Source organism: Phascolarctos cinereus, unplaced genomic scaffold, assembly GCF_003287225.1.
Source record: "Phascolarctos cinereus isolate Bilbo 61053 unplaced genomic scaffold, phaCin_HiC Scaffold_2;HRSCAF=192, whole genome shotgun sequence".
In the NCBI taxonomy this organism is placed as follows: Eukaryota; Metazoa; Chordata; class Mammalia; order Diprotodontia; family Phascolarctidae; genus Phascolarctos; species Phascolarctos cinereus.
The window spans coordinates 268466619-268538707 of NW_027555625.1; the positions used below are offsets into that span (position 1 = coordinate 268466619).

Below are 72089 nucleotides of genomic sequence, written 5' to 3' on the forward strand. Positions count from 1 at the left end.
TCAAGCCTGGTGTAGCTCTTCATGCATGCAACTGCTCTGTGCTCGTTTTCTTTGTTCCTCAGTTCTCTGACTGAGCTATAGTACATTGCAGTCTCAGGCAGAGCACCCTTCCTTCTTATGTAGCGTCAAGGGAAGGTGGGAGGGTCAGAGTTGAATTCTGTTGCAAACTTATGGATTGGTTTGTGTAGCTCAGCCAGAGCAAGGTGTCCAGTGGGGGAGGGAGTGCTGATTGAGTGCCTTAGGGATTAGAGATTAGTCTTCTGTTATTAATTCATTAGGTTGTTGTCTTGAGCTCTTAGTGGTCCAAGACCATAGAAACAACTGAATTCGCTTTATCTCTTGTGAGGACTAGAAAAAATGTCTAGTTCTCCATCTTGTTGGTCATGTGGCCCAGTACTCACATAATAAGTTTGAAATACCAGTAGGATAGGGGTTCTTAGCTTGTTTTGTGTGATGGACTCCTTTGGCTATCTGGTGAAACCCACAGATCTCTTCTCAGAATAATGTTTTTAAATGCATAAAACATGCAGAACTACAAAGGAAACCAACTATACTAAGGTAGTTATAAAAAATATATATTTTTTTAAAGTTCACCATTCCCAGGTTAAGATAATTTACAATAGACATCTAGGTGGGGATGTTCTTCAGGAAGCTGGTGATGTGGGACTGGAGCTCAGGAAAGAGAATGGGGCTTGAAAGGTGTATTTGGTTATCATTAGTGTAGAGATAGTCATTGAACCTATGGGAAGTGATGAGATCACCAAGAAAGTGAGTATAGAAAGAAGAGAAGAAAGCCCACAACAGAATCATGGGGAATACACAGCTTTTTGGGTGGAACAGGAATAATGATACAACTCAGGGAACCAAATAGGAGTCACCAGAAATGTGGAAGAACCAAGAAAGAGCCGTGTCACAGAAGACGGGGTAAGTGGGTGGGTTAAGAGACTGTTAGATCTGGAAGGGATTTTATATACACACATATATATTCTATGTGCATATAGAATATCTCATAATATTAGAACATAAAACATAGAATGAAAAAATTAGAAAAGACTTTAGCTTCGATTTCATTTAGTCCAGTACTCTGTGGTAATCTGCTCTGTAGCAAGAATGAAGCATTGAGTGAAGTGGAAAGAGCTCTGGCGTCTGAGTCAGAATCATTCCTGCCCTGTCCATCAGAGAAGGGTATTGGTCAGGAACGAATGAGATAATGGAAGTAAAGGTGCTTTGGAAACACACATCCAACAGAAAAGGAAGGTATTGTTAATGTTACTATAATTAACTTCAATACAAGGCAGCACATGCTGTGTTTCATAAAAGAGGTACAAACAAAGGATTTGGTATTTTACCAGAGAGAAATTCAGCCATGGACTGGGATAATTCAAGAAAGCTTCATGGCAGAAATGGCCTTTGAGCTAGGCTTTAGAGAGGAAAAACAGGATTTCATAAGTGGAGTTGGTAGATCATTCTTCGTATTTACTTACTTGTGTAAACGTTGTATTCCAGTAAAATGTAAACTAATTGAGGGCAGTAATTCCATTTTTTTGTCTCAGAGTGACACACTTAAGGCTGTATATGTATGTCATGGGTCTCCCAGGTGATCCTGGAAGTATTACAATAGCAATAGCAATCCACACAGGTCTTGAGCTCTACTTTCTGCAAGTCTGCAGGCTAGGATGCAAAAGCTTTAAATCACTGAATGGGTATTGCCTCATACAAACTGAGACCTGGGAAAGACCTTAGCTTGAAAAGGCCAAGGTCTCCCACTGCATCTGGAGCCATTCCCAGTCATCTTGACCTGTCTTCTCACTGGACTCTGATGATTCTGGAGGAGAGAGTGAGGCAGATGGCTTTGCACAGCTGTGCCTCACTTAAATCCAATTCATTTACAAGTCAAGACATCACCCTCCTGAGGTCCTTTTCTAGAAGGAAGGACGAACAACGACAACATAGCAAGTCCACAGAAAAGGAAGCTAATTCTTCAACTAGAAAGGGAGTGTGATATAGAGTCTGTCCACCAGGTGGTGCTCTACTCCAGCCACTGGTCAGGGAGCCGCTAGTCTAGAATGCTCAGACAAGAAATTCCCTCTGAGCCCAGTTGTGTGGCCAAGTAGGTTTGGTTACCCTCACCAGCTAGATTCGAAATTTATTCTAGGAGAAAAGAAAATGGTATACTGCTCTGAATTATAACAATCACAGAACTCTCTATATGATCTCACCACATAGAGTCCACACTGTGGCCTCGCACATTTTACTGTGCAGAGAAAATTAAGGAAAAAGGTAAGAGGTACTCTGTGGTATACTCAGCTCCTATCGCCTCATGCTGATTGGTTCAAGCGCCTTGACCAACCTTGGATCTGAGAAGTACCCAGCCTACCCAGCATCTAAAAGTCGTGGAAGAATTAAGGGTAGAGACTGTGCCTCCCTGTGCCAGTGCTAAATGAATGTCTATTTGATTGATTGATTCTATTTCCAGGGATGGGAATCAGGGTGGGTGATTGTCCTAAGGGAAGGAAAGGGAAAGAGATAAAATATGTTTGCTCTAGTGAAATTTTTCACAAATTTCCCATTCAGTCTTAATCTGCTGTCTTCTGCAACACTGGTCATAGGGTCAGAAGATCATAGCTTTATTTACTTTTTAAAATTTTATTTTATTTTCAGTTCTAGAATCTTTCTCTCCCTCCAATTCCACTACATACACTGAGAAGGCAAGGAATACAAAACCCATGTAAGTATGAAGACATGCAAAACAAATTTCCACATTAGCTATGTTGGGGGGGGGAAGGAAAAGAAAGAGGAAAAAATGCTTCAGTCTGCACTCTGCATCCATTGGCTCTCTATTTAGAGATGCATAAGATTTTTCATCATTCATTGGTAACTATAGTGGGTCATTGTATTGATGAGAGTTACTAAGTCTTTCGTAGCTGATTTCAATATTGCTATAAATTGTTCTCCTGGCTCGGCTCACTTCACTTTTCACTAGTTCATACAAGTTTTCCTATACAGGTTTTGGCTTCTGAAACCATTCCCTTCATCATTTCTTACAGCACAATAGTATTCCACCACATTCCTACACCATAACTTGTTCAGCCATTCCCCAATTGATGGACATACCCTTACTTTCCAATTCTTTGCCACTACAAAAATAGCTGCAATAAACATTTTTGTCTTTTTCCTTTTTCTTTGACTCCTTTGGGATATAGACATAGTAGCAATATTTCTGGGTCAAAGGGTACACAGAGTTTAATTATTTTTTAGTTATAGTTCCAGATTGTTTTCCAAAATGGTTGGACCAGTTCACAGCTCCACCAACAGTGCATTAGTGTATCTATTTTCCAACATTTGGAGAATCACAAATTTAGAGTTGGAAAGGGAAATTCTGGGTCATGTGACCAACAAAATAGAGAACTAAGCATTTTCTTCAGTCCCCCAAAAGAGTAATTGTATTCAAAGGGTAGAAGAATTACAACTGTCTCCACAGGTCAAGATAGTAAGAAGTCTAACAAGACAACAGCTTTATGAATTAACAGCAGAGAATGCTAATCTATAGAATGCTCTCTTACCCCAGCACTAGCCCCTACATTCTGGCAGGGCACACAACTGTACCCACTGGCTTCTGTTCTAGGATCCATTCAGCAATTTCCTTGCTAATACTGTATATAGTCTCTGCTAGCACACTGCCCCTTCCTTCACGCAATTATTATGTGGCAACAGGCAGCAGACCTCAATTCTGCTCACCCACTTTCTGTGGAGGTGGAAGTAGAGCAAGACAGCAGTGAACTCTGCCTGGGGCAGTACTGTTTTGCCAAAGGACAGAGGGAACTGGGGCAGAGGGCCAGTATACAGGCAGGGCTCCACGAGGTCTAAAGGAAAGGAGATTGGCATCTAGCTAGCGCCAGTTCTGTCCACTGAGAAGTCACTTTGGACAGAGAGTAAAGGCCAGCAAAAAGTGAATTTCCAATGTGGGAGAAGGATGAGACAGCTTTGAGGTTCTGCTTCCAGGTACCTGACATCAAAGGAGAAGGAGACAGAAAATGAACAATTAAGAGGGATAAAAGGAGAAAAAGAAACAACAAACTAAAATCACCACAGATCCTAGAAGGAAGAAAACTCAGTTAAAAACCTAGAACACAACAAAGAAATCAACAAAGGAGATATTAAAACAGAAAGGAAGATAGCTACCAAGACATCTCAATGTCTGAAAACATCCAAGGTGTTCCTGAATGATTCAAGAGAGAAATTAGAATCTTGGAAGAAGAAATTAAAGGGAAACAAATGGCAGAATTTATGGCTATACCACAGGAATAATTAGCAGAATAAAAAAAACAAAAACTTAAATCCATGGTGGTAAGTCATTCCAAAAAAGTGAAAGACAGAACATCTAGCGAGAAATACAGACATGGGGAAATGGAAGGACAATGTGAAAGAGGAGAAATAAAAGCAATTTAAAAGTAAATATGATCTTTTTTATTTAAATTTATTTATTTTTAGTTTTCAATATTCACTTCCATAAGATTTTGAGTTTCAAATTTTCTCCACCTCCCATTTTCACTCCTCCCCCACCCCGAGACGGTACATATTCCAATATAGGGTCTACACATACATTCATATTAAGCATATTTTCCCATTAGTCATGATGTAAAGAACAATTAGAACTAATGGGAGGAACCACAAGAATGAAGCAATAAAACAAAACAACAAAGGAAAAGAAGAGCAAATAGTATGCTTCCATCTGCATTCAGACTCCATTGTTCTTTCTCTGGGTGTGGATAGCAATTTCCATCATGAATCTTTTGGAGTTGTCTTGGATTCTTGCGTTGCTGTGAAGAATCAAGTCTATCAAAGTCAGTCATCCCATAATGTGGCTGTTATTGTATGCAATGTTCCCCTGGTTCTGCTCATTTCACTCTGCATCAGTTCGCGTAAGTCTCCAAGTTTTTTTTGAATTCTGCCTGCTCATCATTTCTGATAGCACAATAGTATTCCATTACATTCATATACCACAACTTGTTCAACCATTCCCCAGTTGATGAGCGTCCCCTCAATTTCCAATTTTTTGTCACCACAAAAAGAGCCACTATAGATATTTTTGTACATGTGGGTCCTTTTCCCATTTTTATGATCTCTTTGAGATATAGATCTAGAAGTGGTATTGCTGAGTCAAAGGGTATGCACATTTTTATAGCCCTTTGGGCATAGTTCCAAATTGCTCTCCAAAATGGTTGGATCATTTTCACAACTCCACAAACAATGTATTAGTATTCAATTTTCCCACATTTTCACCAACATTTATCATTGTCCTGTTTTGTCATGTTGGCCAATCTGATAGGTGTGATGTGGTACCTCAGAGTTGTTTTGATTTGCATTTCTCTAATCAATAGTGATTTAGAACATTTTTTCATATGACTATAGATAGCTTTAGTTTTTTCCTCTGAGAACTGCCTGTTCATATCCTTTGACCATTTATCAATTGGGGAATAACTTGTATTCTTATAAATTTAACTTAGTTCTCTATATATTTTAGAAATGAGGCCTTTATCAGAGATACTGGTTATAAAAATTCTTTCCTAGTTTTCTGCTTCCCTCCTAATCTTGGAAGTATTGACTTTATTTGTGCAAAACCTTTTCAATTTAATGCAATCAAAATTGTTCATTTTGTATTTCATAATGTTCTCTGTCTCTTGTTTGGTCATAAATTCTTCCCCTTCGCCATAGATCTGAAAGGTAAACTATTTCTTGCTCTTCTAGTTTGCTTATAGTATCAGTTTTTATATCTAAATTGTGTATCCATTTTGACTTTACCTTGGTAGGGGGTGTAAGATGTTGGTCTATGCCCAGTTTCTGCCATACATTTTTCCAGTTTTCCTAGCAGTTTTTGCTAAATAGTGATTTCTTATCCCAGAAGCTGGAGTCTTTGGATTTATCAAATAGTAGATTAGTATAGTCATTGACTGTTGTGTCTTGCATACCTAAACTACTCCACTGATCTACCACTGTACTTCTTAGCCAGTACCAAGTACTGATGATTGCTGCTTTATAATACAATTTAAGATCAGGTACAGCTAGGCCACCTTCAGTTGCATTTCTTTTCATTAGTTCCTTTGATATTCTGGACTTTTTGTTCTTCCAGATGAATTTTGTTATTGTTTTTTCTAGCTCTATAAAATATTTTTTTGGTAGTTTGATTGGTATGGCACTGAATGAGTAAATTAATTTAGGTAGAATTGTCATTTTTATTATATTAGCTTGGCCTACCCATGAGCAACTGATATTTTTCCCAGTTATTTAGATCTGACTTTATTTGTGTGAAAAGTGTTTTGTAATTGTGTTCATATAATTCCTGGTTTTGTTTTGGCAGTTAGACTCCCAAATATTTTATAGTATCTATAGTAATTTTAAATGGAATTTCTCTTTCTATCTCTTGCTGCTGGGCATTGTTAGTAATATGTAGAAATACCTATGATTTGTGTGGGTTTATTTTATATCCTGCGACTTTGCTAAATTTGTTTATTATTTCAAGTAATTTTTTACTTGGTTCTCTAGATATACCATCATATCATCTGCAAAGAGTGATAGCTTTGTTTCTTCTTTGCCTATTCTAGTTCCTTCAATTTCTTTTTCTTCTCTAATTGCTACAGCTAACATTTCTAGCATAATATTGAATAACAGTGATGATAATGCACATCCTTGTTTCACCTCGTTCTTATTGGAAATGCTTCTAGTTTGTCCCCATTGCATATAATGCTTGTTGATGTTTTTTGATAGATACTATCATTTTAAGGAAGACTCCATTTATTCCTATGCTCTCTAGTGCTTTTAATAGGAATGGGTGTTGTATTTTGTCAAATGCTTTTTTTCTGCATTACTGAGATAATTATATGATTTCTGTTAGTTTTGTTGTTGATATGGTCTACTATGCTGATAGTTTTTCTAATACTGAACCAGCTCTGCATTCCTGGTATAAATCCTACCTGGTTATAATGTATTATACTCAAAATAAGTTGTTGTAATCTCTTTGCTAATATTTTATTTAAAGTTTTTGCATCTATATTTATTAGGGAAATTGGTCTATAATTTTCTTTCTCTGTTTTGGCTCTTCCCAGTTTAGGCATCAGCACCGTATTTGTGTCATAAGAAAGAATTTGGTAGGACTCCTTCTTCACCTATTTCCCCAAATAGTTTATATAGTATTGGAATTCGTTGTTCTTTAAATGTTTGATAGAATTCACTTGTAAATCCCTCTGGCCCTGGAGATTTTTTTTCTTAGGGAGTTCATTGATGGCTTGTTCAATTTCTTTTTCTGAAATGGGGTTAAGTATTTTATTTCCTCTTCCATTAATCTGGGCAACTTATATTTTTGTAAATATTCATCTATTTCATTAAGATTGTCAAATTTATTGGCATAGAGTTAGGCAAAATATCTCCTAATTATTGTTTTGATTTCCTCTTCATTGGTGGTGGATTTACCCTTTTCATTTTTGATGCTGGTAATTTGGTTTTCTTCTCTTTTTTTAATCAAATTAACCAATGGTTTATCTATTTTATTGTTTTTTCCCCCACAAAACTAGTTCTTAGTTTTATTTATTAGTTCAATAGTCTTCTTAATTTCAATTTTATTAATCTCTCCTTTGGTTTTTAGAATTTTTAATTTGGTATTTAATTGGGGATTTTCAATTTGTTCTTTTTCTAGCTTTTTTGGTATGCCCAATTCATTGATCTCTTCTTTCTGTATTTTACTCCTATAAGCATTTAGAGATATAAACCTTCCCCTAAGGGCCACTTCTACTGTATCCCATAAGTTTTGGTATGTTGTCTCATGTACCCATTTTGAACTTATCTTGTTGTGCAGTCTAAGATGTTAGTGTAACCTCAAGGACCTTTTACAAAAATAAACCACGTAGTAGGGCACAGAGATATTGGATGAAGCATTTATTTAGTATTAAGTGCTGGGAATACAAAGAGAAGAAAATAAGACAGTCCTTGCTTTCAGGGAGTTCACCCTCTACTGGGGAGAAAGCCATTACAGCTGGAAGTCAGATGGAAAAGGTCCATGGTTCTTAAGGTGCAGAAGCAAGGCAGATGATCATGCCTCTTCTTTAATGTCATTTTCACTGAGAAAATCGTGGCTGTTTCTGATGTTGAAGTGTTTGACAGTGCGAAGAACTTTGGTGTAACAAGAGCTTTCTTGTCATATGATTATACTGCAAATAAATGTACAAGAGCAGAACTAGTAACCATATCCTGACCTATACCAACAGTAAGAAAATAAAAAGACGATTCAGTTCATGGAGCACAAACAAAAGACACAGGTGGAACCAGAGACCTGATAATGAAATCCTAAATAATGAGTGCTCCAAAGAACAGATCATAAAAACAAAAATTATGTGAAAGATGATGAGGCTCGATGACTTTAGAAAAGAATGGAGAGACCACCACGAAATAATGAAGAGTGAAATGAGCAGAACCAAGGGAACATCGTATACAGTAGCAGCAGCATTATTTTAAGAACAATTTTGAGCAACCAAGTCATTCTGACTATTACAAATACCCAAATTAACCTCAAAGATCCTGAAGGAAGCTACTGCTTGAATCCAGAAAGGAATATTGTTGTGGGGTAGGAAATGATGAGCTGGTTGATTTAGAAAAACATAGAAAGACTTGAACTTATGAAGGAAGATGCTATCCAGCTTCAGAGAAACAGAAGAAATAAGCATAGGATGGTCTTACATGTGTGTATGAGTGTATATATGTCTATATTTATAGATATCTATGGATATGTATTATGCTTAATTGTATTAATTAATAACCCACGCTTAATTGTAGCCTTCTTTAAGGGTGGGGAGGGGGGAAATAAAGTTAAAAAGTGCACAGCAGAGGACAAAAAAAAAACCAACAAGGAAGCAAAGAAAAGCTGTGTTGCTTTGAAAACAATGTGTAGTATTTACTATATAAGTTTTCCTGAAATGGAAATTTATTGTTTTATATTGAAACATCTCTTATGGTCTGCTGTGAACATGCAATGTTTTTTCTTTCTTTTCTCATTTTGTATTTAAATGTAAAATTAAAAAAATTATGAAAAATAAATGAACATAATCATGCATACAAAAAGAAAGAAAGACAATGAGGATGACAAAGCAACATACTAAAATTTGTGGGATGAAGCTAGAGATGGAAAGGATCTTATTGGCTATCTAACCCAACCCCATCATTTTATAGATATGGAAACTGAGACCCATAGAGAAAAAATTACTTGTCCAGAGTCTCCCAACTAGAGTAAGCATCCAGTTTTGAACCCAGGTCTTTCTGACTTTGAGCTCAGCACTCTAGCCATGATGACATGTACTGCTCTCCAAATTTCTCCCCGGTTACTGAAGGCACAGGCTTTTTCAGCTATGCTTGAAATTGTTAGCCTGAAGGGAAAGGACCCACATGTACAAAAATATTTATAGCATCTCTTTTTGTGGTGGCAAAGAATTAGAAATTGAGGGGATGCCCATCAATTGGGGAATGGCTGAACAAGTTGGGGTATATGAATGTAATGAAATACTACCGTGCTAGAAGAAATGATGAGCAGGCAGACTTCAGAAAAACCTGGAAAGACACATATGGACTGATGCTGAGTGAAGTGAGCAGAACCAGGAGAACGTTGTACACAGTAATAGCCACGTTGTGTGAGGGCTAACGTTTATAGACTTAGCCCTGCTCAGCAATGCAAGGATCTAAGACATCTCCAAAGTCTCATGATGGAAAATGCTATCCACATCCAAAGAAAGAACTATGGAGTTTGAATGCAGATTGAAGCATACTATTTGCTCTTTTTTTTCTTCTGTTTTGTTTTGTTTCTTCTTTCTGGTGGTTCCTCCTATTGGTTCTAATTCTTCCTTACAACATCACTAATGTGAAAATATGTTTAATAGGAATGCATACATATAGCCCGTATCAGATCGCACACTGTCTTGGGGAGGGTGAGGAGAGGGAGGGGGAGAAAAATTTAAAACTCAAAAGCTTATGGAAGTGATTTTTGATAAATCAAAATAAATCAACAACAACAACAACAATAATAATAATAAAGAAATTGTCAGCCTGAGCAGTGGCTGACAGTTTTCTGGCCAGCATGGCCAACAGGGTACATGGTTTCAGCCAGGCTTTCTCATTCTCTGGTGCCTAATCTGAATGACTGACTGAACAGAAGTCTTCCCAAGCGCAAAGGAAGAATTTTCAGGATATGGGAATCTGTCTGACTTCTTGGTGGTTAGATCACTGATCTATTTCTCCTTCTCAGACTTCCAGAGGGGAAAGGGAAAGCATACCTACTATATTTGTTATCACCAGCACTTAGCACAGAGCCTTGAATGTAGAAGCAGTGAATGTTTGTTGAATTGAATGAGCACAGGTGCAGAGGAAGGAAAGCACAGGATATATCCAGGAAATGGTGAATAGTTAGTTTTGATTATGTTCGTGGGGAACCGTGGGAAATAAGGGTGGAAAGGAAGGTTAGGACACTGAGTGCCAGACTGAGGAATTTGTACATTCACATACTGACACAGGGACTAAAGGCTTTTTAGGTCAGGTCTGACGCATGGTTTGAAGGGGTGTGTGTGTGTGTGTGTGTGTGGTCACAGGGTGGTCATAGGGAAATGCCCCAGAATGACCACAGAAACTTTTTCTTCTTTCTCTCTTCCTTAAGAAAGTAGGAGACCACAGAACATAGTTCCTCAAAGCTCAAGTAGTAATAATGTCCATCAGCGCACGCACGCACATGCACGCACACGCACACACACACATACGCACACATTTAGATAGAAGAAGACATGATCAAGAGAAGCAAGGTGTCATGCCTGAGAAGTGTAAAGGGTGCTAAACTGGGCATCAAGAGACCTGAGTTCTAGTCCCAACTAAGCCCTTATGTAACCTCTGGCAGTTTGCTCCCCCTCTCTGATTCTGTTTCCATCGATGTAAAATGAAGGCCTTGGTCTCAATGATCTCCCTCCCTCCCAAGGTCTAACATCTCTTGTTCCTATGGACTATGACTTGCCTTGTCTTTGAGATCCACAGGTCAGCCTTGGGCCCCTTTCACCCTTATTTCCCCACAGGCTATCTTGCTTTTCCTTAGTATTCCCTGGACTTCCTGCCTTGGCATGTTCAGTCATCCAGATTCTTCATCCCTGATTTACAAAGGCCAGAGTGGAGAAGTGGGAGACTTGAATAGGAAAAGTCCCAAAGTGCCAGACTGTAGGGCCAGCATGGAAGGGAAGAAGAGCAAGAGCCCTTGGGTGATGGGACATTTATGTAATCACCAGCAATTAGCAGCCCTGTCTTCTCCTCTGAATGCTCCTTAATAGTTTCTATCCTGAAACACCAGACAGGGACAGGATAAGGAGATGAGGAATTATGTGAAGATTGTTACCTGCCATGGTGAGGGAGATGTTTAAAACCAAGAGACCCAGACTACTTTGTAGCATCATAAGGAGAGGGCAATCATGGGTGAGGACGCTGGAGAAGCCTCAAAGAGAGAGTGAGCCTGACTTGAGCAGTGTTTTGGGTGGTGATCACACTGACAGATACAACAGTAGGGAATTTCCTCCAGACCCTTTTGACTGGATGCATCCAGGCTGTCAAAAAGCATAGGCACCAAAACATATGGAAACCATTGCCTGAGAAGCAGAATGGATGGTAAACTTGTCAGGTGAGTTGGGGGGACCTCTCAGAGGTCTTCAGATTTCAGAGCTTATCTTGTGCACAGAGTTGGAGAGGTGCCACTCACAAAGGCTGTCGCTTTTTCTCTTATTTATAACTGTGATGCTGGGAGGATAATTTGTTGATAGCTTTTCTCTGCCAATGATGTCTTGGAGTATCTGCCCCCTTTGGCAAAAGTCAAATTGTAAACTATTAGGGCTTCAGACCACTGGCTGCTTGGAAGTTTTAAGACCATACCTTTTTAAATTTCAAATTTATATGATAAATGTATTCTACAACGTGTAAGCATGTTTGCCTTTTGTGTCAAAATGGGAAAGGACATAAGAATCTTAATGGGAAATGAGGACAAATGAGTCAATTATGATGAATTTGTGAAATGCGATATAATTTTACATTTTAAACCTTAGAAAGAAAATGAAACCTGGGCCAGGGAACTAGAAGGCCAAGGTCCAGATGAGCCCCTGGTAATCCAGTATAATGCAAGCTCTTTGAAGGCAGGAAGTGTATCTTTTTCATATTTGTATACCCTCTTCAATGGTGCTCACCTATTTTCTCCAGTGCCCATTCAAGGGGTGGTGGCATCAGAAGAAAACTTCCTATACTTGGCTGCATCATCAACACTAACACCTGTACGTGAGGCAATCTCCTTTACATGTTTACTGATGCTAAGGACAATTGAGCCATGTCAAATGCCTTACTACAATACCCTCAGAACTTCCAAGCTTTTCTATCTGCCCTATAACTACACTCTTTTATATGCTGTCTCCCCCAGTTAGACTGAGCTCTATGAGAGCAGGGGCTGTTTTTATCTATATTGGCAGCTTGGGTGGTACAGTGGATAAAGTTCTGAATCTGGAATCAGTACGAACTGAGTTCAAAACTTGCCTCGGACACTTACTGTGTGACCTTGGGTAAGGCATTTAACCTTCTGGCCTCAGTTTTCACATCTGTAAAAATAGGAATGAGAGCGTCTACCTCCCAGGGTTGTGGTGAGGATATAATGAGATATTTGTAAAGTGCTCGGCCAACCTTCAGGTGCTATACAAACGTCAGCCGTTATCACCTCTTGCGTTTAGCACATAATTAAGTGTTTAACAAATGCTCATTTTCTCCTTCATTTATATATGAATTTCAGGTTAAGCCCCAACTAGTAGGCCCACCTTCCCCTCGTGGTCCCAGCCACTATGTAGACTCGAGGGAGAATGCCTGTATTTCCTATGCCCTTGTAACGTCACTCCCACGCTCCAGAACCTAATACAGGGCCTTGAACTTATCTCGTACTCAAAAAACATTTGTCTGAAATCTGCAGCAGGATTATCACTAGGTGACAGCTGATAGAACAATATGTTGCAAGGACTGTGCTTAATCCCGTGGAATTTGCATGTTAGATTGACTGCTCTGTCAGAGAGGCAAGTTCTGCAAAAAACATTACCAACTGCTTCCCATCTGTCTCCTCCATGTAGGATGTGGGGCTGAAGCCTAAGGTTGTGTAGCCTAGCCCTGTAACTTGATCATTAGGGGCTATGGAACAAGCTCTAGGAACAATACAGAAAGCAGGAAGATGTTATGAAGAAAACCCAGCCAGGACATAACAAACTGCTGGGCCTGGTTCAGATTTCTTTTCAAATGCTTTTGTTGTTGTTCGTCCTTTGTTCTCGAAGAGGACTGTGACATCAGGGAGGTGATGCCATGAAATGCAAGTGAAGGGGATTTAAGTGAGGGAGGGCTGGGCAAAGTCACCAGCCTCACTTTCTCTGGGTCCAGTGGCCAGACATAGATCAGGAGATGGTCCCCTTCCAAACACCTAGAAGGGGAAGGAAACGCCATCCCCAAACCTGAAATCCAAATCTTTGTGGATGGTTACCCAGGAAGATGGATTAAGGGGATTTAAAGGAAGTAAGATTTTTGTCACACTTAGGAGAGACTTGGCCACAATAACGGAGAAAAGATAAGAGCCTGTCTGCAGAATCGAGGCATCCGTGGCATCTTAGGGGTGGTAGAGGAAAGAAGCAGAACTCAGTGTTCATACCAGAGATATATAAAAAACCAAAGTTGTAATTCTGGAGGACTGTAGCACGGACCGGCCCAGGGTGTGTAGATGTGAAGGGCCTTAGGTAAACATTGGTTCTGGCAATCACCCATCTACAGAAAGGCGGCAATGTGAGGAAAGCCTGGTTTGTCAAGAACTAGTGACTGGAATATTATTTCCACAGTGTTACAAATATGGGTATATACTACCACTTCAATTTTACACAGAGAATGGAGAGACTTTTGCATAGTGCTGGCCTCCTGATTCCCAGTCCAATCCTTCCAGGTCTAGACTGGCCAGCTGAGGTTTGTGTGTGTCCGTGATGTGCTGTACATGTGTATAAAAGCCAGTGGAACCAAAGTAAATGTCTGTTGGCTCCTAACATGTCTAGATGGGAGAGAGAGAATCCAAGAATACAGGGTAGTAAGACACAGATGGCTAACTTGCTGAATATACAAACCCACTGAAATGCCCCAAGCCACAAATCAGAACCACCACAGTTTGATCAGCATTGAAATAACTTTATTAGAAGGCTGTTCTAAGTGAAAACTTCCATGTTGTGTTCTTTAATTTTGCTTTTGGACAAATTCCAGTTATAACTAAAAAGACAGTAATTTTGCATTGATCTTTGCATCCTGTGTTTTTCCCATTAGGCCATACTGGTGGAATGAAAGTGTAATTGTCTAGTTAAATGATTTGCAACCACTATTTCAAGAAGGGGGAGAAAGGAAGCAGCAAGACCCAAGGCTCCAAAAAGCAGCTGGTCTCCGGGCTACAGGAAGTGGGGTATGTCAGTCTGAATGGAAAGGGGACAGGCCCATTTCACCCCTGGGGCAGACAAGCTGCAAAACCATTCCCACTTACCCATTCAGCCAACCAAGCCTTTCCTTACTAGAAGGCTCCCCCTTCCTCCACATGTACCTGAAGAGTCAGGTCATTATAGCCACTTGATTCAAAGAGAAATAATATTTTTGAAGAAATTCTTCCTGATTCTGGGAAATTATTTGGATTTTCATCTTGGAAATCCCTGAGATTTCTCCCTCCCCACTCTCCTTCTCTCCACATAAATTTTTGTGCCCATTAACCCCAATTGTCTATCATTCACACAACCTCATCCCTTCTTTAATCACATGCACTGCTCCAGGAGAGCAAGCCTAGACTTTGACCACCACTTTCCCCCACCGTGATCCTCTTTCTCTCATCCACAATCCTCAGGCTCCAGCCTAGAAGGAAACTTCTGATTGATCTTGTAGACCTAAGGCAGACAGCACAGGCTACACATGGAATAACGGGGAACCTTTCACGTGCTTATGGTCCTCCCCATAGCTTTCCTGCTGCTGCACAGTGCTAAGAAGGTGCAATCAACTACGAACATAAATAAGGATAAAAAAAACCAAAACACTAAATAGGACAGACTAATAATTAAACACATCTATAAAAATAGTTAGGACATAACTCTGTTCAAATAAATACAAAATAAATATGCTTTAAGCAGTATAATACATTGCTTCAGTGGAATGTGAGGCTGATCCCTTTCTGCCCCAATTAGGAGTTGGAAAAGAGTCCCAAAACAGACCTTAATGCAGTCAGAGAAATAATACCTCCACCACTTCCTCTTCCCACTCTGCGACAGAAGCAAAGGAAGAATTTGCACATCTATTTCTCTTTCTGATGAACTAAAACTTCTTAATCCAACTCCACCAGAATTTAAGGCCTTAAACTCTCATCAGGGAAGAGAATTAAACCAAGAAGTCTCCTTCCCAATCCCAAGCTAAAGACCGACTCCTACTCAGGGAGAGTGGCTTATGCTCTGAGTGGATGCTTGGCCCAGCCCTTGCCTGGAAGCCAGCTCAGGGCACCTCGGGGTGCCGAGTAGGGAGGAGAAACTGTTCAGTTCCAAGGACTGAACAATATTACTCATGAAGTCATGCGTTATGATGTGAGGCTATTAAGACAGATAAGGCATTGACTTTACCTACCCTTGCCATGCACACAAACATGCAGGGCACCAGTTCACTGTTTATTTAACTGTACTGTCTCATGGATGAGAGAGGTGCTGTGCTTATAGCAAATACACAAGTTAGTCATTGTCCTTCCTGCAGGAGCCAGGGCAGCTCTGTACATTGGAAAATGCTATTTGTAAAGTTCAAGGTTAAATCTTTTCTCACCATGGGAGTATACATGATAAACAGGTGTGACCTGGGAACACTGATTGTCCCACCACAGTGTGTTTTAAGAATTAAAACAGCAAATAGGAAGTGAGCAAAGACTGAAAAGGGAAAACCCTTAGCACATCAGAGGGTTAATTTAGATCCCCTGGAACAAATAGCTTGGTTGCTTAGCGCAAGATGGTGGAAGTAAGCCAGTTCCCAAGCCTCTGTTTTTTAGCAGGCATGGCAGGGAGCACTTCTCTCCTTACTTGAAAGCCCCAGGTCCTGTTCCCATCCCTAGGCCCCTGAGGAAGGCTTTGTAGGGAACAAATGGGGTTTTCTCAGGGGTCCACAATGAGATCTGGGACAACAAGACTGACATGTCAACCAAAGGCTCAGACCTCTTTTCCCCTGCCTCTTCTATGTCTCATACACATTCTGAGGTTTTCACAGCTTGGCTTAAGTCAGCTTAGTGTTGACACATTCACAGAATGAGATGGCTATACATCCTGGGACTTCGGCCCAAGATCCTTAAGTCTAACAGTCTGGAGCCAGCCTTCCCGTCACCGAGACTGCACCCCTAAGGTGATCTTCAGGTTCTCATATACCACATAACTGATGCTCACAGCTGGGATCACCTTCATGAAGTTGGGGGCCAAGCCTCTATACAGGCCAAATGCTCCTTCTGTCCGAAGGATCTGTTTGAAGAGGCTGCTCATGGTCACTTCTGGGGCTCCCTCAATTGAAGCTTGAATGAGAAGAAGTTATTGAAACGTCAGAGAGCTCTCACAGGCACCTCCCAAAGCCCTGTGGGCCCCCAGTAGCATTTCTTTGGGGACTGGCCTAGAAGTGTTCTTACCCTGGGCTTGCATCCGAGTCCTCACAAGAGCCAGAGGGTAACTGGCCAGTTGTCCACAAGTACTGGATATTGTACCACAAGCCAAGAGGACAAACACACCAGGATCTGCACTGTTGACTGCATACCGCTGTAACCAGGTATTTTTTAGTGTCTAGAAAGAAAAGAATGATGAATGAGTCAAGAAGCCACTCAACACCAGGGAAGAGATTATAGGAGAAGGGGATTCAAGACAAAACTAGAGATAAGTTGTTCTGAAATGAGTCATTAAGTGATCCAGATTCTTCTGGATTACTTTAGAGGGAAACAGATTTTAGTCCCTTTTTTTTATCCCTCCCTGGGGGTTACCAGAGCAACAGGCATTAAACTCGCCCCAGGGTTTAAAAAAGATCAGGGCACAAAATTAACTACTCTCCACCACAGCTGTGCAGTCAGTTACCTCATAGACAGCCAGGTCTATTCCTGCATAAGGAATAATTCCAAGCATATTTGGGATATAGCCTTTGTAGAAAGCCGTTATTCCCTCCTTGGACAGGATCTTCTTGGCACAATCCAACATGCCCGAATACTGCCCTGTCTTCCGCAGTGCCATCCTTGTCTTTAAGACCTAAAAACAGCAAAAGGGCACTGGTATCAGGAAAGCTCCCTCCTCAAACACCACCCCCCTATTTCAGAGACCAATAACCTGCCCCCATCTCCACACACATAACCAAGAACACTCCTTACCTCCATAGGGTAGATGCTACTCTGGGCAATAGCTCCTGCCAGAGAGCCTGCTACCAGCCTCTCATGAATCCTCAGTGTTTCTTGGTCACTCCCAACAAGACGCTTGATCTGGAAAAAGGAAGTCGGATGAAAAATGGATTGAGGGATTAAGAAGGTCTGCTCCCAACCCAACTCAAGCCTTCGTCCTAAAGATTCCTCATGATGAGTTTGGGTTAAATAGCCCATTTCTATTTGCTCCACTACAGTCACTTCCGTCTTACTGATGAGGAAGGAAGGGGCCTACAAGGCTCTACTCTGTGTTCTAGGTAGGTAGGTATAAAGCTGGGGAAATTCTCAGGTTGTTGGGTACTCGGGACACATTTGTCACTTGACTGTGCTTGAAACAAAGCAATCCTTACCTGCTCATAGGCCATAAATTTAATAGCTGATTCTGGGGCAATTTTTATGACATTAATGCCATTGCCACGCCACAGAGATTTGGCCCCTCCTTCTCGGATCATCTGTGTAAACCCTCCAACAATACACATGTTGTTGCTACGGGAAGCATGGACCTGGAGAAAGAAAAACTGGTCAACACCAACCGGACAGACCTTTCTCATCAGATAGATGACTTTTTTTTTCCAACAAAAGATCAAGAAAGGCAAGCCCTAAGGCAACAAGGACCGTGCCTTACTCATTTCTGAGAGCACCTAGTAAAGCACTTTGGACATGCACCTTCAATAAATGTCTGTTGTTGCTCAATGAACTTTCCCCCACTTTAATATTCTAAAGACCCAACAAGCACTTCTGTTTCAAAATAACAGACAGCAAGCTGATTTTTATTCATTAACAGACTTTCAAAGAAAAGGAACAGAGGGCAAGGGAAAAAAATAGAGAAAATGACGACTTTCTTGTGCCCACAGTGGACTCTAGCACACAAGGTGCTAGAAAACAAACAGAGAGGAAGAGGCTGGGGAGATGGAGAAGAGGAGAACAAGGGATCACTGTTACTACGGACACTAAGCAAAGTCCAACACACTGTCCTCTTGCAACCCAATTTTGCAATTCTGCCTCTGACATCAACTTAGATGATCTTTCTATGGCCCTGTCTACGTGGAGTTAGGGGCTCTGCCAAAAATACTGATGTTTCCAAGTGGCATCTGGGTCAGATGAAGATCTGCTCCTTTCCCAGCACCCTGCACAAAATGTGCTGAAGGAAAAAGACTCCTGATACACCCATTTGATCATCATACTCATGGGCTAAGTCCTGTAGCTCAAAGTGGCTCTTAAATGACTCAGATAAAATTAAATCAACTATGAGCCAAATCTCCCTTGGACCAGATGGAATGTTGTGTTTGTCTGAGGCAAGAGTTCCCTTCTCATCTGTTTCACTAGGCAATGAAACCATGGGATCAAAGCAGCAAGCTAACCATAGATGCAAGTGCAGGGATTTCCTAGACTTGCTTTTCTCTTCATACCTGCATGAGCACCTTCAGCCGGTCCAGGGGGGCTGTGCAGGTCCTGGAGACAGCCCCTGCTCCTCCCCCAGCTACGAGATGTCTCCACCACATCCCTGTCTGCCTTTCTTCCACTGTGAACTCGTCAGGGACTGTTAGGTTCTCTCCCACATCAAAGATCTGTAAGGACAGCCAACAAAAGACAAAACTGTGATCACTCACAAGCAGAGGCCTGAGAACTCTTTCAAGGATGTCACTGCCAAACCCTCTTGTTCTACGCCTCTAGTGGGGTCAAATCAAGAATTATTCAATAGCACCGAAGCATCTCTTCCTGGTATTTATGAGGACACAAGGCTAGTCTAGTCATTGAACAGGTTGATTTATTATGCTCGTTACTTGATTTGTGAGGTTAGACAACACCTTTTTCTTCTATCTAAATTTACATCCTTCCATTCAGCTCAGATGTAACAAGCATGAATGAAAGAACCTCTCTTAAGTGCTTAAATTTTCTGAAGATATACTCCAAATATCATAGAGAACCACAGGATTTTAGAGCTGAAAACTCATTTAGAAAAAAAACAACAGGGGCTAAGAATAATTATGAATATATCAGGCTGTTCCAGCCTAGGACTCCTAGATGGGTTACCTGACATTCCTATAACCCAGATAAAATGGCCAAAAGGTCCAGATCAAAGTGCAGTGGGGAGGAAAATTTCTGAAACTTGACATGTAACCAGATCACACTGGCAGAACATTATGCAACCCCTAAGCAAATATCATTGAAGCTCTAATGCGTGCATATCACTTTCTAGTCTTGGCAGGGTACACAGCAAGGCAGAGCCAGCTCTGAGCTGACTTCTAGAGCTGCAATCCCTGCACACCAGTCCATCTGCTCTTTTACCTTCTTCTCCACTGGAGAGTTCTACCTGCAACTTTTAAAAAAGTCACACTAGAGCAAGCAGAACGTACCCTGAGAATGGCAAGCATTTATCGAGGTAACCAGGTAAACTATGGATTGCTAAGACTAAGCTGAAAAAATAAAGATCAAGACCCAAGAGAGTTATTGACCATACTGTGGAATGCTTCCAGTACAGAATGATCTCAGGAACATTTTCAACTGGATGCAAAAGATGATAATCTCTCCATTCATTCCAGTCAATTGTCATAGTTCCATTTTTATCCATGCTGTAGGACAAAAAAAAAAGCAAATAAGAAATAGGTCTTCGTGTCAACGAGCTACATCTGTTAGTTATCTCTCTCTCTCTCTCTCTCTCTCTCTCTCTCTCTCTCTCTCTCTCACACACACACACACACACACACACACACACACACACACACACACACCACCCCCAGCAAACCCAAATACTGATAGCAATTACCATAAAGAAATGTCCTAAAAAGACCTATGGCTCTATATCCCAAATCTTACAGAAAGAGAACTGAATGAAAGAATTTTATACAGAACAGGTAGGGAAGGCAGTCACCAAGGTGACACAAATACTTACTAAGTGACAGGGCCCCAGAAATGGCCCGTTCGTATTCTGACAGACAAGAGTAGGAGGAGCAAAGGAGAGAGGAAAAAACAATACAAATAAGTGCTCATTAGCTGATGTTAGTGAGGCAAGCATACAGTAATAGATAACAATATAGAAAGCGTGGACAACCCGATAGCCTCCCCTCCAAAGCAGCAACCTCAGGAACCATGACCTGCTAATAGATTCTGGCTTACCAGCAACAACACAGGCTGTCCCCAAAGTCTCCATGTAGCACAGATACTTTTGGAGGAGCCTCTAGATATTCTCAAAATTGTTGTAGGCCCCAGATTCATGGGAGGAGGTTAGCAACAAAAGAACTATTAAGTCATAGGGCTGATTAGGATTAGTTCCAATTGCTTCCAGGTAAGGCAGCAACAAACCAAGACAGAAAAATCATGGCTTATACTAATAAATCTCTTCAGGAAAGGACATTTCTATCATTACTAATAAAAAACAATAACAATCCTAACCATGACTAGAGTTAACATTCCAATTCTTTGGGAAGAAATTTAACTTAAATCTTTTCTGTTGCAATTTAAAACCATTCCCTCTTATAGTGTCAAAACACTACTTATCACTACATTGTCAACCACCTCTCATGTGACCAAGCAATCTCCTTCCACAACTAGTCTTCCCTCCTTTGTGTGCTGGTCAAACAATTCACTAGTAATAGGCAGGATCACTCTAGGTCAGGGGTGGGGAACATATAAAATGTGGATTCAGTCAAAAGGCCGCACTTAAGGACCTAGAAGGACACATGGGCCTTAAGGCAACAGGTTCCCTACACCTGCTCTAGGTTATTGAGGATTTCTCCCAACAGTGTAGTACAATGAAAAAAGTGCAGGACTTGGGGTTATTATTACCTACGTGACTATGGATGGGCAAGTCCCCTAAGCTCTCTGGGCCTGTTTCCTCATGTGTAAAATGAGAGGGTTGGGTTAGGTATCCAGGAAGGGCCCTTCTGGCTCTAACTCTACGGTCCCATGAACAATAACCCTTGCCTAAACAAGGCGATTGCTTCTAAGATAGGCTTATTTATTCACTCTTTCCAATCACGATAAGTCAAAGTGCAGATGAACAGAGACTGGGTGGTAGGAAAGGCACTACAGTCAGAACACATGAGGACAGCAACAGGGAGGGTTAATGTCCGAATGAGTCTTTTGTTCTTTTTGTCACACATGTGGTAAGCCGAATTCAGGGGCCGGTTAACTACTTACCTCTTAAGGATTTTTTCAGCCTGCTGTTCAGAAATCTTGACCCCCAGATCCCGCAGGGACTGCATGATCTCCTGAGCATCGATGCGCCCTGCAATAATAAAAGCCAACGAGCTAAGAACATATGTCCAGAAAACCAAACTGGGTAGGCAGGCAGAGAAGCATACCAGGTGGAAATTGTGCCAACAACCTGGTCAGCAATTGTATTTATTAACTAGGCCAATATAACGAACCTAAGCCTTACCATCATTCTTTTTGTCCAAGCTCTTAAAGACAAGTCTCAGTTTCTTCTCATGGTCTTGAAGATAATGAACAAATTCCTCAAAGTCCAGCTGCCCATCCAGGTCCTTATCTCCAGCTTTTACAATTTTCTGAGGAGGGGGAAGAGAGGGAGAAAAAGTATGGTTTTGTTCCTTAGGTAGACTATACCTCCATACCCCCCACCTCCTGTGCCCCCACTCCCCATACAATACCCATCAGTGCAAAATGCTGTGCCAAGTAGAGCACTTGGGCTACCCGGACATCACAGGGAAGTCTGTTTGTTCCTTTTTCAAGGCACTGCTTCATTCAGTCTATGGAATTCTGTTAGCTTCTCAAAGCTAATACTTAAGATGAAAAACATAAGCCACCAAGTTCAAGTCAACCTCTCCCAAATCCACTGTCTAAATGTAGCCTGTGTTCCTCACAGGCAAAGAAAAAAGAGAACAGACTATTGGAAAGAAACTTAAGACACGGCACCAAGGAAAAGTACAGGGTTCTTTGAAGTGACCTGAAGGCCAATTTATTGTACAACCAGTATTAGCCAGTTAGCTACCTGACGGCTATGTACTTTTATACTGACCCTAGTACAGCTCCTAGGAGGAAAGAAACTCTCATAGAGACAAGTCCACAGAGCAATGGGAGGTTTAGACTTGGACCTTGAGATTACACAGTTAAGTAAATTTAAATGTCTCAAGGGAAAGGAACTTTGCTTCTCTCTTTAAGCCAACCTTAGAAACAGAATTAGCCCCAAAAGAACCTAGTCTGGTTCCCCATTCCCAATTTCCCCTCACCCCCCCCAAAACTGAGGAATAAAAAATTCTGCTGGATCTTGGCAATTCTTGCTTGACAGAAACACTGCCCAATCTTAGGAGGCCAAGGGGAGTGTTCCTGGGCATGTGTTGAATGGTACTGCCAGTACCTAATCTCAGGCAAGAATGATGTGCATAATATCAGGTCTCTCAACTGGGTATTTAAAAGCCTAATGCTCTTCCATGGGAACCGTACTTGGTAATATCTAATTGATGCCTATAACAACCTTTGAAACGTTAGAACCTCAGATTGCTTTACAGAGAACTTTTCAATAGCCATATGTTTCAAGTGCTTCTGCAAGCTTCACTACTTACTCCCTTTTTTTGAGAGTGACTTGGTTTCTTTATCTTTAGAGAAAGAATAACCCCTGGCCCTCCCCTCCCTATTCCAGAAGGACACCTGTCCTAAATTGTTACAAATGGATCTAGCTCATCTAAAACTATCACAATGAGGTTTGACAGGACAGGATGAGCAACAAGCAAATGTTTATTCTCATTCATTCACTCAGTATACAAACATTTCTTATAAACGCTGCTGCTTGAAGATACTGTCAGACAAATTCCTAATGATATATCAGCAGTTCACTTAACCAATTACTAAGCATATCAGTTGCCCTGGCTAGATTATATATTAGAGGAGAAAGAACACTTATACGTGCTAAGTAAGGAATTCCAAATGCCTTCGGCTTACTCTGAAGTTAAGTTATCTGTACTCAGCAGTTGCATTAAACATTTCACAGAGATTCCAATGTGGAAGGATGATCACAGAGGAATCTGTGGCACCTCCTGAACTGCTGCTCTGGCCTTGAGACATACTTCTTGGAGCCAAGAATCACTAAAATAGATAGATAGATAGATAGATAGATAGATAGATAGATAGATAGACAGACAGACAGACAGATAAATGGTTGTGGGAACAACACTAACTGGCAAATCAGTACCAGGACTAGGTTTTTAAAGTTGAGGTTTGAAGCTAGTCAGCCTATTAGCTGACCTATTCTAGAACAGTCAATTCTTAATTTCTCTCTGGCAGCCAATCTAAAGCTCAACAAGCGCATAGACAATTAAAGGTGCAGAAAGGACTTCCTGCTGATGAAGACACTTCCTAGAAACTCTTCCAAAAAAATAAATGCAGCTGAGCTGGGATGGCAAAGAGATGCCATTACATACTTCAGCTGTTATCTGCGCGTCTATACTCGAGGACAATCATACACTCAGCCCAGAGTGACGCACTGCATCTAGGGTTACCGCACTGGATTTATAGCAGAGGCCTGATGGCATGTAGATTCCGTCAAGGGTAGTGGCAAACCTCATCCACAGAACTTTTCACTGCCTGGACTACGGCCTCCCATGCAGTGCTAGAATAGGCTATTCCCTTAAGTTGACAATTGTGATTCAGACCATTCCTCATTGCTCATTTCAAAATGCTCCCAAACAGCTCTGCTTCTCTGCTTTAAATAATGAGATGCAGTACCTGCACACTTCCAGTTTCCTAAGGTGTAGAATTGACGGATTTGAGTCTTTCAAGTCCAGGCTCTGCCATTTCTTAGCTATAGTCATTTTACTTCTCTGGGCCTCGGTTTCCTCATCTGTAATACGAGGATAAAAATCCAACCTAAACTTTGGGCTTTGTTGAGAGGAAAGTACTTCTTCATAAGCCATAAAGCACACTATGGGAATGGGAGTTCTCTGTTATCACCTCCATCAGAGTAGAAAGCATTTCATGTTTGGATCTCAGCAAGAAAATCTGGTAGTAAATCCAGGTGGCAAACATTTGGTGCAAAGGCAATCATCCAAGGTGCTCCCGCAAGCTTCACCACTTAGTCACTTTTTTTGAGAGTGGCTTGGTTTCTTTATCTTTAGAGAAAAAATAACACCTGGCCCTCCCCTCCCTATTCCAGAAGGACGCCTGTACTAAATCATTACAAATGGATCTAGCTCAACTAAATCTATCACAATGAGGTATGACAGGACAGGATGAGTTAACAAACAAATGTTTACTCTCACTCATTCACTCAGTAAACAAGCATTTGTTTCATATAAATACTGTTGCTTCAAGATACTGACAGACAAGTTCCTAATGACATATTAGCAGTTCACTTAACCAACTACCAAGCATATCAGTTGCCCTGGCTAGATTACATATTAGAGAAGAAAGAAAACTTATACGTGCTAAGTAAGGAAAAACATCCTTGATGCAAGATTCAACAAAAAGTTAAATCAACTATAAGCAGGATCATATAAACCATTAACACGCTATACAATATAACTGATATCATATTACTTGCCTTATTGGTGGGGGGGGAGGTAGAGGGAGGGAAGGAGAGAATTTAGAACTCAAAATTTAAAAAGAAAAAAGTGCTAAAAATAGATAAATAATACCTTTTTAAAAAAAGAAAAAGTAATATTTTACAATAAGCCTTCAAACTAACCTTTCAGGCTTTTGGTTCCTGTAAATAATTATAAAAGACCAAGATTTTTTGCAATTATGTTGCTATTACCAGACCTCTTCCTAACTTCCTCAATTTAAAGGAAATCACTTGGAACACAATAATTTATTTTCTAGGATTAATTTATATGAAAGGTTGGTTTCCCCGAAATTCCTGCCTGCCTAGTTAAGTCACGTGGAAATTAGTCACTCTGATGACAAAGAACAGAAACTGGCTGCTGGCTCAACCCAACTGAAAAAAAAAGTCTCATATTTTATACATTCTTTCATTTAAACAAACTGTATCCCTTACATTCGTATTATATCTACCTTTTCTTTCTCACCTCAAAAGTTATTCCCCTCTCCCAACACTTAACTTCCGCCCTTCACTTCCAAAATTGATGATGCATACACACCTGCTTCCATTGTCGGTAGGTAGAAAATTCCTGAGAAGGGATAAAGACACTAAGTTTGAAGATGGATTTAAGTTCTGCAGGAAGCCCCTTGGATTCAAAGTACTGAAACTCAGTTTGGGCCTCCCCAATCAGCGGCACATAGAGGCACAGGCAGAGCATTCTGATAATGAGCCTGGGTGCTCAGCCACTGAAGGAGCAAACAGCTTAACAATCCTCCAAGAGAAGTTTCAGCGAGAAGAATGGAAATGCCGGTGCCGGTCTGGTGAGCTCACGCTCGAGCTATCTCTGCTCAGCTGTCATTGGCTGTTCAAACCCTGCCCTTTTACTTAATTGATAAAGTCCACAGTAAATCCTTTCCAAGCAGCCAATGAAAGATAACTTGATGACAAGAGCACCCTTCCAAAGATTGCTCAACGTCTAGATTTGTACAGGGTTAAGTTTTTCGTCACTTACTTCCTCAGCATTAACTCTTTCTCATCCAAAGCACTGATGTGATCTATTAAAGAAAACCTTTGTTAACCCTAGGTCCCAAGTCCCCAAAATGAACAAACAGCTTCAGTTTCTTACTCTTCACCTACTTCCCCAGTATTAACTCTTTCTCATCCAAAGCACTGATGTGATCTATTCTCTTTTATTTAAGTAAATCTTTTTTTTACCTAGTCCCCAAGATGAACAGCCTACCTAGATCACTGGGGTTAAATGGGATTAAGTGACTTGCCCAGGGTCACACAGCTAGTAAGAGTCAAGTGTTTGGTCTGAGGCTGGTCAGGTCCTCCTGACTTCAGGGCTGGTGCTTTATCTACTGTGCCACCTAGCTGCCCCCTATTTTTTTTTAATACAATGTTCTTACAAAAAACCCACCATCACATTATGCTTCATAGGCCAGTGGATTTTTTCCTTCTGATAAACAGTTCCCAGTATAGTTAATGGAGAAGGCTAGGTGACATTTATCATTAATTGAATGAATTTAATTCATTGCATAAAAGTAGAATTTAAGGAAAAGTTTGAACTTATTCTAAAAAATCTGAACTTATCTTAGAAAATTCACATTATTACATATTTTAGTCTCATGGTAGAATATCTCATGCTTAGAATAGAGAAAGAACACTTAGAGGGTTGCTAGAGACTTACCCTGCCCCAGTCACCCTAAGCATTCATTCGTGGAGAATTCAGGCAGGCTCCTGGTCCAAAGAAACCCTGCAAAGGACTAAGTTTCAGTCCCTACAGAACTTCAAATTTCTTCCAGGACTACCCCTAGAAACCCACAACCTGAGTTCACAAATAACTCAACCCTTAAAAAGTTACCTGGGGGTCCCAAGCACTTTAAACACACAAATGGTTTTTGTGATGATGAGATATGGGGGGTGCCAGTTTGCTATCTCCCCAGAATCATCTAAGCCAGCTGTGACCTAAAAATATGACACAGAGTTCTAGGCTCCAAGCCTGTATTAGCAGCACAGAACATCTTAAATAATTCAGTGTGGGGGAAAGTTATTTATATAGTTCATCCTTTTTTGGGTGAAGACTGCAGATCTGAATGATTCAGTGTTCTGGGTACTTGAAAGGAAAGGCCCAGGATGAATTGGAGATGATGTCATCAACTGGAAATGCTGCCACTCCTTTAGCCAGATGTGTGTACTCTTCATCCCACTGAGTTACACATAATAGGAAGATCAATGAGAAACTGTTCATATTTGTAGTGCTTTTTAATATAATCTAATTCTTATAATGGCAAGGATTGAAATCAATAACTATAATTTTAAAGAGTTAAAATTTTAAATGGATTCTTTAAATTTGCTAAAATAAAAAGTATTTTAAACATCTATGTAAAGATGTTTGGGTCACCTCCCAATGAAATTTTTGCTTCAAATAGTTTTGGCAAATAAAAGTCAACTCTGTTCTGACAGAATTGGAAAATTCATCTGAAAAAAAATATCAAAACAAATGTATGTTTTGGAATACCTAATCTGTACCTTCTGGAAATAAAATTGGTATCTTTGCATTATGAAGATTACATATTAAACTTATAAATATAAGTAATTCAATTCTAAAAAAGAACTTATATCTTTCCAATTACCAATATAATGTATTATTTTTTAAAAATACATGTATTATAGGACAAAGGGTGTCAAAATGGAATCTGGGGGGCATTCATCTCGTCCCCAAAGTCTCCTTTCCTTTAAAAATGAGTTGTCTGAATGGCTCCCGAGGTTCTTTCTACCTCTAAATCCTACTTTCCTATGAAGACCTGTTATGGAAGGGTTCCATTATACAACAGCTTCAATGTTCAGCTTGGATGCCATAGCGTTCTTTTGAACAAACCATTGTGTTTGTTTCCACAACGAATGCTGCTGAGTTTCACAGCTAATTCTGAACTCCATTTTCAGAAACTTTGGAAAGGAATTTTCATATAAATAAACTAATGTCCTAAAAAAACCCAAACCTACAGAACGTTGGAAGTGTAAAGGGCCTTGGAAATCCGTTTAGACTAACCCCTTTATTTTACAGTTGAGGAAAATGAAATCCAGAAAGGGGGAATGACTTACCTAAGGCCACTGGGCTAGTTGGCATCAGATTCAGGGCTATAATACAATCCAATACTCTTTCCATTACACAAACCATGTCACGGTGCCAAGGACCAGGCACTGCCAACAAGGGATTTTAGAATTCAGAATAGAATGGGGCCCCTTACTGGTCAACTGCCTGCAAGATAGTTACAGAAACCTTAGCAACAAAGCATGTTCCAGCTTTCTAAACACCCCCTTTTTAAAAATGCCATTTTGTGAGAGGTCATTTTAGTTGTGTAATACAAGGGTCTTAGTGAAGTGTCAAACTTACTTAAATTAAGATTCAAAAATGTGTAGCAACTTCTCTAGATATATCCAATAGGATAAAAAGGAAGACAAAAATAGAACTTATATTCCACTATTGACAATTCATACCCGAATTAAATCTTGCCAAGATTCCAGCTAACCATAAATCCTCCCCAATTATCTTATCTCTGATTCTTCTCTATCCTACCATATTCTACTTTAATTTACTATGCTGTTATCAGTCTCCTCTGATTCTTATTCCATCAAAAAATAGGCTCCTCAAACAATGATACTAACTCTAGATACCCTTGGAGCTCTCTGCATATTTCCCTTGGCCTATAAACCAGTAATTTATCCCACAGATGTCTTCTCACCCCCAGACCAATCAACATCACCAATAGCTTCTACTTGCTATACTGCCTGTTCACATACCAGTGAAGCACGTGACAGAATATCACATGTAAGAAAAAGGGCAGGTACAGGTAGCTTTCGAGTTAAGGTCAAATAGCACCTCCCCACACCCCCATTTGCAATGACTCAGTTTAATTCCGGAAGTACTAATTACTTAAGGAGCCAAACCATAGGCTTGGTTCAAGCTCCACCTACCCTTAAGGCTAACCCACATCATTCGCCAGCAGAGCTGCAGTATCATTTGATGACGAGTTACCATGACTGCACAGTGCTGCGTTTCCAATGACACCAGCCTACCCTTTGCAATTAGACACACAATGAGTGAACTCTTCGAGCTTTTCAGAAGAGAGCCAGCCTCTCAGGATTTAAACACTCCAAAGCCACAGAAAACATCTCTGTTTCCAGAAAAACTGCCTTTTCCCCCACTGAGAATTAACTGTAAGACAAAGATATAGAGAAAAATTGAAACAGTTCCTGGGGCAAATGCTTCCAGGGATGAGAGAGATTCAAAATCAAATATATTTAAACACTTTTTGGGTGGGGAGAATTAGGGAATGGCAAAAGAGGCAAAACACAGTAATGTCTCTGGAAGTTTTTGAACCCCAAAAACTAACGTGAACTTTTCTATAAAGGTTCATTCAACATTCTAGAGACTTCTTTTCATTGGTAAGAAAAAAAGGCAAAGTTCAGGTTACCAGCCTCTTTGTTTATAGGTAAAACAGAATCTGTGTTCATCGTATCATGGGATTTAGCAATAGATGATGCTGGTCCTATCTTCTTAAAATTAAAGTACAGAGCCTTCTTTTCCTTTAAGGAAAGATAAATGACAAGAGTATATGTGGCATAAACTATCTGTTGCAAACACTCTTTTGTGTAGTTTTTTTTTAACTAGTTCATGGGAGTGTGTATATGTGTGTGTGTGTGTGTGTGTGTATATACACACATATATATTTATATTTGTATTAACTATGTTGAAATAGAATTCATCAATTAAAAAAAAGAATTATGGGATTTAGAACTAGAATTTAGAGCTAGATTTAGAGCCACCTTAGAAATTATCATTTATTCCTATACCCTCAACAAAGAGATGAGGAAACTGAGGCTTGGAAATGAAGGGTTTTTTTTTTTACACAGTCATGTTCCATATACCATACCCAGAACTGGGTATATACCTGGGAAAATTCAGGGTGGCTGATTGACCCCAGAAGGCAGAAAAACATAAAATACAACCCTACCTTAAACTACTTCCAGATTTAGTCATAATATAAACAGGCAACAAGGGAAAATTTTAGGCAATAGTTTCCGCAGTTCTATTTGCATCCAATTCTAGATTTCTCTGCTTTTAGCAGGACTCTTTAACTCCAATGTGCCACTTTCCTACTTCCTTTAAATTATCTTTTGGGATATGGTGGTTAAAAATACAAGTTAAATCCAGCCCTGCCTCTCCAGAACCCAAATTCACTACCCTCTAGTTCAGCAAATCCCTCAGCTCTCTAACCACACCCCCATGCCCTCCCACCCCCTTCCAAAAAGTGTGGGACTCATGCTCTTTTCTGACTATTCCAGTTACATAGACTACAGGGACCTTTCTGCAGAAATACAGTTGGTTCTATGCAAAAAGTTCTACTATGGGTATAGGAAACAGAAGTTAATCAGTAATGAAAAATCAGTAAATTCAAAAAGCCAACTAGCCAGACATCTAAGGCTATCATGAAGATAAAAGTACTACACAAAAGATAACACAACTGCTATGTTCTTAACCCCTTCCAATAATCAATATGCATATTGCTTGAATATGATCAAAACTATCATATAAACTCCATAAAATTTTCCTAACCCACAATTCAAACAGGAAGGTAGAATTCTGCCTCAGAACCAACAGGATTGTTTGCAAAATTGTTGCATCAAAAGTCCCTGATACAGCAGTGAGAGGTTGGATATGACTTCACTTCTAACAGAGCAAAATCACCTTTCCTTCTCAGCCTGATTTAGTATTGGGTTAAAGAAGTATTTTATTTGTTTTTCAAAATCAAAGTTCAGCAAATAGAGAAATGATCATGGATTTCACTATCTTAAGTAGGAGGCTTTATCACATATCAATTTTAACACCTAGTCCTACAAACCACTTAATAGTCTTAACCGTACAAATGACTAAGCTGCTTTTAAGTACAGATGTACCCCACTCTATAAAGATCATCAGCTCTCAGCACAGACTTGTCATCTTAATGTCTTGACTGTTTTCTACTGAGAATCTCAGTATCTAGAACCCTTCCATCCCCTTTAATCCCTTTATTCTTCTCCTAGATTTTAAAGGTGAGGACAGTTTTTGCAGACCCAAGACAAGGGGAGTCTGACCTTTATGACACACAAAATTAAGGACTGATCTCCTCAGCTCCAGTTTAAACTGAACATTCATAGTACAATCTCTTTTCATTTTGGCTCAGGCTACCCCACCTCACTCAGATGGGCTAGGACACTGACACTTTTATAGGACTTTAAAATGGCTTTTAGGGCTGAATTGGTATATCTTGAGGTAAAGCTTCCACTGAAAGCAACTTCTTTACCTCTATATGTTCATCTTGGAAGAATGAAGTTTTTACAAGAGCTATAAAATTTCCTACTGAACACAGAGTTCTCAATTAATTCTAGCTCAAATTGGTTCTCCTCTGCTGAAAACCTCCTCCAACACACACACACACACACACACACACACACACACACACACACACACACACACACACAGAGCCTCAAACCTTCTTAGATGATTTATCTCAGGGAAATGACCCCTAGTTCCTCCTCTTATTCAGGAAAGCCTCTCAGAATTGCCATTACCTTAGGAAACTGCTCTGCAGGTCCAACCACTAGTAAAATGGTTGGTCTCTTTTCCGTGGAATCAGCCCCTCTGTCCTGTTTCCCCAACAGGTTTGACACCTGGTCTCCCTGGGCAGAATCTTGTTTGCCTTTGGCTTCATTATCTTTTCTCTCTGTAGAGCCTTGGCACACAGCCCTAGGGAAAAAACTAGACAGAAAATGCCAGAGCATCTGCAGCATCACTGCTCCCTCCAATCTCCCAGTCAAGAAAAACTCCGCAGTTGGTGACTGTTCACTTTCAAGGAGGGATGTGGCCACAATACCAAATGTTACAGGCTATACAGCAGCTTGAAAAGACTTGACCTAGGAGTTCCAAGGCTGAAGAAACTATGCTTTCAGCAACTGCTTCCTCCCTTTTCAAATTTGCTGTTACTGCTGTCGTGCCTGGCCTAAGAAGTAGCTTACTGTAATATGCTTCACCAGGCTGTTGGGGAAAAAAAATAAAAAAATAAAAAGGCTGAAGATGAAAACCTACCCTTGCAGACGAAAGACGATAAAGTACTTAGCTTTATTTGAAAAAAAAAAGGCAAAGAAAACAACCCTCCCTGTGATAGAAGCCACTTAGTGCTCCCAATTAACCAGCTGTCCCCAGATCAACTAATGATCAGACAAGCTGAAGACCTGAGCATCCAGCCTGCATTCTCACTGCAGCAGCGCCTGGCCAATCCCCTCTACCGACACTAACATGTTCATTATTCAAACCAGCTATAGTCCTCCAATCACAAGAGTGCACAGCCGGATGATTTCCTGCATGCAGTCCAACAATTCTGCAGGGAAGTGGTGCCTGCAACCTCCAGATGAGGTTCTGTTCTCAAAGAATCAACAAGCAGAATGACTAGCAGAGACTCAACTCCCTACAATTTGACTCGGGATCTATCAAAGTATTTGTTGTAGAATCTCTTTGGTAACATTTACCAGATATCTAGAGATCCATCCCACACACTATTTCACACAGTTTTTTCTAAATACTGGAAGCATAATCATTCCTCTAAAAGCGATTCATGTTTGGTCATCTGCTTCTTAATACACAGGTACATAAATGCAACGGTCAGCTTCTTTTGGAGTACAAATCTCTTGATGTCAAAGTGACCATTTTATCATGGCTTTCATACACATTTCCTAGCTGTCTAATACAAGGATGGGAAAGCAAGCCAAATGTCTTAATGTTTATCTCTCATTGATAAAAGTTGATAGTGGTGTTATCATATTCAGTATATTCACTTGATATGTGGAATATATTCATCTAATTCTTAGAAGAAACTATCAGGAAACTAGGTAGTTCCAACATAGTAGCAGAAAAAAAATCTAGTGTCTAAAAATTCAAGATGTGGTAAAGTCTGGTGAAACTTTGACAGGCTGCTAGCGTTTGAATTGTCTCTATGATCAGGATATGAAACTCAATTTTGTTAAGTTATAGGATGCTCCATTCTTTTTTTTTAAATTTTATTATTTTATTTTGATTTATCAACAATCACTTCCATATGCTTTTGAGTTGAAAATTTTTCTCCCCCTTCCTCCCCCCCCCCAAGACGGTGCACAATCTGATATAGGTTTTACATTTACATTCCTATTAAACATATTTTCACATTAGTGAAGTTGTAAGTAAAAATTAAAACCAATAGGAGGAACCATCAGAAAGATGAAACAAAACTCAACAGAAGGTAAAAATAAGTGATAGCGATTCGACTTCCATAGTTCTTTCTTTGGATGTGGACAGCATTTTCCATCCCGAGGCCTCTGGAGATGTCTTAGATCCTCGTAATGCTGAAAAGGGTTCAGTTTAACAATCTTAGTCACTGCATAACGTGGCTGTTATTGTGTACAAAGTCCTCTTGGTTCTGCTCACTTCACTCAGCATCAGACATATAAGTCTTTCCAGGTTTTTCTGAAGTCAGCCTGTTCATCATTTCTTACAACACAATAGTATTCCATTACATTCATATACCACAACTTGCTCAGCCATTCCCCAATTGATGGGCATCCTCTCAATTTCCAATTCTTTGCCACCACAAAAAGAGCTGCTATGAATATTTTTGTACATGTGGGTCCTTTTCCCATTTGTTTGATCTCTTTGGGATATAGTCCTAGAAGTGCTATTGCTGGATCAAAGGGTATACACATTTTTGTAGTCCTTTGGGCATAGTTCGAAATTGTTATCCAAAATGGTTGGATCATTTCACAACTCCACCAACAATGTATTAGTGTTCCAATTTTCCCACATCCTCTCCAATATTTATTATTTTCTTGTTTTGTCATGTTGGCCAATCTGATAGGTGTGATGTGGTACCTCAGAGTTGTTTTGATTTGCATTTCTCTAATCAATAATGATTTAGAGCATTTTTTCATATGACTATAGATGGCTTTAATTTCTTCATCTGAGAATTGTCTGTTCATATCCTTTGACCATTTATCAGTTGGGGAATGGCTTGTGTTTAGGATGCTCCATTCTTTACGCTTTAGATCCACCTAGAATATTTTTACTTCAAAATGTTTTGTCTTCTATCTTTGCCTCATGATTTTATTAATTTTTTTTATGTTACAGTACCCATTACACTACTGCTAGAAATATCAAATTTAGTGGCAAGTAGACTAAATGTTTTCATCACTTATCAATTAAAAACATCTCGACCAGAGTAAAGGCATATACAGGTACATAACATTGCTTTACTACAGTAATTTGCAAAACCTTAACATACAGTCATACTGTCAGATACACAGTAAACACTAGATTAACACTTCTTGGTTGATAGTGAATACCATAAAGTCAGGAAATAAACTAGCTGAAATAGTTACCAAGATTTGTTATTAATTAATAACTGTTTCCATTTCTATAGCACATAGACACAGTTTACAAAGTATTTTCCTTGTAACAACCCTGTAAAGAAGGTAGGAAATTGAGGCTCAAGAACTGACTTATTCAAGACCACACAGCTAAGGTCAGATAAGGAATTCAAGGTACATGGCTAAACTGAAAAATAAATATGGGGGATGCAGAACAGGTAAATAGGATTCAATTCCTAATCTATTAAAGAAAAAAGTAAAAATCACCTATAAATCCTGACACAAATAGGAAAAATAAATTATGTGATTTTCTTTAAACACCTTATAATGTTGGCAAGGCTAGCAATACCTGAGGAAGCAAGAGGGCAGAGCAACTGGCAACTAGTCCAAAGACTTTTTATCCTTGAGACACTACACTTACTGTGTGGCCTTGACAAAGTCACTTATTCTCCTTTCATCTGTAAAATTAGGCTATCACTATTTACAATAACAATCTCATAGGATTGTTTTGAGTAAAGTATTTTCTGAGTTACAAAGTACTATGTAAATGGGAACCATAAATATCCACAGGAAATTGAAGAGCCATTTATAAAGTGTTTAACTTCTTCAAATAAGTAATCTGCTAGATCACTGAGGATATACCATAAAATGGAGGTAAACAGTATAAGTATTAACTTCACAGATACACATTAGCAGGCGTACCTCGTTGCATATGCATTCACAGAAGTGAAGCAAGATTTTCTATTTCGATCTCTAGGACTGTGGGCAACTGCAAACAGCCAAAAGCTACATATACAAAGTTTCAAGGAGCAAAGCAACTCCTGCCCAAGTGATTCAGCCCACATCTCCAGTTGTTCTGATCTATATCTTGCCACTGGACTCAGAAGACCTGGAGGAGAGAGTGAGGCTGATGACATCGCACAGCTCTGCCTCACTTAAATCCAATTCACTTGCAAGTCAAGACATCACCCTCCTGATATCATTGGTCTTCTTAGAGAAAAAATGAAGAGGCATCAGCCACATGCTTCATTCACCATAAAGGGAACTAGGAAATCAATGATGCTAAAACTTCAGTGTTGAAAAAGGTGAAACTCCCTCATATATTTCTGTCTTAGGAAGTGAAACTGCGAAGTCCAGCTCTGAAGAAAACTTCCAGTAAAGAACTCCTGTAGCTGGAACAGAAGGCATGTTAATGCAAGGACACTTCTCAAAGAATCATTAATTCCTTCAATAGTCCATACTTATCAGCAAAGAACTAATCTCACTGAGGTACAAAACGTTTAGAATCAACCCAGATTTGAGAGAAATGACAATCTGTAGGATGTTTAGAGAAATTTGAAGCAACATGGAAGTTCAAATTCTAAGGAAACTGAACGCAGACATCCTAATTTCTCTGCTCAATTAAGGATCTGCCATTATCACTGGAAGCATTCTCTGAGGTAGAAATGTGGCATGCTTGAGCTGTCAGGGGAAAAAGTATATGCTTATTAGGTTAGCATGAAACAGTCCAGCTATGCATTCAATGGGGTCAGCCAAATTTTTCTCAACTAAAGGCACCAAAAGAGTTCTTTTAAAACCTAAACTGCTTCTGTCACAACAACTCAACGTCCACAGCAGTCTAAGGTTTTCCAATCATTTTCTTAAGAACCACCCAGTGAGAGCTGGGCAATGCGAGTATCACTGTCATTTTATATATGAAGTGAAAGGCTCAGAAAGGTTCAGTGACTTGCCTAGTCACACAGGTAGGCAGTACTCTAACCAGGGCCTGGACTCATGTCTCTGCCTCCATATTCACCCTTTCCATAGTTGTTACCCTATCAGATCTACTTGCTGAGGCTTCTTCAAAGCAGACTACTGGCTTAATAACACACTAAACATTTTCAGTTTTCAATATTGGTTTGAGGAACTCATACTAAAACTGAGAGCATCTCAATCACTGAATGTGATTCCCCAGCTGCCTGCTCTAACATAGAGGAAGTACTCCAGTGTAGGGGGGAAGGCAAATGTGTAAAACTGCAGCAAAGACTGCCTTCTGTGGACATTTATCGAAGTTTTTTGATATCAACTTACCAAATCCTACTAACTTTGATTAGGAATAGTCAAGTAAATTCTGTCCAAAGACAGCAGAATGAAATCTAACCCTAACTACCTGAATACAACTATAAAACATACCTCTAAAAGTAAATGTGCAGCCTACCGTGCACAGATTAGGTTTTTAAAAATTCTAGCTTATAAAAAATATACCAGATGTGAGTTCTCAAAAACAAAACAAGACAAAAAATCTAAGCAAGGTTAAGGAATTCATCACTAAACAATCCAACAAAGACTATTTTTTTAAAAATTTACAAGTTCTTTTACAATCTATGCTCAAAATCAGCAGTATGATATTGGGCAGACTAATGCCCCTCTCTGGGACTCAGTTTTCTCAGTAAAACTAGAGTGCTGAAATAAAGATCCTTTTCAGTTCTAGAAATCTGCCAGTACTTTGAAGATATATCAATAATGATGTACTTAGTGACTAGCCTAGTGTTTCACACATTCAGGAGACAAAGTCATAGTGGCTGATAGAGCCCAGCACCGTGGATGGCTCCATCCCACAGGACTTTTTTTGTTTTGTTTCTTTTTTTCCGGCAATTGGGGTTAAGTGATTTGCCCAGGGTCACACAGCTAGTGAGTGTCAAGTGTTTGGTCTGAGGCCAGATTTGAACTCAGGTCCTCCTGATTTCAAGGCCGGTGCTCTATCCACTGCGCCACCTAGCTGCCCCATCCCACAGGACTTGTTTTAGTCCCACAGGCAAGAATTAAGCAAATAGCTTGTTCTTATTCTTGGCAAACTAGCTTTGTGCTTCCCCAGTATTTAAATAGTTTTGTCAATTTCCTCATACTATGCACAAAGGGTTTTTTCCCCCTGTTTCAGTAAGAAATGTCATATTAAGCTCCAACAGCAAAGAAGGCTTAGGGGATAGAGGAAGGAAGGAAAGTCACTCCATTAGTCTATTGAACTGCCTCTAATGGTATCTGCTTTCTTCCCAATGCAGGCAAAGAGAACAGGAGCAGCCACCATCTCTAGTTTCCCCAATCCACCCTCTGTAGAAAATGAGCAAATGACTCATCTCATTTCCAAGCTTCCTGCAAAACCCAAGCCAAGAACTGAATGAAGATAAGAAATTTGCTCATGTTGCCTTTGCTGTTCATTTATTACTTGAAAGGAAAGTGAATATTTAAGTCTTTAATTCTTCTTTTTTTAAAAAAGGCAATGAATTATGGGGTATTTCTGACTTCTTACACAGGAATAATAATTCACCAGTCAGGTACCTTGCTCACTGTTTCTTGCCCAATATCACTGTGAACTCCTGGAAGCTTTACAGTGAGATTTCAAGGCTGGAATATTAGGCTTGCACAGGCTACTATGTTATAAATGAGCAAAATAAATTTCATGAACATTTGCTATATTTGTTATATTTCTATTTCCATAAAAGTAAGAAGGCAATATGATATAACTGAATGAGTACTAGATCAGGAGACTGGAACCCTGGGCTCTACTCTAGAGTCTGCTATTAGCTCTCAAAGTTATGCTCACTAACAGTTAAATCTTCACTTATAAAATAGGAATAATACTCACTCCATCTATCTCAGGGTTGGAGAGGTCAAATGAGATAATGTTCATAAAACACTTCGAAAACACTAAGTGCTATTTAAATGTCAATTTTAGTATAAATAGATGTGAAAGCAGTTTGTAAACTACAGTGATATATAATGTGACATCATCTGCCTAATTTCTTTTTATACAAAGTGCTTCACAGAGCTGAAGATATTTTTATCTTTATTTTATCTCCAAGGACCTTAGCTTTATTTCAGCATCCAGTCCCGTCACTACCGCCCTCCCCACCCCCCACCAAAGATTTGCCTGTCTCTCTCTCTCTGTAAGAGAGGTTTTAATGGTAATCCCAGCTCCACCACGTACTTGCTCTGTATTTATTATACACTATCAAATTTCTCATTTCTTATTTATCCCAAATTTTGCAAATTGGGATAAAATGTGAGTCTTGGGTTCACTTTTTGGCCTTACATATTTGAAAATGTTCTTTAAAATCAAGAACTTGATAAACACCAACAAACATTTCCAAACAGAAAACAGAAAAAGATTACATATAAAACCATAAAGCTCTATCACATATAGCCTGGCTTTTTTAGAGTATACATGAAATTTAACAAAGTAGTACCAACGCTGCCTTGCTAGTCTGTTCTCTTCTAGATTTTTTGATCTCTTCTACATATTTTAAACGTTTCACTGGTGTTTTTATTTCTTTTTAGCATGGCTATCACTACTCCCCCAACAAGTCTTTGTCCCTTTCTCCCTAAAAGCCCTCTCTTATACAGTTAAGCAACACAAATTCATACAATGATTGTGTCTGAAAAAAGTCCATCTCATTCTGCACATTTTGTCCATCACCTTACTGCCAAGAGGTGGGAAGCCTGCTTCAGCATGAGCTTGTGATTGACTACTGCATTAATTAGAGCTCTTAAGTCTTCCAAAAATTATAATGTAGTCATTGTACAAATTGTTCTCATGTTCATTTTGCTCAGCATCACTTAACACAAGACTTCCAGGTTTCTCTGAATCTGATCCTTTTTTTGTGGCATAATAATATTATGTTACATTCATATACCATAATTTTTTCAGTTATTCCTTAACTGATGGGAAACCACTGTTTTTAGTTCTTTGCTACAAGTGCGGCTATAAATATATTTGTATATATGGGTTCCTTCCCTCTTTCTTTGGTCTTTTTGGTGTATATTTGACGTTGCATTTTCAGAGGGACAATGACAAACTTCAACGTGTCCGGGAAGGACACCAATATAGCAACAGGTCTGGAGATCATGTCAAGGAAAAACTACTGAATTAAATGGGAATGTTTAGTCTGGAAAAAACCAAGAGGAGATAACAGAGTCCTTTAGATAGTCAGTCAAAGATTGCTATCAAGGAGAGGAGAGAAGAAACTTGTTTTATGTGATTACTGAAAACAAAACTAGGCTAATGGATAGAAGCTCTGCTTGGTCAAATGACTGTCCAGAAAGCTGTACAAAGATTTCTGTAAGGGGGTAGGGGATCAGGGCTGGACTAGATGAATTAAAACATTTCTTCCAGCTCTTAAGGTTCTAACTGCAAGTCCATCAAGCCTTGAAGAAAAGTAGAAAAGACTCCCCAAAATTACAGTTCTACCACCCACTAGCTATATGTCCTTGGACAGGCCATTTAACATTTCCTTTACCAGGAAATTGAAAAAATCAGACTAGATGGTCTTTAAATCTCTTTTGGATATTCAGTGAAGGACACAGGAGTCTAATGAGAATTAGTGAGAAGAGTCTATAGACCCTTAAGCTCAATGAGGAAAAGAGGATAAAGTTCTATAAAAACACAAACTCATTAGGAAGACATTAGGTTTGCTCTGGATCACACCCTATCACACCAGCATAATGCCCCTTGAGATCATTCCCCAGTGGTAGGGAAATAAACCTTAAGTGCTTACTATGTGCTAGATACTGTGCTAAGCATGTCATAAATATTACCTCATTTGATCCCTCAAGATTTTCAGAAACAAATACAACTTCAAGAGATTAATAACAACAACAACCACCTAACCAAAATTCAGATTCAGGCCAACTCTGATCTGAGCACTTTCTTCTCTCTCTTTTTTTGGGGAGAGGTACTTGGGGTTAAGTGACTTGCCCAGGGTCACACAGCTAGTAAGCATCTGAGGCCATATTTGAACTCAGGTCTTCCTAACTCAAGGGCTGGTGATCTATCCACTGTGCTACCTAGCTGCCCTACTTTTTTCTTTTATATCTGGTTAAGAGACCTACTAAGAATTTCTGTTGCTTAAATCATTAAAAAAAACAAGCTGATAAGTTTAATCAAAGTTAAGCCTTATTAGAAACAAAATTGTTAAATATAGTACAATCAGTTTAATAGGTGAATTCAATACTTTTCAACCAGCATTGTGTTGTTCTTGCCATTGATAGACTCTTACCTGCTAACTTAAGAAGGATCACTATTTCTTTGTAGAGAAAGGTCTGTGTCTAGGCCCAAATAAAAGACTTATAACAGCATAAAAGCAAAATTTACTTAACTGCACGAATGAAGACTGGTCTCCTCCAATTTCATGCTTGCTTTCTTGCAAGCTCTCCCATCTATTTTCCTTATACAAATGAAGAATAAAGACTTATCCAGGGAATTTCTGAAATAAGTAATTTGGCATGACATCCTTTAGCAAATCACAAGCAACCTTATAAAAAAGCAGATTAAGCATTCAGTTAGGATCTTCTTGTGGAGACAATAAAATGCTATAACACTTAAAATTACCCACTTAATTAGTCAGATCTACCATACTCATTGGCATTTCTGAGACAAGAAAGCTTTTTATGAGCCTCAAACATTTTTTTCTTAACACTGTAATAGGACAAACAAAGAAATCCTTCTTATCGGGGAGACGGTGGTGGTGGCAGAATTTTTGTTGCTGTTCAGCTCTTTCAGTTGTTCAGCTGTCAGATAACTCCTTGTGACCCCATTTTGGGGTTTTCTTGGCAAAGATACTAAAGCAGTTTGCCATTTCCTTCTCCAGATCACTTTACAGATGAGGAACCTGAGGCAAACAGCGTTAAGGGACTTGCCCAGGATCACACAGCAAATAAGTGTCTGAGGCCAGATTTAAAGTCATGAAGATGAGTCTTCCTGATTTCATGCACAGAGCTCTATCCCTGGGCCACTACCTAACTGCTCTTTGGTGGTAAAATATGGATATATAAACATTCACAAAATTTGCATCCTTCAAGTTCATTTTAAATGTACTATCTCACTTTGATGGTGAACTCAGAAAGTCTTCTATTTAACGTATACAATTAACAACTTACCTAATTCATATCAGACCAAAAAAATCCCTGGCAGATAGTTTATGGTTTAGCCACAATGGATTATTCCAAATAAAGTCCCTGTCGAGGCTTTAAATATCTATGTGAAAAATTAAAGGTAGGTAAGAAGAATTTTCTATACCCATTTTATTGATGAGGAAACTGAGGCAAAGAGAGTTTAAGTGAATCACCCAAAAGTCACAAAGCATGTTAGTAGCAGAACCAGCACTATAATCCAGATCTCTCTAGTCCAAATTCTTTCTACTACACAATGCCGGCTTTTATATTTTGAACTAATAAATCAAGTAGAATCTTTTTGAAGGCTAGGACAGCTCCCTTCTATTTCTTCTGTATCCCTAGAGCATTTAATACAGTGCTTTACATAGTAAGTTCACAGTCTATACTGATTACCTAAATTTTGTGAAGTATTTATTAAGATAGGTATCTCTGCTATACTTGGGTGAGATACCAAAGATATCAACATTGACCATTATATGAGTTCATAATCTAGTCAAAGTGAAAAAAAGGATGCACATGAAAAACAATAAGCAGGGCAGCTAAATGGCACAGTAGGTAGAGCTCCGGCCTTGGAGTCAGGAGGACCTGAGTTCAAATCTGAACTCAGACACATGACACTTACTAGCTGTGTGACCCTAGGCAAGTCACTTAACCCTGACTGCTCACCAAAAAGCAAAACAAAAAACCAATACACAGCAGCAGCAACAACAACAACAACAACAAAAAACCCAAGTGCTAGAGTGTGGTAGAAGTTATAGCGCTAAAGAACTCAGGGAGGAAGAGTGATATGGCTGGGGATGAATCAGATATTCTTCTATAAGAGGGACTGTGTTGTGGAAAACAAAGCACTAGACCTGAAGAAAGGAAGATGTGGATTCAAGGCTCGCCTCACATTGATATCTAGCACAACAAAGACAGCACTGGGCCTAGAGTCTGGAAGAACCAAGCTGGAATGTGACCTCCGACATTTACTAGCTGGGTCAACCTCAGTTTCCTCAACTATGAAACTGTAAAAACCAAACCAAACCAAACCACCACAATAACAGTACCTCCCTTCTCAGAGTTGTTGTGAAGACCAAATGTTGTGAAGTGTTTCTCACAGTGCCTGGTACACAGCAGGCATTTAACAAATGCTTGCTTCCTTCTTATCTGCTAATCACAGAATTTCTTTCTACTTCACTCTCCTCAAATATAAAATGGGAATAATGGTCAACATCTATCTCAAGGATTGCTGTGAGGATCAAATTATAGTTCATTTGACACATAAATTTGATACATTTGTACATAAAGAGCTCTTCATACTTTAAAGTACCATACAAATGCCACTTATTATATAAAAACTCAGCTGATTTGGGTTATATACTCCCCTCCTCTCATTACCAAACTTGCCCATAGTATATAATACAACATTTTTTGTAGGTTAAGCAACACTGGCTTATCATAAAGGATCTTCTGTGTCAATAGATGATTGCACCATTTATACTGCTCAAGTCAAGGAGAGGAACGGGGGCAGAATGGCTTGACGGTTCTTTGATCTATTACCAGAAATCATATAGATTTTCAAGGGACAAAGGTTTTGGTCATATCCATTTCCCCCAAAACTGCTCCTCTCCAACTTTCCTATTCTTGTTAATGATACAATCTCCCAGCTACCTCTGCTCCAAACCTCAGGGTCATCTTTTCTACTCTCTTCTTCCCACTACCTAATCCTGGTCAGTGTTCAACTTCTGAAATCTTTCAAGTCTATCCTCTTCCTCTCCACCATTACCATCCTATTCAGGTTTGATTATCTCTTCATCTGGACCATTATAATGGTCTCTTAATCTGTTTTTTCCTCCAGAACTTCCTATTAGTAGAAAGGTACTGGATTTAGAGTCAGAGGGCCTAGGACAGAATTCTGGCTCTGCCACTTACCATTTATGTGGCTGTAGGCAAGACTCATCCATAAAACAAACTGGTTGGACCATATGATCTGTAAGGTCCCGTCCAAAATCTCTACATCTGTGATCCTAAAACTGGCCTGATTAAGCATCTCAAAAAAATCCCACATCTCTGTACACTCTCCTACTCAAAAATTTTCAATAGCTCCCCACTGCCCACCAAAAAAATTGAAATTTCTTGGATAGACATTTCAAACCCTTCACAACTTAGCTCTAGTTTACTTTTCCAAAATTATACCACCTTCCCTCTCTTTATACTTCCCTGAGGCCACAAAATGCCCAGAATGTCCTTCCTTCCTCTACCCTTTCTTACTCCTTATCTCTCAGTTGAAATTCTATCCATCCTTCAAAGGCCCAATTCAAAAGCAAAACTTGCCTGCCTGTCCCAGATCTCTTCCTTTATATCTTTATTCTAACTGACTAGTCATTAATACAATGCTTTAAATGTGTTTTAAGACAAAGGTTATCAAACCATATACCAAAACAAGGCTAAAATGGGTACATGATTTAGACAATAAAGGAAGATACCATAAGCAAATTAGGCAAGCATAGAAAAGTTTACCTGTCAGATCAAGGGATAAAGGAAGAATTTATTACCAAACAAGACAAGTGTTGGTTTGGTCCAATGAAGGTGACAATTATATAGGATGATAAAATGTTAAAATTATCTTTTGATGTAGTAATTTCTCAAGATCATAATTTTTTTTTAAAGAATCTTTCTCTACACCTCATTCCCCACCTTTCACTTCCTTTTGTTCCAGAAAAGGCTCTTTGACTACATTCTCTTTCCAAAGAAATTTCTCTGGCATGCTGCCACAAGTTTATCTACCCACTTCCATTTTAAGTAATTTTCCTTTGAAAACCTCTTCTGCAACAAAGATTGGTCCCAGGGTTTATTTTTAAAGAAAACTTACCACAAGCTGCTATAATACACAGACAAGAGAGTACAGTCACGAGGCCTGGAATGATTCACTGATTCTGATAAAAGTCCTCACAACCCATTCCTATTCCAAGCCTACTTTCTTGAACAGATCATATTAAACAGCTTTCAGAAGCAGTTTGATTTACTTTTGTTTTTCACTTCTATAGGAATTTGCCCATTTCACCCCAACCCCATGATCTCTTGACTGGCTCTTTTCATCTCTGTGTGCAAGACTTCAACACAGTACTATCTCAGAACTCTAAAACTACAAGCTTTGGCATAATGGAAAAAAAAAGGCAGGGTGAGGGACTGGAGTGGAAGGAGGGATATGGCACAGGATTTCTTCTTGTTGCACAGTCAATTACAAAGCTGATATTTTCTCTAATACCTGAAAATTTGCCCAAAGGCTAATTTTAATTTTTTACTCTTAAATCCAACAAATATTTATTAAAAATCTATCATAGTACCTTGATACATAGTAAGATAAAAACATTATTCTGTGCTCTCAAGTCGATTACTGATCATTTTCAATAGCCTTCTTGCACTACAATTTAACCCATTTGTAACTGAGACTCACAAATGCTTTCAGAATATACAGCTGGTGTTAATACAAGAATAGGTTTATATATAAGATATGGGGCATGATTTTGGCTCAGTTACATCTTTCAGCTCTGGAAAAGAAAACTGATTAGAGTATACAAAGTATGTAATGTTTTTTTCACTGTTTACTCTTGGTAATTAGTTTCCAAAGAATACAGATTACAATTGATAGCAAATAAGCTATGAATCAAGAGTACATCTTGACCTTTATCATAGTAGCTATTCACAAATCCTAATTAAAAAATATAATTTACCTCCTGTCGACAAATGACTCAGGTCTACTTGTTGACAACATGAAATAGATATAGACTCACATTTACAAAGCACTTTAAACTTCATTTTTTCCCAAAAACTTCTCTGCAAGGCAGGTAGTGAAAGTATTATTATTCTCAGGAAGATATTACTAAAAGCACTAAGATTCACCAATTGATTGCACCCTTGATATAACTAGACAGTCAATGTCAGCAGGCGGGGAAAATAGCTCAATTCTATCACCTCTTTACATTAAATTGATCTTTTTTTGAAGCCATGTCTCTTGGACTAATTACTACCTCAGATTCCAGCTACAAAATTCATCCAAGCTGTTTCTAAGTATTGAAAATAGCCCTAGTTATTGAAAAAGTCATCCTGAAAAGAAGCACACCTCACCCATTTGGTTTAATTCATTTTGGTAGACCAAACATCTGGTAACAAATAATTCACTAATGGTTCTATGCATATCTAGGCCGAAAAAATTACTTCAGAAATAGGTTGTTAAAGGAATACTGTATGGACTTACTCCCTGTTGCAACCAGGGGTGACCTCACATTAAATGAAGTGAGTTTTCAAAGCGGTGCAAAAGACCTCTGGTAAAGTACCAGGCACAACTCCACTACAAAGGTAAAAGAGTAAGGAAGAATCCCATTTTCAGTACATGTAAGAGCTCTGGCTCTCAAACATTGCCCCCCTTCCCCAGCTTAAATCCCCCTGGATGATAACAGCTAACACAACATGGTGACTTCATACACTATCTCTTTACATCCTCACAACTACACCCTGAATACAAGCAAGAACTTCTCAATTTTACAATGAGGAAATCCAGGTTTAAAGAAGGACAGCATGGTGCAGCTTCAAACCTCCGCGGTGGCATGATGTCATAAGATCTGGATTCAAGTTCCCACTGTCATGGGTAAGCCATTTCTGAGCTTTAGTTTCCTCCTCCGTCTTTACCCACAGACCGCCTGTCTACCTCCATCAGTCTGGCTAAGTCTGGAGAGGTTCGCCACCAGAGGCTGGGCCAACAGATGGGGGATGCTATTTTGTTCGGCCACAGCAACTACCCAAGAGGCTACGACTTGCCATTAGTGGACGGGGCGCCCAAGATGATAAAATCGCTGCTCTTCTTTTAATCAAGGGGGGGGGTCTAGCTGGGGGTGGGGGGGCTATCACTCAGGGCTGTCTCAGAGAGTCTCTAAGGGGGTTAGAATCAAACCCCGCGAGCCCTTCCCGGGGACAGAGGAAATGCCTCAAAAGGCGCTGGGACCCGAGCCCGGCGAGCGTCTTCTGCCGGAAAGCCGACGGGAGGGCCAGCTTGCCCAGGTGCCGGCCCCCCGCCGGAAGCCCCAGTTCCGGCTGCCCGCGGCTCCCACACTCGGATTCCGGAGACAAAGGGCCCGCTCTCGCCCCTCGGGGTCCCGGCCGGCCCCAGGCCGCGGCTTCCTTACCCGGAGCTCGCCCTCAGTGCGATGCAGGCCGAGCCTCCGTAGACCCACGGCCAGATCGTTGACACAGAGGCCTCCGTCGCGGTTGACATCGAGTTCCTGGAAGAGGCTCCAGAGGCGGAGGCGGTGTTCAGGACCCCCGCACACGGCCGCCACACGGGTCCCCGGCGGACGACTGGGCGGGGGCGGCGCCGGGGGCCGGTGGAGAGGCCACACAGCGACACAGCACGTCGCTCACCATCGGGTGCTAGGCGAGGTGGAGGGGACTGGAGGGCGGGAGGGGGGACGACGGAAACGGCAGGGACCGGCGTCCCGGCCCCGGCTCGCGCGAGCCTTGAGGAACTCGCCGGCTTCTACTCAAGTGAAAAAGCGCCGGCAAGCGGGCTGGGCGGGGCCGGCCTCCGACAGGCTGTCCGCGCGCTTCCGGGAGCCCCGCCCCGCGCCAACTCACCTCCTCCCCACCCAGCCCCAGCGGCCAATCGCCAACCCCGATCCCGGCACGAGGCGGGGCCAAGGAGGAGGTGCTGGGGCGACGCCCCACCTCCGAATCTGGCCCAATAAGCGTAAGGTTTTGCAAGGGGGAGATTCAAACATCAGTGGGGTTTCCAAATTGCCTGAGCTAGGTTTTTGAAGTGGGCTTTCCTCAACAATAGGTCGAGTTCCCGTGATTAGCAAATGGATTGGCCCCAGGAAAATTCCATCTTACAGAAAGAAAAAAGAACGAAGTAGGGAGTATAGCTTCCAAGCTGGAAGCCTCTAACTTTTGAGTAACAAACATAAAAACCAATGGCAAAGAAGAATTGCGATTGTGGGAGGGACCAAAGACAAAATTGGCATGGACCTTTGCCAATAATCCCTGAAGCTGTACGAGCTTTGGTACGCTAACATCGCACTCCTCCAATAAAATGGACAAATCCAGAGAGCTGGTGGAACACCAGTGAATGAATGATAGAAAATATATCCAATAGGGAAGCAGAAAAAAAACAGGAGGCAGGGCGTACCAACTCGATCGACATGACTACTCACCAATGAACCTTCCAAGTCTAGGAATAGGGTGGCTCGTAATCATGAAGGACAGTGACGCTAGCCAATAAGAGCAGCGAACTCTGCTCCGCGTCCAACCAGCGCTCGAGGTTACCCTGGAGAAGAGCCGGCGCTTGGCCTCTGCGGGGAGGGGAGGGAAGGAGAGCTCCGCACGCCCCGGCGGAAGAGGCAGATTCAGGAAGCCATTACGCAGCTCCCTGGCGGAGGTTCGGGCGGTGGAGGCCGGGTCGTACGCACTTTGCGTAGCGCCGGAGGTTGTCAAGGGCCTGGGCCTGGGCCTAGGCCTTGGCAGTGGGCAGGAGAGGCCCATCCCCTATTGGGGGCGGCAAGCCGAGGAAGAGGAGGAGTAGCAGGGAGCTGGGGAAGGGGGCTTTGGGGAGGCCATGGCGGTACCAGCTAAGAAGAGGAAGATGAACTTCTCAGAGCGTGAGGTGGAGATCATCGTAGAGGAGCTAGAGCGCCAGAAACACCTGCTCATCAACCACTTCAACGCAGGCGTGCCCCTGGCAGCCAAGAGCGCGGCCTGGCACAACATCCTGAGGCGGGTCAACGCCGTGGCCACGTGCCGCCGGGAGCTGCCCGAGGTCAAGAAGAAGTGGTCCGACCTGAAGACCGAGGTCCGCCGCAAGGTGGCCCAGGTCCGGGCCGCCGTGGAGGGCAGTGAGCCCCCTGGAGGGCCAGAGGAGGGGGGCCCCGGTGGTCCGGGCCCGGGCCCTGGAGGCGCTGGCCCCTCCGTGGCCCCTGTCCTGCTGACCCCCATGCAGCAGCGCATCTGTAACCTGTTGGGTGAGGCCACCATCATCAGCCTGCCAGGCGCAGCTGAGATCCACCCCGTGGCCCTAGGGGCAGCCACAGCTGCGGCCACTGTCACCCTGACACAGAGTGAGTGGCCCCATACTGCCTGGAGGGCAGGAGGTCTGCGGGAAGGGTCTTTGGGAAACCATAGCATCATGGTGTGGCAAGGTTGGAAGGAACCTTAGAGCATCATTCAGGCCAACTACATAATTTTACAGAGGAGGATAAACTGGCCAGTAGAGGTTGATGTCCTGCTAAGGACAATGACCTTGGGTCAAACAGGACAGAGAATAGGATGGAAGGTCACTTAGTGGTCATTCAGTCCAACTACCCCACTTTTTATAGAAGAGGAAACAGAGGCTGGCAGAGGGAAAGCCCTGGCAGAATGTGACACACAAGGGATATGGCAGAACCGGGTCTAGAATCCCAATCTCCTGACTGTTGATCCAGAACTTCCTCCACATTTGTGAAGTCCTGAGCAGCTTGGCTGGATGCTTTTTAAGAAGAGTTGTTGATTAAAAAAAAAAAAACAAATCAAAACCAAAAACAACTTCAACACCAGCTGTTTTAAGGGCCCAGCATGGTTATTCTGTTGGTCTCTACTGCAGATGGGCACTTGTGTCTAATGACTATTCACAATGTCCATTCTTGGACCTCCATTTTCCCTTATATATCTAGAGTAAGTGTAGTAGATAGAATGATCAGGTTGGAGTCAGGAAGACTTGGGTTCAAATCTAACTTCTGACACATCCTTGAACAAGTCATTTAACCTCTCTCTTGATGACTGTTGTCTATTCTAGGAAGGGAGCAGATCTATGTGTGTTCCGTGGATGTTCCGTGGACTAATCATAAATATTGAAGCTGTAAGAGAATATATCTGTATGCCATCCTGGCCTCCCTAGATCCTTTACTCAACAACTGGTTCAACCCAGTATCCTTTACTGTATGTTTATTGAACTATCACTTCCTCATCTTGACAAATAATCATGTTGGCTCCCATAGCGGAAAAAAAAAGATGGAGGAAAGGGCACAAGAGAGGTTTAGTAAGAAGGGCTATAATAAGTCTACCTAGGATGAAGTTTGTATTTTTGCATCTTATTTTATCTCCTATTCCCATAAAAACTTTTAGTCACCTTCTAGCTTCCCCCACACTAAGGGAGTGTATTCTGTGGTCTCACCTCAAACATGTCATCCCTTACAGAGTTCTAAATTCCAGCTGGTTACCTTGGGAGCAAATGCTAATCTTTCTAGGAGACATATAACTTTTTTTTTAATCTATTTTTTAGTTCCCACTGAGACCACCTATCATACTTTGGAGGATGGAGTGGTAGAGTATTGTACAACAGAAACACCCACGACAGTGACCGCTGAGGCACCTGTGGAGATGATGGCCCACCAAGCTGATGTGTCTGTCAAGCCTCAGGCACTGAAAAGCCGTATTGCACTTAACTCAGCCAAACTCATACAGGAGCAGCGGGTCACCAACCTGCATGTAAAGGAAATTGCCCAGCATTTAGAACAACAGAATGACCTTCTGCAGATGATTCGGCGTTCACAAGAAGTACAGGCTTGTGCTCAGGAGCGCCAAGCCCAAGCAATGGAAGGCACCCAGGCAGCTCTGAGTGTCCTCATCCAGATCCTCCGTCCCATGATTAAAGATTTCCGCCGATATTTGCAAAGCAACACACCAAATCCTGCTCCACCATCTGATCCAGGTCAGGTGACCCAGAATGGACAACAAGATAGTCTTATTCAATGACATCGGGATTAATTGAACTCCTTCTTCTGTGACTGAATGGATTCTCTATTGTATTTCAGGCAGGTCCTATGGTTGTCCTTAGGATAGGATAAACTACATGGATAACTTCCTATTAGATAGGAATTCAGTGCTCTTGGTGCATAATGTATTTGAGAACTGGAGGAAGTTGGGATGTGGAAATTATTGAGCTTCTTGGAACCAGAGTTGCCTTCTCCATGAGGCCTGCTGCTGTTATCCCAAGAGCTGGAAGACTGGTTGGCCAAGGCATCTCCTTGCTGGAGGACCAGGCACAGCTGTGTGAACATTACATGACTTGGTTTCATGTCTAGAAGCTCTCCTGTGAAGGTCATAACTGGAAGTGGTACAGCCAAGAGTGAGAATCCCAGATATTGCTGGCTTGAATGATGATGATAAGGTGCTGACACTTGTACAATACCACCTTTGTGCTCTAAGAGGCAGTATCACTGGGACTGAGGCTGAAATTGTACCCTCTTCTTACTGTGCCTAGGGCCCCAAGGGAATTTAGTAATGTATTCTCCCCCAGGGCAGCAGGTTCCCTTGGTCATACCCTAGAATGTTTCCTCAGAACTCTGATGCCAGCATCTGTGACTTGAAGCTAAACTCCACCAGTGCTGCTCAGGAGGGGTTCAGTTGGAGGGGAGTGTCTCTGGCTGCCAACATGTCTTCCACAGACTCTCATCACTCCTCTGGTGCCTGTTTTTTCCCAACATCCTTTAGTTGGGTGGTATGTTTAGTTCCAGGCTTAGGTTGTGAACTAGTAATTGCTGGGGAAGATAAGCAGAGGGATAGAGGATCATTAGCTCTCAACTCTTAACCTCCAGGGATTGCCTTTAATGAGACCTGTGTTGAATTTTTGACAACTGAATGGGCTCCATCAAACGTGTCCACTTCTACACATGTGTCACAGGAACAAATTCAGGATTTTCAGAGTACAGATCTGCAGTGCAGATTCTTCCCTCTCCTTACTATTTCCTTCAACTCTCAGAAGTTAAATGCAGAGAAACTGTGTAGCAGCATCACTCTGGAGCACTTATACCCAAAATGTTAGGTTGCTCCACAGTATTGCTGTGAGATATCCAGGCTCCAGATGGGATGTCATGATTGACACTGAACATATGGGAAGAGTAGGGTGAGGTTACTGTGAAGACTAAAACTTTTGGATTCTTGGAAATTTGGCCATCTCAACCTTGCTTTAAAAAAAAATGTTCTGCATTGAGGAAATCCCTGCCTTTTGGAAAGGAGACAGTACCTTGAGATACTTAGAGTTGGACTTCATTATTCAGTCCTTTGAATCTACTCACCTTATTTTCAGGAGCCACTGTAATTTTTGAAGGTTTAATTCTAATTGAATGGCCATTTTTGGTTTAGTTTTTAAATTTTCACCTATCACTGAGGCCCTTGCAGCCACGTAAGCCCATGTCACCTTTGATGAACAAGGTTGGGCAGTATCACTGTATGTGCCTTGACCAGATGTGGCCCATGGTTGCAACCCAAGGTACTAGCCCCCAGCTTTACAAAGGGAAGATGCTGCCTCTGTGGGCACTTGCTTTTAGAATTGCTAACTTCCACTATTGCAATCAAGAGAAACACTCCCTTGCCCCCCATTCCCCAGTTCTGTTATTACTCTAACGCTGATGGCTTTTCTGCACAGCCATGCATGTAGTCCCAGTAAAGAGTTGGGCTCGCTGATGGACCTACAAGAAAAGTTTTTGAAGATATGGGTGGCTAATAGAACCCCCTAAACCCTTGGTTCCAATGGCACCAGCAGCTCCAAAAGGATTTAATTGTAGTGTCCTCTTTGAAAATTCATACACAAGAGAGCTCAGCTGGATTTTACCCATTTTTGAAGTCTGAGCCAGTATTGTGTCTGATCCAATTGACTGGGTACAAAGAAGATTTCTGGGGTCACTTGGACTAGTTCTTTCCAAGTATTTTTAATAATAAAAGCCCACTTTTTTGTACATAATGCTTCTCTGCTTATTTATTGTTCACATATAAAATAGTCATGGATTTAAAGAATGAATCTGTGAAGTTAAATTTGCTAAAACCTTGCCATCACTTTGGGGTATCACTAGAAAAGATTGCATAGAATGATGAGTAAGTTTGTATGTAATGCCCAATTCCCTGGAGTCTTTCCCCTGAACAGCTAAAGGATCTTAGAATGTAGATTTAGATCTAAAAGAAACTTTAGGGGTTCTCTAGTCCACTTGCTTTATTTTACAAATGAAGGAAATGGTGCCCAGAAAGATTAAGAGTCTCGCCTAAGACCACCCAGATTGTAATTGTCTGAGGCAGAATTTGAACATGGGTCCTCAAACTACAAGTCCAGAGCTCTTTCCATTTTACTGCATTGAAGCACCTTTATCACTGCTTATAATGAAAAAAATCAATTTTTTAGAAGTCTGAAGGTTTAATGCTAGCTATAAATAATTGTTCTTACATTGACCTGTCATTCTGGAATTCCAGCCTAGATAAAGTAGTTGTCGTCATCATCAACTAATTTCATGTTAGATGTATGCCCTTGAATTTGATGCTGATGAGATTTGATATAACCTGGAAAAAACTCTTGAGAAGTTGGTAGACTGAAGTCCTCTAGATGAGTTGCTTTTCCTCTCAATGCCTTACTGTTCCCTTGGTCTCAATATTGAAAAGTCAGATTACGGTGGAATTCCATTTAGAGAGAATATCAGCAACACCGTTTATTAAATTCAATTCAGTTAATATTTCATTTTCTTGATAGAAACATTTCTGAAAGTAGCACGTTTTCACTTTTCCTTCTTAGACTATGTTGAACATAATGGACCCTGTTGTCCTGACCTCCCCATCTTGAGTTTTCCTCTCTAGATTGCATTGGAAAACCACCCCCAAAACAAAGCTGACAATCATCAATATGTCTTGTTCACAAGGATAGTGATTGTGATGTATTTCCTCTTCTCTCCGCCCCAGCAATTTACATAGTGCCCTCCACACACTTAAAATGTTCATTGACGTTGGATGATTAAAATCACACACTAAGATAAAAGCTGGTGTATTAGGCCCAAGGAAGAAGCACTGAAGAAAGGTGAAGCTAGTGAGGGAGTTTTAACAAGTAGAACAGACTGGCCAAAGAGAAAAAATCCACCCAGTATTGTCTGTTCTACCCCCCAAAGTGCTCTGCTCATCCCCAGGCCATTCTTGCTGGAGGCGTGCCATCTTTGGCATGGTGTTTTGTTCTCTGCTGCCTGATGACTTGACCTTGCTTACCTGGAACTTCATGCTGACAAAGATAGAGTATCCAAAGAACCAGCTGCTTTTGGGTGATAAAGAATTCAGGACAGAAAACAAGACCACTGCTTCACAGATGAAAATCTCTGGGTAGATCCTCCTTTTAAAAATTGAATATAAAGAATTAAAGCAAAGGCTTCCTCACAGAAATCCAGCAAATTTTGCCCACAATAAACTGGCAATTGCTGCCTAGTAAACATGACCAGAATGGCAAGTTTCATCAAGTAATGAATGACCTCTGTGTATTATAGCTGCGTGATTGTGGTCATGTTTTCATCTAAGGAAGTAGGTAAAATAGATTAGAGCTTAGGTGGCCCTTTAGATATCTATTCCAAGTCCCTCCTTTTACAAATGAGAAAAGTGAGGCCCAAATTCAATTTAATTTAATTCACCAATTTTTAAGCTGTGTGACAGACACTTTGCAAAGAGCTGGGGCTTCTAGAATGAAACAAAGAAAAATAGTATCTGCCTTCATGGAGCTTACATTTTACTAAAGGAAACAATACATATCCAGATAAGAAAATGCAAAGTATGTACCAAGTAATTTTGGAGGGGTGGGAGCCACTAACTCTTGGGGAGATGAGGAAAGGCTTTGGGTAGGAGGTGGCATTTGAGCCAAGCTTTTAATATAGGAGAAATTCCAAGAGATGGAAGAGCACTTCAGGCATGGTAGACAGTCTGTGCAAAGGTGAGAGATAGAATGTAATGGCCCAGGGGCAGCAAGAAAGACAATTTGGCTGTAATATAAAAGTATACGAAGGGGACTAAGGTGCAGTACCTGAAAAGATAGGTAGGAGCCAGACTGTGAAGAGCTTTAAATGCCAAAAAGGAATTTGTATTTTGTCCTGGAAGCATCTGAAGCTTCTTGAACAGGGGAGCAACAGGGTCAAACATATATAAGGCAGGTTGATCTGCTCTTGATTTATTTGATGAGTCCTTCAATCAGTTTGATGAGATTATAGAGCAGAGACCTTTGTCTGAAGGGCTCCTCCACTGGAGGTACATGTGGCTTGACTCCTTGCTGAGAAGACACAGAGGACTCGTCTGATTGGTTTCCAATGACTGACTACTTCCCAGATGATTGGTACCTTAGAGGGAGGGGGGATGGACTCTTGTCAGAAGGGTCTTGTCCTTCCCATCTCACTTGCAACATTCAAGTCTGAAAGTCCAAGGGAGAGAAAGCCTGAGGAAAAGGTCTGGAGCCACTTTTCAGCTAGATTTCACTGGGGATGGCAGATTGATGGGGATGGAATGATTTTTTCCAAGAGTCTTTTCCCCTCTAAATCTTAGTCAACATCTTTTAGGTAGGCATAGTCATTGGGAACCAATTAGAGAGGTCTCCACAGTGGGATGTCCTCTTGGGAAGTGTTCAGGTCACATGTATACCTTCATTAGAGGTGCTCTTCAGGCATAGACTTGAAGGTGTCTTGTTGAGTTGATTGTAGGAGTCATCAAATTGTTCAGGGGCTCCTCTGATCAATTATCCTTTCAAGTGCTTTAGGACTATTAAGTTGGTACCTGTGTGAAGGATGCATTGGAGAGAGTAGATGTTGGAGAATGGAAAACTACAGTAGGAGCAATATCCTAAGACCTTAAGCCACAAAGGCTAAGCTGGTTTTTCCTTAAGATGTGCTGAAACCATCCTTATGCCTTAACTGACCAAGGGAACATAACTTCCTAGTAGCATAAGTACAAAATCCAGCACAGGAGAAAAATCAATCCAAAATTCTCACCAGTGGCCAACATAGAGACAGGGATGCTGCTCCCAACTGAATCAATGCTACTGTATCCTTCCTGAATATAATTTCTCTTCTCTGTCTAAATAAACCTTTGGTTAATAGTCAGACAATCTATGAGTACATCATTTTGTTCCAAATCTATACCTGAAACGTCAGACTGACTTGTGTCAGCCCCAACTTACAACAGAGACCAACTAGGAAGCTATCACAGTATTCCAAGCCAGAGGGAAAAAGGTTGTGAACAGGTTAGGTGATGAATGGTGTGAGCAGAGGGAAGGGATCAGGTGTGAGATTTGATTAGAACAGACAACTGACTGGATATGGAGAATGAGGGAAAGGGTAGAGTAGAGGATGATTCCAAGGTTTTGAACCTGGGCGACTAGAAGGATGGTGATTCCCTCCACAGAAAGAAGTAAGTCAGGAATTAGGGTGGGCTTGGGGTTAAAGATGAGTTCTATTTTAGCCATATTGATTTTGAGATGTCTAGGAGACATCCAGGTAGAGAAAGCTAACCCATCAATAAGCATTATTAAATGCCTACTAAATGTCAGGCACTATACTAAGCACTGGCACTACAAAGATTAAAATCCTTGCCCTTAGGGAGCTTTTATTGGATCTGGTAAAAATCACAAGTGTGTGTATATGTGTGTATATATTTTTATACATACATATTTGTATATTCATATATATACATATATATATACATATGAATATACAAACAAAAAATACAAGGTGAATATAGATGGGAAACCCTAGCAGCTTGCCAGCTCAGTAAATACTTCATGCAGGAGGTGGCATTTGAGCTGAGCTCTGAAGGAGGTTCAGGGTTCTAAGAGGCAAAAGTCAGGAGGTAATGCATTCCATGTATGGGCAAAGGCTGTGCAAAGTCATATAGACAGGAAATTAAATTTTGTATGTGAAAACCAGAAAGAAGGCTAAACTGTAGCACGCACGAAAAGAAGTATTGTATAATAAGCCAGGAAAGATAGGTTGGAGACAGGTTGTGAAAGGTTTTAATGCCAAATGGAAGAATTTGTGCTTGATCCTAGAGGCCCTAGGGAGCTTATTGAGCGTGATTAGATCTGCGCTTTAGGAATATCACTTTGGCATCTGGCCAATAAGCAATTGGAATACACTGGAGTTCAGGAGAGAAATGAATATTGGATATGGGGATTTGGGAGTCATCTGCACAGAGGTAAAAATTGAACCCATGGGAGGAGAGATGACTTTTTTCCAAGATGACACATCTACTTAATTTATTCTAGAACTCGGGTTTCCTTGGCATCTTATTGAAGTGCTTGAGAGGATAGATGGAAGATACCAAAAGAACTTTATTGACTGCTGTGTCGCTCAGAGTTAGCCTAGGAATGGGTTGGTCATTGACTCATGGGGTGGATCTCAAGAAGGATCCCTGTCTCCTAGGTGGGAGTCAGTCTCCAGTAAACATTGAGCAAAAACAATAAAGTTGAATCTTGGTCCTTCAGTTGTGAGGGGGGAAAGGTGTTTTGTGTAAAATCCTTCGAAGCAAAAAGTTGCTTCTCTCTACTGCTGTTTGTCCTCCATTTTTGAAGACTTGATATCATGACTTGTGAGTGACTTGGATTTAAGTGAGGCAGAGCTGCACAAAGTCTCTTCCATAGTCATTAAAATCTAGTGGCAAGACAAAAGTCAGGATGACTGGTCATGGCCTGGGATGCAGTGGGTGACCTTGATGTCTTTGATGCCTGACCAAGCTCTAAGTACATGACAGCACCTGCTTCAGCAGCCTTCATGGCTGTTGGAACAAGTTGTTCTCATTTGCCCATTCCAGAAAAGTCTTCACGTGGTTGGGGTAGACATTGCCTTACCTCCCTGATAAATCTGAGACCTGTCAGTTACCCTCAACCTGGTTTAGCCTGTCTTCATGATAGCTTTACCAGGATGTGGCCACTGCACTGCTCATGCTACAGCTTCTTGGAGTCACATGTGAAAATTGGGGGACAAGTGAACACCAAAGCTGGATGAGCAGCCCTGAAAAGGGCTCACCAGCCCTCATACCAGAGGTTCTAGTCCTCCCTGAACACCCCATAAACCTGAAGTAGCCACAGAGGTGTAAGGAATGCAGTGCTGTTCATGCCTCTCACCCCCAGAAAAGTTTTAGGAGCCTCCTTGCTTGCCGTGAAAGCAAAGAGCTCAGCTCCTGAAGGAGGGGCTTGGCCCACAGGCCCAGAGGGGCTTTGTCCTGAGTCACTCCCAGGTGGTGCCCCAATCTTAGGCAGGCACACAGCACCTGGAAGAAGTACTGGCCAAATACCCTGCCACCCATGGGGGGAAAGGGTGGGGTGTAGCAAAGGATGCATGTGGCAAGATCCTGAAGCACCAACAATGGCTAGACTTGGCAGTCCAAGAAGCTGGAGAAAAGAGATTCTTAGACCCTTAATTTAGTCTTCCCTTTTCTGGAAAACACAAGGATACTGAGTATGTACTTAATGCTAAGCAGGTCATTGAAGGGGACTAGAAGGAAGGATTGGTAGGGTTTGGGTAATGGTACTTGACATTTTTCAAATCACTTTCACATATTGAAAACCAGTCAAGCATAGTAGACAGAGGACTCAGAGTCAGGAAGACTTGAGCAGTCTTGCCTCTAATACATACTAGCTCTTTGTGGGTAAGTCCACACACACACACACACACACACACACACACAAAACCTTCCTATATACCTCATTTGATCCCTTACTGCATCCCTTCAAGGTAGGTAGGCTGGCAAAGATTACAATGTGACTTTACAGATAAACAGAAATGCAGAGTGTATCTGTTTATTGCCATGCCCAAGGTCACTTCTCCCTTTGGTTTTCTGTTGTCTTTTGCTGATAAGTCACTTCTTCATTTCAAGGTTGCATGCTGCCTTAGAGATTCATTTTGACTTGGTGTCAATTCCAGTGCCTCCTAACACTGGAGACAGTCATACGGAAGCTGGATGATCACCTATTGGGGATATAGAGGGGAATCCTTTTTAGGTATTGACTGGTTTGATGGACTCTTGAAGCACCTTCCAAATCTGAGATTCTATGATTCTGTGATATGGGGATGAAGATGAAGAGAGGGCAAAATACTGAGCTGGGTCCTGAGGGTGGGGGCGTTATTCACTGATTTTTGTGGGAGGTAGCTGATCTCAGAGGAAGCTACCTGGCTCAGTGAATAGAGCACTGGAAGACCCGAGTTCAAATCTAGCCTCAGACACTAGCTGTGTAACGCTGTGCAAATCTCTGTTTGCCTTAATCCACTGGAGAAAGAAATGGCAAATCCTCCATGATCTTTACCAAGACTCTATTCAGGGTCACAAAGAGTCAGACGTGACTGAACAACAAAAACAAACTTTGTAGAAGGTAGAGAAGTGTTGTAGGGTCATAGATTTAGAGTTGAAAGGGTTCTTAAAAGTCTCTGCGTCCAACACCCTCATTCAGAAGATAAGAAAAACAAGGTGCAGGGAGGTGAAGTCATTTGTTCAAGGTCACAGTCAGAAAGTACCTGGGGCACAATTGAAACACAGGACTTCCTGATTCCAAGTCCAGTACTCTATATCCACTGTACATACCATGGGGCCTCTCTAATACTCCCCATTATTATTTTTAGTAATATATTCTCACAAGTTAAAATGTGGCTTCCCACCCTTGGGAAGTAAGAACTTTTGATCTCATACTTAGAAATACGATGTGCTTCCACACCCTCCCCCTCTTCCCAGCCAAGAGAGGGCAGTTAGGGTGAGCTCCAGGGTAAAAGTTCTCAGACTGTGCTAGGAAGTCAAGTCTATACTGACCTGACAGGACCTATAAGTACTAGACCAAACCAGTTGCCACCCAAAGATATCCCAGTGCTTTATCTGAGACATAGGATAATCCAGGCCAAGGGGGGAGGGACGGTGGGGTGCCCTTTGCCCAGCAAACACACAGCAACTTTGATAGAGTTCGAAGGGTACTTTGAAAGGTGAGGCCTCCCTTTGGCAATCAGGCGTGGGATGACAAGGTGACTAGATGTTCTCTATTAAATGGCATAGGAAAAAAGAGTGGCCCCAGTCCATGTGCTGAGAATCAGGACACTAAGATCTTAGTATCACAGATTTAGAGCTGGAAAGGGTGGCAGAAGCCAGCTAGTCCAATCTTGTCATTTTTCAGATGAGGAAATGGATACTGAGAAAGGGAAAGTATGGATGTCTACAGTCACTCAGTTAGTAGGTAGAAGAACCAGGATTCAGGTCCTGGTCCAAACTCTGCCCATCAGTTCTCTCCCCCCCCTCCACAAACCCTTAGGCCTGGCCAAACTAGCCCTCTTGTTTATACATGGCACTCCCTTGCCCATCTCTAGGCCTTTGCACTGGCTGACTCCAAGGCTATAATGTAAAGTAAAGCAACCTTTTAAAAATACATGTTTCCCCCAATTACATGTTAAAACAATTTTTTAAACTTTTTTAAAAGTTTTGAGTCCCAAATTTTATCCTTCCCTCCCTCCCTCCTTCCCCTCCCCTCTCCTTCCCTGAGATGGTAAGCAATCAGATATAGATTATACATGTGCCAGCATGTAAAACATTTCTATATTAGTCATTTTATACAAGAAGACTCGAATAAAAGAAAAAGAAGGAAAGTGAAAAATAGCACGCCTCATGTATTCAAACAATATCAGTTCTTTCTCTGGAGGTGGATAGCATGTTTCATCATTAGTCCTTTAGGATTTTCTTGGATCATTGTATTGCTGAGAATAGCTAAGTCATTCACAGTTCTTTATCAAACAAAATTACTGTTACTGTGTACAATGTTCTCCTGGTTCTGTTCACTTCACTATGTACCAGTTCATGTAAGTCTTTCCAAGGTTTTCTGAATCATCCTGCTTATCATTTCTTATAGCACAATAATATTTCATTGTATTCATATACCACAGCTCATTTAGCCATTCCCCAATTGATGGGCATCCCTTTGATTTCCAGTTCTTAGCTACCACAAAAAGAGCTGCGATAAATATTTTTGTACAAATAGGTCCTTTCCCCCCACCCCCACCTTTTTTATGTCTTTGGGATATAGACCTAGCAGGGGTACTGCTAGGTCAAAGGGTACACACAGTTTTATAGCCCTTTGGGCATAGTTCCAAATTGCTTTCCAGAATGGTTGGATCAGTTCACTCCACCAACAATGCATTAGTGTCCCAATTTTCCCACATCCCCTGCAACATCCGTCACTTTCTTTTTTTTTTTGTCATATTAGCCACTCTGATAGGTGTGAGGTGGTACCTCACAGTTGTTTTAATTTGAATTTCTGTAATCAGTAGTGATTTAGAGCATTTTTTCATATGACTATAAATAGCTTTGATTGGGGAATGACTTGTATTTTTATAAATTAGACTCAGTTCTCTATATATCTGAGAAATGAGGTCTTTATCAGAGATAATTGTTGCAAAAAATTTTCCCCCAGTTTTCTGCTTTCCTTATAATTTTGTTGTATTGGTTTTGTGTGTAAAAAAAACTTTTAAATTTTATGTAATCAAAATGATCTATTTTATATTTTGTAATGCTCTCTATCTCTTATTTGGTCATAAATTCTTCCCGTATCCATAGATTTGACAGATAAACTATTCTGTGCTCTCCTAATTTGCTTATGGTATCACCTTTTATGTATAAACCATATATCCATTTTGACCATATCTTGGTATATGAGCAAAGCAACTTTTAAAACAAAACCCTTGTACCAAACATGTATCATGATACTAAACAAATTCTTGTACTGACCGTCTCCAAAAATATATGTCTCTTTCTGGATCTTGAGTCCATCCTCCATTAAGAGGTGGGTAGTGTGCTTCATCATTAGTCTGTGCTTGGGCATTGCACTGATCAGAGCTCTGAAGTTTCTGAGTAACTTCTCATTATATTACAGGGTAAAAACTGTTCTGTGCAGTGGAAGTGGCCCATAATTAGAGCTTGGTGGATGTAATTAGAGGATTACTCTACCAAATAATATTTGTGCTAAATGGGACATAGAAAGGGAATTGAAAGAATAATTGGTAGGATTTGGATAATGAGTGTTTCCTCCCCTCACTTCTGTCTTTCAGAATCTCTTAACTGCCTTCGAGGTTTGGCTCAAGTATGACAAAGTTCAAATACAATATTCTATATGACACCTTTCCTGTTTCCCTCATCCTCCTGCTAGTGTCCTTCCCTCCCCAAATCACCTTATATCTCCTTTGTACATACCTCTATAGGGTGTTCCAAAAAGTCTCAGGGCACTGTTACTTTTGGGGACACCAATATAGCTACACACAGTCTCCCCTTATAGATTGTATGTATGTTCATTGAGGGTAGGAACTATTTTCACTTTTGTTTTTGTGTCTCTGAAATTTAGCACAGTCCATCCATATAGTAAGCATTTAATAAATTCACTTCCTTCTCCGAGCCTCAGTTTCCTCAACTGTGAAATGAAATTATGCTAGATAAGTTCTTGGGCAGTTCCAGTCAGCTCTGAAATTCTGTAATTCTATGTAAGAAGAAAAGGGTTTGAATTCTAATAGGGGATGGAGGTTGGGGAAGGGAAGGAATTCAAAGCATTGGTTAGATAGGAAAGAGAAAGAAAGAAAGAAAGAAAGAAAGAAAGAAAGAAAGAAAGAAAGAAAGAAAGAAAGAAAGAAAGAAAGAAAGAAAGAAAGAAAGAAAGGAAGGAAGGAAGGAAGGAAGGAAGGAAGGAAGGAAGGAAGGAAGAAGAAGAAAGAAAAAGAAAGAAGAAAGAAAGAAAGAAAGAAAGAAAGAAAGAAAGAAAGAAGAAAGAAGAAGGAAAGAAAGAAGAAAGAAAGAAAGAAAGAAGAAAGAAAGAAAGAAAGAAAGAAAGAAAAGAAGGAAGGAAGGAAGGAAGGAAGGAAGGAAGAAAGGAAGGAAGGAAGGAAGGAAGAGAAGAATGAAGATGAAGGAAGGAAAAAGAGGAAGAAAAGGAAGGAAGAGAAAGGAAGGAAGAGAAGAGAGGAAGGTATTGGTTTTAATTTTTACTTACAACCTCACTAATGTGAAAATATGTTTAATGGGTATGTAAATGTAAAGCCTATATCAGATTGTGTGCCATCTTGGGGGGGGGAGAGGAAGGGGGAGAAAAATTTTCAACTCAAAAGCATATGGAAGTGATTGTTGATAAATCAAAATAAATTAATAAAATTTTTTATTAAAAAAGAGAGGAAGGAAGGAAGGATGGATGGAAGGAAGGATGGAAGGAAGAGAGGGAGGAAGGAAGGAAAGAAGGAAGCAAGGAAGATTAAGAAATTTCTTGTTGGTGAGGGCTATTGAATATGAGAATTAAGTTCCAGAGGAAAGCTGAGGGAGTTCCTTCCATGGGTATATATCCCTCCATTTCCAACAATTCAGGCAAATCTTCAGTTCCTAGAGGATGGATTAGTCCTTTGACATTTACTATCTGTGTGAATTTCCTGATACTTCACCTGTCTGTGATTCAGTTTTTCTCTGGATAAGGTAAAGGGGTTGGACTAGATGATCTTTGAACTCCCTTTCCTGCTCTTTCTGATATTTTAAAATTCTTCTATAACTTCATCCCCAGGATTATATGAAATAATGTTTGAAAAGCAATTTGTAAATTGTAAAGTACATATACCCTGTCCTTCTCCTCTCCTTTCCTTCTCTTATCTTCCTATCCTTTTTCCTCTTCTCTTCCCTTTTCCCTCCTTTTCCATCCCCTCCTCTCCCTTTCCCATCCTCCCTTCTTTCTTCCTCTCCTTCTTAACCCCTCCCTTCTCCTATCTTTCCTTCCTCTCCCCTCCCTGCTTTCCCTCTTTTCCTCTCCTCTCTCATTAAACTGTATCAGAAGTCCTCAAAGGATGGTCCTAGGACTCCTGAGGGTCCCTGGTACCCTTTCAGTGAGTCTGAGAAGTCAAAACTATTTTCATAGCAATACTAAGATTTTATTTCCCTTTTCTCACTATTATTCTCTCACGAGTGGAATTTTCCAGATTCTATATTCCATATTGCAACTAACCTTTAAGAAACTCATCTAGTTTTGATGTAGTATCAATTATTATTAAAACATCATTATCTGAAAAGGCTATTAAAATACTCTTCCCTTTTTCCAACTATATATTTGTATGAGTCCTGATTTTCTTCATGTACTTCAAAACAATGTATCACAAGAGACTGAATACAGAAGACATGAGAATCCAGTTGTCTTCTATTAGGCAAGACACTGAAAAGATATGCAAAAATATATTTAAAATGCCACCCTTCCCATTAAATTATTTTTGTTTTGGAAAATGCAGTTATTTTTCAATAAAATTATTCTATTTATGCTAACATATAGTGCGTTTATTATTTTAAAATGAATTAATGAATACATATTTAAAATTTTATCAGTCTTAATTTCTAATCAAGTAAATATTAATAAATATAACCCACATAAACAAAAGCTTTTTGAGATCCTCAATAATTTTTAAGAGTGTAAAGGGGTCCTTGGAAAAACCACAGATCTGTTACCAGTGTGATCCCCTTGTCACTTCTTAACGTCCAGCAGATGGTGCTGTCTGACAGCTGGAAAACCTCTGTTCTCATTAAGCCGCTTCAGCCTCTCAATCTCCCACCTGGAGCCAGAAAGTGGGAATAGGGAAGCAGGCCCTCTGGGGTTCTCAGACAGAGGCCGCTGGCTTCACTTCCTCCCACTGGATCAGAAAATGAAACCAAAGGAAGAAGTGACAACCAGTCCGACCAGTCAATCAAGCTCAGGGAGATTGGTGTACTGGAAAATGCTGCACTGAGAGTCAGGAGACCTTGAGTCTAGTCCTGGTTCTGTCACCAACTGGCTGTGTGACCTTGAGCAAGCTAATCCCTATCTCTGGGCCTCATATTCCTCATATATCAGAGGAGGAGGTTGAGGGACTGAATGATCCTCAGGGTCCCTGTCAAGCCCTGATATTCCAGTGGTCTGTGAATTCTGAGACAGCTTCTGTCTGCACTTGGATTCCTGCTGTGGGTAAACAGCTCCTGAAGCGTCTGAGCTGACAGTCTCTTTTCTAGGTAATGACCTTCCTTCCAGATGTGTGGAGCCAGCAGAAATCCTGAGTCTCTCTGTCCTGGCTGGGCTGGGTTAGTAAGAATACCACATACTTGGGGAACTATAAAGTACTTTCACATCTGTTTTTTTCATTTGTTCTTATGAGGTTGGCAGGACAGGAGTTTTTATCCCCATTTTATAGAGACCCAGGGAGGTGGAGCAATGGACCCAGGGTTTCTCATCAGCCTCGTAGCAGGGCCAAGGTTGTTAGCCACATCCCTTTATCTCTGCTCCAGGGCTCTTGCTACTGATCCAGGCTTCTTCTCTCCCTAAGTTATTTGGTTACCAGGGAGGAGGAGTGAGGGGCTGACTTTCTTGGAAAAAGCCAATAGAAAAATACCAAGGAGCAATGATAATGATTGTGAGACTGGAGACAGAGGCACTAAAGGAAGTCAAAGGGCTGTGGATTCTAGCCTCGAGTCAGATGCTCACAGAAAGGGGATGCCAAAGGAAGACATAAAGAATTAAGGCAAGGGAGAAGGCAGAAGAGAGTGAGAATGCTCGAAGGAAGGCCTTGGATTGGCACAGGCAGCCTCGGGTCTGGATCTCCAGGCAGCACAAGAACTCCAACCCACGCTTTCGAAGGGACATTAGTCCCCCCCTTTTCTTCCTCTCTTCCCCTGTCCCTGTCATAGTTTCTCTCACTTGCATCCTTAAGAAATGCAAACTTTCTGATTGCCTGGTCATTCTTCTTGGAGTTCAAGAGAGTTCAAATACTTCTTAAAGCCAACTGAGTTAGTGGACTATTTTGAGAAAAGGAGCCAGGAGGCCTCAATTACAGAAATATATGTTCTCTGATCACTGAACTCTTTGTACTTAAAGAGGGTAGGATCCTATCAATGGAGGCTTTTCTAGGAGCTTAGAATCACAGTGTTGGAACTGGAATGGGACCTTAGAACATAGAAAGGTAGAACATAGAACAGAGGATGTTCGAACTGGGAAGGGACCTCAGCATATGGAAAGGTAGAACAGAGAAATGAGGATGTTAGAACTGCAAGGGACCTTAAAGAACATAACCGTTAATCCTAAATTTTACAGTTGAAGAATCTACTGATTTAAGGAAGACAAAATGCTACTGTGGAAAGTGCTGGATCTGGGATCAGATCTAATTTTAAATCCTGCCTTAGATACTCACTTCTGTGACCTCCAGCAAATGATTTAAGCTCCCTGAGCCCCATTTTCATTATCTGCAAATTGGAGGTAGTTGGATTAGATGACCTCTGAGGTTCCTTCTAGCTCTTAAACTATGAGCCTACCTATGAAATGACCATGCCAAAGTCATGTAATGAATTGGTGGTCAAACTACTGATTTGTTGTTCAGTTGTTTTTCAGTCTTGTCTGACTCTTTGTCACCCCATTTGGGGTTTTCTTGGCAAAGATGCTGGAATGGTTTTCCATTTCCTTCTCCAGCTCACTTTACAGATGAGGAAACTGAGGCAGACAGAAGTTAAGTGACTTGCCCAGGATCACACAAATAATAAGTGTCTGAGTCTGGATATGAACTCAGGTCTTCCTGACTCCAGTACTCTGTTCACTATAGCACCACTTAGGTGCCAAGGCTAAGAAATGGAGATAGAAATAAACCTTGGAGGGAGCATATGCTCAATTTGATAAAAGAAGACTAGATTTGAAGTCAAAGAATCTGGGTTCAAATCCCACTGCTGTCATTTACTGTCTGTGTGACCTTGGGCAAGTCACTGAACATCTCTGGGTCTCAGTTTCCTTATCTAAAACGAAGGAGTTAGACTGTGGCCTCTGAGCTCCCTTCCAGTTGTAAATATTTGATCCCATGAACTTTCACCGGGCCAGGAAAATGAGAGCTGAGTTCCATTGCTCAGGCCTGATTGAGCAAAAGCTCCCCTTCTCCTCAGGGGAAGATTCTATCTTCATTCCTCTGACTTAGAAAGCAACTATTCACAACTTAAATTTAAAAAAAAGAAAGATGCCCTACTTTCCCATAGTCTTGGGCCAATACAGGCCATCTGCTGCATATCACTGTCGCTGTTCAGTCATGTCCAACTCTTCGTGACCCCATTTGGGGTTTTCTTGGCAAAGATATGGGGTAGTCTGCCATTTCCTTCTGCAGCTCATTTTACAGATGAGGCAACTGAGGCAAACAGGGTGAAGTGACTTGCCCCAGGGTTGCATAGCTAAGAAGTGTCTGAAGTTGGGTTTGAACTCAGGAAGAGGAGTCTTCCTGACTCCAAGCCCAGTGCTCTATCTATTGGGTCACCCAGCTACTCCAAGCTGCACCCACTGCATCCTGGGCCATCTCCTGCCATCCTGACCGATATCTGGCCACTGGCCCCAGGCTCTGGAGGAGAAACTGAGGCTGGTGACCTTGCACCATCCTCCCTCACTTAAATCCAATTCACTTGCATGGCATGGCATCACCTTCCTGATGTCACAGTCCTCTTGAGAATGACGGACAAACAGAAGCAACAGCAAATATTCCACACTGTGCATCACTCCCCTGCCCCAGATACAGGTCTAAACACTGAAGCGATGGCCTTGTGCACTGGAGGGGAAACAGGGGGCTCTGAGAGGCTGACACATCCCTACTGTCCTCGGGCTTTTGTCCCAAATGAAATTTCTCTTTAGTCCCCTCAGTGTCTTCCTCTCAGCTAAATGTGGGTTTTTAAGGTATATATTACTCTAAGGTTTGTAAAGTGATTGATCTAGATTATTTCCTTTGATCTTCATGACACACCCTGTGAGGCAGTAGGACAGGCACTATTATCTCCATTTTGCAGATGAGGAAGTTGAGGTCCAGAAAAGTAAAGCAATTTACCCATTTTCACATACCTAGCAGTGTCACATACAACATCTTTCCTGTAAAAATTATTTTTAACTTGACGAACACCAAATAAGATGCTAATTTCCATATACAAAGCAGAGCAGCAAAAAAGGACTCCATGTGCAGATGTGAATCTGCTCAGTTTGCTTCTCACTACAAGCACACAACCAATTTAACATGTTATTTTAAAAACTGTCCTGCTTGTCTGTATTTCCTGCTAACCTTCTCTTTTCTTAGGTGCATTTAAAAAAAATGCTTCAATGACTCTTTTTTTCTTGCTTTTCTTCTTTTTTCATTTTGATAACCCTATTCCCAGCCCTCCCTTCTCCAGCTCTTCTCATTTGAAACAAAGAACACTCTAATACTCTTATCAATATGTTTAGTCAAACAAATCAAATCTCCACATTGGCCTCTTTGGAAAATATTCTATCTCATTCTGCACCTTGAGGTTATCACCTCACCATCAGGCATTGTGAACCCAGCTCTTCCTCACTCCCAATTTCAGTGATTCTGAGTGCCGGTCCTTGGCTCCTTACAGAATGGCCCAGTTCCACTTCAACCCTTCGCTTCCCCTAAATTTCCGAAAATGGACATCCTGCCCCAGAGAATTGGACCTGCATTCCTATCTTCCTTTTGCCCTACCCCCCTCCTTTTCCTGAGTATGTGGCTGGAGATATTTGGGAAAAGGTCAGTCCCCAGATGCCCAAGGAAGGAAGTGCTGATGCTACATATTCTCTTCAGCAATAATATTTGTCATAGGAAAAGATGATGGGAACAATTCGGAGAGACATGAGATTAGGCTTGAGTGATGCTCTTGAAGAAGAAATAATGTTCCCTCTCATTGCTGACCTCCTGCCTCTCTTCCCAGTCTCCTCCTGTCCCCACCTCTGGGCTGTAGCAGGGTGAGGCTGAGCCCAAGCAGGGTTTGCTCACCCTGACCCTTCTGCCTTCTTCCTGCTCAGTAAGTTGTGGTTTTAGCACATCCTCTTTCTGCTACTGCTTCTCAAGCTTTGGGGATTATTGTGTTACTCATAGAGCTACATTTTTCAACCAAGCCATCCATCCATCTCAGAGGCCCTGGAATTAGAAGACCTCAGGGCTTTGAGACAGGAGATCTAGGTTCTAACCTAGCTTTGACACTCTCTTACCAGGTGTGTGATCATGGAAAAGTCTCTTAGGGAAGATTTATATGAACTGATGCAAGGCAATTTATGCAGAATCAGGAACATAATTTACACAGTGGCTACAAAATAAAGGAAAACAGCTTTGAAGACTTCAGAACTCTGATCAATGTAGCAACTAATTGTAACTTCAGGAAACTGTGGCAAACATGCTTCCCTCCTTTACCTAGAGAGGTGGTAGACTATAGGTGTGGAATAAGGCATACATTGTCAGACACGGCCTACATGTGATTTATTTCACTTTGATGTATATCTATTGCAAGGGAGGATTCTGCTGGGGAGGGAAGTCATTTTGAAGGGGAGAGAAGGGAAGAGAATAAACATTTATATACCACCTACTATTTTCCAGGCCTTTTTACAAACATCTCATTTGGTCCTCAAAACAACTGGTAGGTAGGTGTTATTGTTATCCCCATTTTACAGTTAAGGTAACTGAGGTGAACAGAGGTTAAGTGACTGGCTCACTCACATAGCTAGCGAGTATCTGAGACTGGATTTGAATTTGTTTCTTGAATCTAGGCTTAGTGCTCTAGGCACTACATCACCAGCTGCCCCTGAAATGAAAGAGATATAAAAAGAGGATCAAAAAAAATTTTTTTGTTTAAAGAAAAATCTGTTAGCATCTTTGAGCCTCAGTTTCTTATATTGTAAAGTGGGATTATGTGTACTATGTACTTCTTAGAGGTACCGTTAGGAAAGTTCTATATATACTATATAAAATCTGTATACTATACATACTACATAAAAGCTCTATAGAAATATGAATATTATTGTTATTATTATCTAAATTGGGGAGCAGGCAAAAGGAGAGAAAAGAATCTTATCTCTCCACCCCTGAGAATCAGCACAGATAATCCATTCTAATTCTGAGAAACTCTAGTTGTCTGGCCAAAACACACACGAGATACCAAGAAAGGAAGTCAGTTCTATCTAGTATCTTTTTGGGAAGACTCTGTTGTTCCCCCCAAAAAACCTCAGATAAACCCAAACTCTAAGTCTTCTGGTTCTCCACTTCCAATGCCTTCAAATCTCCTTCAAGACCTCTTCACCACAGGCCTAAATTAAATAATACTCCCATTACAAAGTCAAGAGGAGCCAAGAACCTTCTGCCTGAAAGTTCTCCCTATTCATCGGACTCTCTAATTCTCTTAATCTTATTTTTATTGCTAGGGGATAGAAACTAGACCTGTCACTTCACTGGTATAAACAACTTCCAGGGACGGAAAGTTTCTTTACCAGTGCACGTTGAACCCTTTTTGGTAGCTTATAGTCTTAAAGAGTTGTCTAGTAAAATACTAACAAGTTAAATGACTCGCCTAGAGTTCTGTTGTTCAGTCACTTTCAGTCACACCTGGCTCTTCACGATCCCATTAGGAGTTTTCTTGGCAAAGTTACTAGGGTGGTTTGCCATTTCCTTCTCCAGCTCATTTTATGGATGAGGAAACTGAGGCAAGCAGGGTTAAATGACTTGCCCAGGGTCACACAGCTAGTAAGTGTCTGAGGCCAGATTTGAACTCAAGAAGATGAATCTTCCTGACTCCAGGTCAGAACTCTACCCAATGTGGCACCTGGCTTCCCTGTGCCTAGAATCACATAGCTAGTATTTATCAGAGACAGGATCTGAACCCAAGTCTTGCTGGTTTTAAAACTTACTACCTATCTACTGTATGATGCTTCCCTTTTTATTGATACTGAAATTTGCTGACACCTTTTTGTTTTCACATCACCTTCATTTCCTAATATACCTTTCCCCTGCCCCTATCCAGAGAGTTTGTTTTCTGTAACAAACTCCAATAAAGAGAAAATTAGTTCACTGCATTCTTTAAAAAAAAAGGTTTATTTTAAACTTATTCATCATCAAGAAAACAGTCAAGTAAACAAACAAAACACAGAATACAGCCATATACAAAACTATTAAGTCCAAATTAATTATATTTTATTAAAAGAAAAAAATGCTGATATACATCTTAACAGAATAAAAACATCTTATTTCTTTTTATGGCTCTTTCCCATCTCCTTTTCTTTTTTGCACTTATCAATTTTGTTACTGTTACTATTTTTATTAAGTTGCGATTTTCATTGCCTGTTCTTCTACATAAAGGAACCCAAGGCAGTGAGGCAGCTTCCGACGCCTCGGATTCCACCGCTTGGCCACTCCACTTTGCTGTTTGCCAGGGCCCTTCCAGCCCATTTGACCCTTTCTTGGTTTGCTTACAGAAGCTGTGGGATCTTGCTTTAAGGACCTCTTTAACAGAGGAACTGAAAGTCCTGACTCCTATCAGTGCCTGTGTTATAAACAGGGAATGGCCCTACGTTGACCTCCCAGATCTCAGGCTCACCAGGCTCCCACAAAGGATTACCATTTCCCTGCCAGAGGCAAACATTTACACTGATTCAAGTACTTCCTGCTTTGGGATCAGTGGGAGAAATGGACAACCTTACAGATGTTTCCTGAAAGAGCTAGGGACCGGTCTACACTCGACCAAAAAATAGCTTTGTAAGTGTCATCTTCTTCTTACTGGTCTTTATTGTAACCATTATGAATATTTCCTCTACAAACCAAAACAATACTCTTCTCCTTCCCCTTGTCAGATTGGACCCAAATACGGTTTTTCGAGGGGTGATAGCAGAAGAAGGATTAAGCCTCTACTGATTCTGAACCAACTCCAAAATCCACTGTTTTGCTTGAAAAATGACTTTACCAATTGCTTTCAGCAAAACACTTCAAGTTTGGTCAGCTGGAGACAGAACTGTCCATAGGATAAAGAAAAGCCCGGGTCTATACTTCAAGGGTCCACTTTCTGGCCACAGGACAGTGATTCAAAGGCTACCAGTGGGTGAGAGGAAGGTGTTTTCTCTAAAACTGAGTGCTAAAAATGACCTGAGGCATGGAGATGAATGTAGCTATGTGATGAGCCCTGGGGAGGGCAAATGATATGAATGAGGATGGGTGGGTTTGGTAACTGATGAGGGCAGGGAAGGAGCACAATAGTCATCTGAAAAAGGAGGAAGATGGGAGGCTTTCCTCTTCTTCTTGTGTAGAAATGATGAGATTAGAGAATAGACTCATCCTTACCTGGCTTGAGAAACTGATAGCCCCGGTGGCTGTGTTACAGGATTGAAGGCATCACAAGACATGAAAAGGAAGTTGGGGGGAGACAGAGACAGAGACTGAGAGAGCCAGTGAAAGAGACAGAGACAGAGACCTCATGCTCATCCTCTGTGGCTAGCCAGGATTAGTGACAGCAGCAGGAGACATGCAAATAGAAAGGTGAGACATCACTCTGCTGAGGAGACCTCAGGAATTGCCTCATAGAGAAGAGAAGCAGGGTAGTGTGGTGGCACAAGCAGTGACCCTGGAATCAGGGGACCAGGGTTCAAATCCCACTTCTGCCACTTGTGTCCTGTGAGACCAGTGGCAATTCACTCAACTTCCCTAACCCTTTGTTCACTTATCTATAAAATGAGAGGGTTGGGAGGAAGAGATAAAGCTGACAGAGATACTATAGAACAATATCCCTAATGAATATTGATACAAAAAAAAATACAAAAAATATTGAATAAAATATTAACAAAGAGGCTATAGCAACATATTGCAAAGATTATATACTATAGCTAGGTTGGATTTATACTAGTAATACATTAAGGTATTAATGGGCAGCTAGGTAGAATAGTGGATAGTGTCTGGGCCTGGAGTCAGGAAGACCTGAGTTCAGATCCCACCTCAGACACTTACTAGCCATATGACCCTGGGCAAATCACTTAACCCTGTTTGCCTCAGTTTCCTCATCTGTAAAATGAGCTGGAGAAGGAAATGGCAAACCTCTCCAGCATCTTTGCTAAGAAAACCTTTCCCCAAACAGAGTCATGAAGAGTCTGACTGAATGACAACAAACATTAAGGAAAAT

General features: G+C 40.9%; 2 protein-coding genes across 2 annotated transcripts; one reads left to right on the top strand and one right to left on the bottom strand.

Annotated features, from left to right (window-relative positions):
* Positions 1 to 14226: 14226 nt before the first annotated feature.
* SLC25A25 (solute carrier family 25 member 25) lies at positions 14227 to 46916 on the bottom strand. Its single transcript, XM_020965550.2, is given in 12 exon segments — positions 14227 to 16624; positions 16736 to 16886; positions 17172 to 17339; positions 17459 to 17566; positions 17857 to 18009; positions 18916 to 19074; positions 19968 to 20079; positions 20400 to 20435; positions 21647 to 21734; positions 21888 to 22014; positions 46526 to 46670; positions 46672 to 46916. Coding segments are annotated over 12 exon segments (1524 nt in total). The 5' UTR covers positions 46764 to 46916; the 3' UTR covers positions 14227 to 16439.
* A 777-nt stretch (positions 46917 to 47693) lies between these two features.
* NAIF1 (nuclear apoptosis inducing factor 1) lies at positions 47694 to 52107 on the top strand. Its single transcript, XM_020965734.2, has 2 exons — positions 47694 to 48448; positions 49648 to 52107. Exons 1-2 carry the CDS (start codon positions 47950 to 47952, stop codon positions 50118 to 50120), a joined length of 972 nt encoding a protein of 323 aa, XP_020821393.1. The 5' UTR covers positions 47694 to 47949; the 3' UTR covers positions 50121 to 52107.
* The last annotated feature ends 19982 nt before the right edge of the window (positions 52108 to 72089 follow it).

Coding starts and splice junctions, on each gene's coding strand:
- NAIF1 (XM_020965734.2), top strand. CDS start 47,950: ATGGCGGTACCAGCTAAGAAGAGGAAGATGAACTTCTCAGAGCGTGAG. Junction 48,449..49,647: donor CACTGTCACCCTGACACAGA/GTGAGTGGCCCC, acceptor TCTATTTTTTAG/TTCCCACTGAGACCACCTAT.